General features: G+C 38.5%; 2 protein-coding genes and 1 pseudogene across 3 annotated transcripts; all 3 read right to left on the minus strand.

Annotated features, from left to right (window-relative positions):
• Positions 1 to 11,425: 11,425 nt before the first annotated feature.
• Positions 11,426 to 12,385, minus strand: LOC118836831 (olfactory receptor 8B3-like). Its single transcript, XM_036743984.1, has one exon. The coding sequence runs from the start codon at positions 12,380 to 12,382 to the stop codon at positions 11,426 to 11,428; it is 957 nt and encodes a 318-aa protein (XP_036599879.1). The 5' UTR covers positions 12,383 to 12,385.
• A 16,487-nt stretch (positions 12,386 to 28,872) lies between these two features.
• On the minus strand, positions 28,873 to 33,275 carry LOC118838062 (olfactory receptor 145-like). 2 transcript variants are annotated; one of them, XM_036745269.1, is made up of 2 exons: positions 33,262 to 33,275; positions 28,873 to 29,818 (listed from the first exon to the last, which is right to left on the minus strand). In XM_036745269.1, exons 1-2 carry the CDS (start codon positions 33,273 to 33,275, stop codon positions 28,873 to 28,875), a joined length of 960 nt encoding a protein of 319 aa, XP_036601164.1. The 2 variants fall into 2 exon arrangements, with proteins under 2 accessions (XP_036601164.1, XP_036601165.1); XM_036745270.1 differs by lacking the exon at positions 33,262 to 33,275 and having other exon boundaries at positions 28,873 to 29,829.
• A 14,002-nt stretch (positions 33,276 to 47,277) lies between these two features.
• On the minus strand, positions 47,278 to 48,230 carry LOC118836832 (annotated as a pseudogene).
• Between the last annotated feature and the right edge of the window lie 23,859 nt (positions 48,231 to 72,089).

A 72,089-nucleotide genomic window follows, 5' to 3' on the forward strand; every position in this document is an offset into this window, starting at 1 on the left:
TTCTCACTAAATACCTGAAATAGAGGTAATAATTGTACCTACTTCAAGGGTTTGTTCTAAAGATGAGCTGAGAAAACTTGTACCAAGGGCTTTGGGAACATCAAAGTTATCTATAAATGTTAGTCCTTGTTGCTGTCAACAAAACTCTTCTCTTCCACTTAATACCTGTGGGACCATGAATCAGCCACCTCTCTGGGCATCAGTATATTTATCTATAAAATAAAGCAGTTGGACAATATTAAATCTAAAGTCCATTAGATTTCTAATACTTACTGTGTACTTAGTGCATGTAAAGTACTATGATAGCCACTAGGAATATAATAACAAGAAAAATAACTCAAAGTTCAGGGACCTTACATTCTAAAACCACACCTCTGGCCATATCTCAAATTAACCATAGCCATGAGAATAGACCACCTCTCAAAGAAATGCTCTGGGCTTTTCCTCCATGAAAAAGCAATCAGAGTGATGGCCAAAGTTCCATACTGAACAAACTAAAGCAGCCAAACACTGGGAAGGGAAAGAAGGTGATAGCTCTGAAATAGACAAACACTCATTTGAATGTATGATTGGCTGTTGGCATCAACGATCCAATGCTTTATAGTCATCACTCCTTCCTACACACTGGTGTCCCCTTCATTGAGTTTGACTACTAAGGCTGCAGAGAAGCAGACAGCCTTGCAATTCATGTCATAGAAACAAGGACAACTAACCCAGAAGTTTATAAGAGGGTTTAATGGACTTTCACTGGACCAGACAAGGCTTCAGGGGAGAAAAAACCTAGCTCTCACAGACGGAGGAATAGTTAGACCATTGTATTTAAGGATTTTAAGCTGCCCACAGCACCAGGGTCACCATGCAGAGAGTATGAGTTTTTCATGCTCATAGGACTTGCTGTCAAAATGTTTTAAAAGCCCTAGAATATTGCTGCTTCTACTCTACAATTATACTTTGAATTCAGCCACAGCAAAATCCCAGAATTCTTTTACACCAGCAGCTGGTGGTCCCTGAGCTTGGACAAGCACCTCAAGTAACCATGTTCTGATCATGAACTCCTGCTATGATTCAAACTTGTCTCATTGCTGCTCTGACCTCTCACTGTCAGGGCTACAGCTTACTGTGTAGCCACTACTATATGTATTGAGATTTAGCCACGCTAAAGTCAGTCTACACCTAGAGGAGGCCCTGGCATATGTCTAGTTTCTCTCCTCCAAGGCAATACAGAAAGCTTTTTGTTTATGACCACTGCTATCTCTTTGGTTTTATTTCTTTTTTTTCATTTTTCAAAGTTAACTGTAGTTGTGATAACCTGTGTGAGCTCTTTGGTATTTTTAGAGTTAATAGCTGTTGCAAACCTGCTGTGACTCTTTGGTCATTTGTTTTCAGGGCTGACACCCCATCTAAACTTTTAAATAAAGATTAGCTGACCACTGGTCACGGCTATTAACTGAGGGGATTTCTTCCCAACACCTAAAATAGATGGCCTCTATTATCCCTTCCAACTCTAAGAGTCTAATTAGAGACTAAGAGTCTTTTTTAGGGTGATATTTTTTAAGAGTCATGTCTTCTCTGGGTTTTGATTCCCTCAACTGTAAAATGAATTTTTTGAACAAGAGGTCCTAGAAGTCCCTTTACTGCATTAGCATATTACATTTTCTAGGGCTTCATTTCTTGAACTAAGACCAAAATGGAAAAGGACATTAAATTTTTCTTAGCTACAATTACTACCCACTTTACTGACTAAGGAAAATTTCTATAATTAGCAATGAAATATATACATAAGATTCACTAACAAAATCCTAGTTTTTCTGATACAAAAAAAGGAAAAAAGGAAGCTTTGATCAGAGGGACAGTTGAATCCCTTGGGAATTACAGAAGCCGTTTTCAGCTTAGACAAAGTTGGCATTCATGTTGATCCCAAGTCCTTTTATGGAGAAAAGGTGTGAGGGGAAAACCACTAAAGACAGACAACTTGGGTCTGAACATTATTTCCTTCTTGTGTAACCCTAAGCAAATCAATCTACCTCTCTAGGTTTCAGTTTCTTCATCTGTAAAATGAGGAGGTTGACCTAAAAGATCTCTAAAATCCCTTCTACCTCTAAATCTTATTATCCTGTGAACACTATCCCTTTTTCATGGACTTTCAAACCAAGATATCAGGAATGAGGGGATTTTGATCTGCTGGAGGTAGGACAAAGGTTATAAGCTCCACAATTCCTTCCTGACCTGATTTGTATAAGAACCACTGACATTATGGAGAGCTGAAAGCAAACTCCTTCCTCCAACTTCTTGTAGTTTTGTTATGTTGAGTCCCCAGGACCATTTAAAAGGGAACCCAGGCTTGTGACTCAAGGATATGATAGGAGTTAAAAAGATTTTCAAACCATAAATCAGGTAAGACTTTAGAGTAAAGGAAGACCAAGGGGCAGCAGGAGAAAAAGAATTCAAAGACACATTTTCAGACCTGAGGACTTGCTGCCTTTTGCTGCCCAGTTGACTGGGGGTGCAGGGAAATAACTCTAGAACTATGACTAAAGGAAATGTGCTCTCTGCCTACAGGAGAGACGCTGCCTATCTGCTGAAGTCCATCAGATGGTAGCAGGGAGCAGAAACAGGGATACTCAGAGGAAAGCAGCTCAGTGGAAATGATCAGAAAAGAGCTGGAAACAGGAGCTCAGCAGAGAGCATTGTAACAAACAGAACATAACAGCAAAGGAATCCAACACAATAGAAAAAGCAAACTCTATTTCCTCAGGAGGAAATAGAGAACCTACCTGAGGTCGCAAAGCAAATTCCCTGAATAAGGTAGTGTTAAATAAAAGTCAAAATGGAGAACATTGTCTTTTTTTTACAGAACTCTTGTGAGGGACAAATGACATTAGGTTTGAAAGCATTTTGTTAAAGTTAAAACACTTATGTAAATGTGAGTTATTATTTATCATTGAAAGGCTTTTCCTATTTCCTTGTCTGGCATGAAACATTGACAGTAGCTCTTTATGAATCAGGACAGAGCCTATCTCACTTCCTTCTATTGCATTCATTGCAAATTGAGAATGAAACCTGGTGAGCATAATCATGGTTTCCTTCTCACTAGAGCCAGTCATTTTCCACAGAGAAGCATAGGATCAAATTTTATTTTATTGAGAGAATGGAAGCAGAGAACAATTTAAACAGAGACTAGAGTTAGATATGTCCTGGTTACTTCCTGAAAAGTGGAAGGGAATATTAGAGGTAGAAATTTATCAATTGATAATCAATCATTTATGACATCAGTTTGAACTATGATCTCAATAGCAAAATTCCCAAGATAAGTGGAATTTCCCAGAGTTAGACTGCGGTCCTCCCCTCTTGGCTCTCTTCTTTTTCTCTTCTGTAGCTCAGGGGCCCCAGGATGAGAGTGTGGTGAGAAACAGAGCTGTAAAAGAAGGCAAGCACTAATCTTTTCCTACCTGAGGCTTCAAAGAATATAATCTACCCCTGACCAGTGTTCTTTAGTCCACAAAGTGCTTTCTCAGAAGGTTGAGCAGAGTGCCAAGAGCAGCAACTAGATAAGGTCAGTACAGCTCAGAGAATCATTGAAATAGAATTCTTCTATACAAGATGCAGAACATTTGATCATTTGGCCTCCTCTTGAAGAGCTCTAGGCAGGGGGAATGCAAGTGTCACTGTTTATAATCATCATAAAAATACAGGCCAAAATGTTTCCACCCACAAAAATCTCCTCAAACCATAAACTTTAGTGTCTTGGAACAGTTTAGTGAGGGAATTGTTGGAAGTGAGTGAAGCATATAGACTCCATCTTGTAAGTCAAATCTAGCTCTAGCTCAGTTCTCTTTCTATTAAATTATGTGTCTAGTCAAATTTCTGTATTGTGAGAAAATTTTATTCAATTATAGGAATTGTGAGAAAACTTTATTGCACTATTTGAACATAACTCTGCATGGCTGGGAAGATGGACCACCTCTTCCTATTACTAAGAGAGCATTAACTAAAGACCTAGGTCATGCTGACCTGAAACCTAATCAGATCCAAAGACTGACACAAGGGAGCCAAGATGGCTGCTGGAAAGCAGGGATTTGCTTAAGCTCACCCCCAAATCCCTCCAAACATCTATACAAAATGGCTCTGAACATATTCTAGAGCTGCAGAACCCCATGAAATAGCAGAGGGAAACAGTTTGCCAGATCAGGAGAGCCTGGATGGTCACCGGGAAGGGTCTATCATACAGTGCTGAGAGCATATGGCAGCCTGCATGGGCCCCACCAGGACAGACCAGACCAGGGATCAGCCAGCTGGAACAGGCCCTGGGGCAATGAAACAGTGAGCCGCGGCAGTTACCAGACTTCCCAACCCACAAACACCAAAGAGCAGTTTAGAGGGAAATGGCAGGATCCAGTTCAGAGCTGTCTGGCCACCAGGCCTGGGGGTGGTGGAGGTGGTGCAGAGGTAGCAGTGGCAACAGCAGGAAGCTCCCAAGGCTGCTTCTAGAGCTACAGCATCAGCTGCTTCCTGAGTCCCTGCCTCACAGGGTGGGAGGAATCTAGCAGCATATAAGAGTGGGAGTGCAAGGAGCATTTTGTGGGCACAAAGGCAGATTCTCTTGCTGTGCCCTGCTTCCATCTGTATTGCAGTCCTGTGGTTCTTGGGGGAGGAGGAATGTTGCTGTGACAGAGCCTGGGGTAACAGTGGAGTAGAAGAACTCTGAAAACAACAGTGCTTGGACCCTAAAGCTTGGGACAAAGTACTCTCTACTCTACAAGCAGTCATACCCCGAAAAAGCTCAAGGGTCAAGTAGTTGGCTGGGAACATGAACAGGCAGCTAAAACAAACTCAGACTCAAACACAGACACAAACTCAAACTGTAGATTCCTTTTTTTCGAGACAAAGAAGATCCAAACATACAGCCAGAAAAAGTCAACAAAGTCAAAGAGCCTACCTCAAGAGCCTGCAAGAAAAGTATAAATTTTTCTCAGGCCATGGAAGAGCTCAAAAAGGATTTGGAAAACCAAGTAAGAGAAGTAGAAGAAAAATTGGGAAGAGAAATAAGAGTGATGCAAGAATACCATGAAAAACAAGTCAATGACTTGGAAAGGAGACCCAAAAAAATACTGAAAAATATACTGAAAAAAACAACACCTTAAAGAATAGACTAACCCAAATGACAAAAGAGCTCCAAAAAGCCAATGAGAAGAATGCCTTGAAAGGCAGAATTAGCCAAATGGAAAAGGAGTTCCAAAAGACCACTGAAGAAAATACCACTTTCAAAATTACATTGGAGGAAGTAGAAGCTAGTGACTTTATGAGAAATCAAGATATTATAAAACAGAAACAAAGGAATGAAAAAATGGAAGACAATGTGAAATATCTCATTGGAAAAACCACTGACCAGTACAATAGATTCAGGAGAGATAATTTAAAAATTATTTGACTACATGAACGCCATGATCAAAACAAAAGAGCCTAGATATCATCTTTCAAGAAATTATTAAGGAAAACTGCCCTGATACTCTAGAACCAGAGGGTAAAATAGAAATAGGAAGAATCCACTGATCGCTTCTTGAAAAAGATTCAAAAAAGAAAATTTCTGGGACTATTATTATGAAATTCCAGAGTTCCTAAGTCAAGGAAAAAATAATGCAAGCAGCCAGAAAGAAATGATTTGAATATGAATGGTACCAAGGCCACCATTATCTTTCCATGTTTCCTTCCCCACTTTCACCTAAACTATAAACATCACAGACTGTGACTATGACTTCACCTGGGGAGTGCTCCACTTTTAGGGGAGGAAATAGTGCCTAGAGATGTCACTGTAATAAACAGATGATAGGAAACTGAAGGTTTTATTCTGGATATGATATTCCTGTGGACTATGTTGAAAACACAGGAGGATCCAGCAGGTTCTCTCTCTGGAATCAGAATCTTCAGGGAGCAGTAATTACAATTTCCATGTTTACCCACTGTACCACAGTTGTTTTGCTCCCAAGGGTTTCAATTGTCCACTCTACCTTTAAAGGGATTTTAAGAGGGATTAAGGGCTTTTAGCACTTATTCAATCAAGTCCCCTTGAAGAGTTTGGCCTTTGTTTCCTTGATTAAATTAGGAGTCCTTGATGACCTCCTTGCTCCAAGGGAAAGCCTAGTTCACATGGGTTTGAGTGACATGTTTGTGACATTAGCCTTTTAGACCACATGGGTTTAAGTCACACATCTGTGAGGGTTTTAGGTCTCTTGAGTGAGTCAAATGTGTGACTCACCTTTGACCCCGAATAAGATGTATAAACCCAGAGATTGACATTCTCCCTAGGGGCTCTCACTCTTGGAGGTGTGTTGATGTGGAGACTCTGGGCAGCTGTAGTTAAGGGCCCTCCGGCTTGTAAACACGGATGTTGGGACTTTGTTAAACCCTGGTAACTATGCATTGATATTTGAATCATACAAGGTCTGTCTGTTGATGCTTGTATTTGCTCTGAAGTTCAGGGTGCTGGCTTTTCCTCCTGAACTAAGTGAATGATATTTGGATGTTCCATTAAATTGAGATTGTTAACCCCTTAATGTTACTTTCTTTAGTAAAGCAGATGAAAGAACCTGTGCTGGCAGCCTTCTTGTTGTTGGACTTGTGTTCGTCTTTCACCCTAACTGCAGCTGGTAGGCAAATTGTTGAAACAAATGGCATAGGCAGCAAGATCTGCAGAGTAAAGGGAAAGTTTGGTGTTTTGGGGTACTGAGATGTTGTTTGAATGTTTCCCACTTATTGGATTGCTCTTTGAACTTAGGGTGGCTATGGTTCTATGGAGCCCCAGGAGCAACAAAGACCTGAAGAAAAATAGGCTGTTGGAAGTGATGGGAATGGTTTCCCAGGGGCCCAGAGCAGGAGCCCTGGGAGATAGTCCCTCCTCCCCAGGGTTTGAGCTGATAAGCCTGGCTTTGGAAGACTGTACTGAAAGAGTGAAGGACTTAAGATTATATTGTATGACAAGTTTTGAAAAAGGAGCGGAGAATGACCTTCATGCAGAATGGGAGGAGCAGAAATTGCTGGTGAGGAGAGAGAAGAAGCAGAAGACAGCAGCAATGAAAACTGCCTGAGTGAGAAGGTTGGCAAGGTGAGAGTTGTGAGCTGCCTGCATTAGGATTCCAGCAGAAGCCTAGAGGGCCCAGCTGGAGGTGGAGGACCAGGAACCCAGGAGCTTGGAGTTCAGCCCTGGGGCAAGATGGAAACTTTGCAAGGAGCTGCTGAGTGTGCTTTTTTGCTGCCTTCCCCAGCCAGAGCAGAGAACTTTGAGGTGAGCAAAAAGGTGGAGAATCACCTGCATCACAATCACGATGCTGGCAGAAGCCAGGAGAAGCAAGCTGGAGCTAGACAACCAGGAACCCAGGGTCTTGGAATTCAGCCCTGGGGCAAGTTGGAAACTTGCAGCAAGGAACTAATTGTGCATTTTTGCTGCCTCGTCCCACTGGGACTGTTTGGGACCCAGGATGGAGGGGTGCATTTGTTTATGGTGGGGTGAGGGAAGTGCCTTGGACCCCCAGGGACCCCACCCTGTTGGCTTTATTGGCCAGCTGCCCCTCAGGACTTGGAAGGAGCAACTGGAACAGCAGAGGAGAACAGACTCACAACAGAACTTTATTTGGACTTTTTCTTTGAGTTGAGACTTTGGGTGCCAAGAGGAAGCCTACAAGAGGAGTCTGGGGAAAAGGAGACATCTACAAGAAAATTTTATTTGGACATTTTTCTTCTCATTGGGATATTGCTAATTAAAGCATGCTCTTCCCTGAGGGTATTGGGAGGAAACCTGCAATGGCAGTGTGAGGAGCACCCACCCTCAAGAACTACTTTACTTGGACACTCTGACTGATTGAACTTGCTTTGTATTGTAAACTTACTTGTATTGTAAACAAGTATTTGGGGGGATGATACTGAATGATATGTTTTCTTATAATTCCCTGATTGATTGAAGAGATTAACTTGCTTTGATGTAGGGGTGGACATTTGCATTATAAACAAGTATTTTGGGAATGATTGATTGAAGAGTTTAACTTGCTGTGACCTAGGGGTGGATCATGTTTGTATTGTAAACAAGTATTTGGGAATGGCACTAAATGATATCTTTTGCTTTGTTGTGAATGATATGTTTTAGTTTCCTGCTTGATTGGATCACAATGTATAATGCTTCTATTTTTTCCAGGATCCATGGCCATTTAAAATCTAAATTTTTGTTAGATCATGGACCCTGGAAGGGGTGGAGTATATTGGCAATCAAGTTGTGACTTTCTTACATTTTTAGAATGATTAATTAAGTGTCTTTGATTGAGCCTTGCTAGGTGCAAAGCCCCAGGCCCAAACCCCTATATACTAGGTGCTAAGCTTATGTAAGCATGAAGCCCTCAGGGTTCTAAAGGGAGTTGATAAGACCAGAGCCAATAGTAGGAGCCTGAGGTCTGGTTACTCAGATGACATTTGATGACAGCCAAAGAATGTATAAAAAGAGAGAACAGAGCTATTTGCTAGAGGCTCTCACCCCTGGAGGCTCGGGACTGTGGGCAGCAGCTCTAAGAGCCTCCCAGGTGAACTCACATGTTGATGGTTTCTTGGTAACTATGGATTGTATTTGGTCTGTTTATAAATATATGTTGGTAATTTGTTTGTATTTGCTCTGAAGTTCAGGGTGAAGACTTTTTCCCCTGAACTAAGTGAATGATATTTCTATGTTGGATTGAAATAAAATTTTAACCCCTTAACATTGCTTTCCTTAGTAAAACAGATGAAAAGAATCTGTGCTGGCAGCTTTCTGTGTGATGGTTGTTGCTGGGTCTTACACCTCTACAGCAGCTGCTAGCAGATTGTTGCAACATTCACACAAGGGACTTCTTCCAATTTCTTCTAACCTTTTCTGAGAATTTCTCTGTTGAACAACATTTTATGAAGCCACCATCTCTAGGACTTTTCTACATGATTCAGACAATAAAGGAAAAGTATGAGATCAGAGGGTTACAGGCCAAAACTGAGCTCTCAAGAAGATATACCTATATGGTCATCAACATGGAATCAAGATAGTTGGACTGAGTTATCCTATTGGTGTTCAGACAAAAATATTCTCCTCACTATGTGTAATCCTAAAGCCAGGCTCATTAATGTTTTAAAAAAGCTAGACCCTCTTTGCTTGCTCACCATTAGGATACATGGATATTTATGTTAACTAAACACATACACACATACACACACACACACACACGCACACACACATTGTATCTACTTCTATACGTATATACTGATCCACCTGTCTCCAAATTCCAACAAATTTTAAGATCCATCCATATGAATAAACGAATGCATAAATGAAAGAAGGAGTTAAAATATCGGGTATAAGTCAATTTGCTTTTTGCTAAAAGTGGGATGGTGATACTCCATGTATTGTAATGCAATCTTTTCTATTATGCACTCCATCATGATTCCTAAAGAAAACTTTTAAAATCACTTATCTAATCTCTATTAAAGACCAAAATAAAAATCCTGAAACATCAAACAAGTGATGACCAAAAATGAGAGCCAAAAAAAGAGAAAAAAAACTCACTGAATAAAGAGCTGTTGAAGGAAGAAATAAAGAGATCAACCAATACTTAATTTAATTTCTTTAAAAAAGGAAAAACTCAATTACCAGAATCAAAAACTGGAAAAGAAGAACCCAAAACAAAAGAAAAAGGAAATAAGGCAAATTATTACAAATTATTACTTTTATCTGCCTTTAAAACAAAATATGTAAATGAAATGGATGAAAACTTTTAAAACATAGGATGCTCAGATCAATGAAATAATAGAGAATTTAAGTAACCCAGTACCAGAAAAAGAAATTGAATGAGTCATGAATGAACCCTTAGAGAAAAAGGTCTAGGACTAAGTGGGTTTACAATTGAATTCTATGAAATATTTTTTAAAAAGCAATTAATTCTAATATGATGCAAACTGTTTTTACAAATAGGAAAAGAAGGGATTCTACTAAATTGCTCCTATGATACGAATATAGTCATGATATTTATATCAGGGAGAGTAAAAACAGAAAAAAAGAGAACTGAATAGATGAATATATTGAATCAGCATTAATATAAATATTTTTTTAAAATGTTAGCATAAAGGAAGGCTATCACGACAAAGAAAAAATTTATATATTATCACCAACTAGGATTTATACCATAAATGAAAGTTAATTAAACATTGGGAAAACTATAAACATAAAAGATCATATTAATAACTAGACCAAAATTATGAGATAATTTCACTCATGAAATAAAACATTTAAGTGACTTGCCCAGGGTCACACAGCTAATAAGTGTCTGAAAGTAGATTTGAACTCAGGTTCTTCTGTCTCCAGGGCAAGCACTCCATCCACTGGGACACCTAACTGCCCTATAAATGTCACAGGACATAGCACCCAAAAAATGCCTTTTGCCTTTTGAAGGTTCATTCGTTGACAATAGAGAGGAAACTTCAATCAGGAAAGGTTTATAAGTCTAATCAACTTGTTCCCTAGTAGCAATTTTTTCAGAAACTGAAAACAATCTCCTCAAAATTGGTATCCCTTAGTGGTCCATTTCTCATCATGTCCTAGTTGTAAATAGACTTGCATTGACACTATGCTGAGAATGTTGAATATTGTTCAGAGCCAGACCAGCCAACTGTATGTCTATTGTGGAAGTCAGTAAACACATGCATCACCTTTTAATGGAAGCAGCTGCACCTATAGGGATAGGGGTTTTGGTCAGGGCAAAAGTGAAAGGAAATTACTTTGAGTTTTCATATAAAAGACAAATTATATTTTTGTGCACCTATTCAATTTTGACAACAATTTTGAGAGAGCAAAAGTGCCATGATAAATAGGGCTATAAGGTTAGTTATGCTTGACTTGCTTGAGGCAGGGTGGAAAGCGGTAAAACAGTTGCATTATGCCTATATCATTTAGACATTGTACTATTTTCTCAGCAACCTACTTTCATACACCACACCTTCCTGATCAGTAATATTGGGCAGAGAATGAAAAGTTTAACACAACGAAGATAAAACTTGCTGAATAATTCCATGAGGTATTGGCATTTTCACAGAGGGTAACAGATCAAAGATTTATAGCTAGAAAGGATTTTAGAAGCCACATAAACCAAACATTGCCATGTCTACAAGTGAAAAATTTGAAGCTTACAAGGATTAAGAAACGTGCTTAAGGTCACAGAGAAAGAACATTCAGGATTTATACCCTGATCAACATACTCTAAAGCCGGCACTTTCCACTGCCCTTTAAATCTAAAGAATTAAGTCCTGCTTGTATAATGATGGGTAGTAGAGAATAAGGATAAAAGAATTTGGATAAAGATCCTTTCCTGATATAATTTTATTAACCAAGGAAAGGATATGAATCTCAAGTCCTTGAATTCAACTCACATTATGAAAATCCCGTTCGTGTTTTAGAAAATATTCTTCCTTTTAAGGTTTTCCTCAACGCAATCTTAACGTCTTTATTCCTCAGACTATAAATGAGGGGGTTTAGCATTGGAACCATATTTGTATAAAAGACTGAAGAAACTTTGCCCTGGTCACCAGACCCTGATGAAGATGGCTTAAAATACATGAATGAAGCTGACCCAAAAAAAATAGTGATCACAATTATGTGGGAGCTGCAGGTACTGAAAGCTTTGGACCTGCCTTCGGTGGAGCTGATTTTCAGGATACTGGACAGGATGAGAGCATAAGAGGTGAAGATGGTGACACTAGGCACTATGATGTTAATGCCCACAACAATGAAAACAACCAGCTCATTGACATAGGTGCTTGTGCAGGACAGCTGGAGGACAGGGAGTATGTCACACATGTAGTGATTTATGATGTTGGCATCACAGAAGGACAGTCTCAGCATGCATCCAGTGTGGGCCATTGCACCAACAAACCCCATTACATATGCCCCACCCAATAGCCGTGAACACACCTGATTAGACATAGTAACATTATACATCAATGGATTACAGATGGCAACATAACGATCATAAGCCATTATTGTCAACACATAGCATTCAGAAATAACAAAAAAAAGGTAGAAAAAGAGCTGAGCCATACGCCCTGAATAAGAGATGATGTTTTTTGTTAGGACAAAATTCATCAACATTTTGGGAGTAAAGACAGAGGAGTAGCAGAGATCTATGAAAGATAAGTTGAAGAGGAAATAGTACATAGGAGTGTGAAGCTGAGAACTCACCCAGATTAAAACGATCAGTCCCACGTTTCCCACTACATTGATCACATAGGTCCCCATAAACAAGAGGAATAGGGGTAGCTGGAGCTCTGGTTGATCTGTTAAGCTTGCAAGGATGAACTCAGTCACTGAAGACACATTTTCCAGAGACATTCTCCTCTCGAGGGATCTATGAGGAGAGGAAAAAAGTCATGCTAAAAGCAAAATAAGTTCAACAAACCCTCTTCCCTAGTTATGGAAAAGGAGCAATTCTAGAAGTGTCTGGAAAGCATCATCACCATGCCATGAAGGTTCTCTTCTTCTTATCCCCAAGATATGCAGGGATTTTGATTAGGCTGAGTAACTCTATGAGCTGGATGACTGTAGAAAACTGTTCCTGAGTTCCCCTGCAGAGTAACACTTGAGGTTCCCCTGCAGAATAACAATTGATGATCCTCAGACTCCAAAGCAAAAAGATACCAGGAAAATGACAGTAGTAGACCCATTCCCCACAATATCCTCTATGCTGGCCATCTCAGGTAAAAGCTGTAACTACTTTTCCCCATTTCAGAGGAGATGAAGTAGTACCTCAAAGATTTCTGCAAATGGCTACAGTAAAAGTATTATTTTTATATGTTTATTATAATAAATAGTTACATTAATTATTAACAATATTACCAATAAGGTTGTTATTGGCAAGAAAAATAACAATTGTGAGTATTTAGATGGCACCTATTTTGTCACAAACACTACGCTTAATCCTTTGCAAATATTATATCATTTGGTCCTCACAACAACCCTGGGAAATTGGTGTTATTATTATCCCCAGTTTATACTTAGGGAAACTGAGACATACAGAGATTAAGTGACATTGCCCAAGGACACACAGGTTGTAAGTGCCTGAAGGTAAATGTGAACTCGCATCTTTATGACTTAAAGCCTACTGAGTACAGAATCCCTTTTTCTGAGTATATAATCCTAAGGAAGTAGTAGGGGAAAAATGGTACCAAGGCCCCCATTATCTTTCCATGTTCTCTTCACCACTTTCACCTAAACTATACCAAAAGACCTGTATATGAGTCAGTGATGGGAATAGGGACACGATATTTTATAGAATCCTCAAATCTCCTGGTTGGCAAAACAGGCAGGATGAAATAGAAGGAAAAATCAAAAATGAATGTCTTACACACCTTTCTCCTGCCTAGACACTTTAGTGATGGTCTTTATTGGTTTTGAGCCCCTGGGTCCTGAAGGAGAAGTAATTCTGATAAGGGTGAGCAGAGATTCTTCCTCTTCTATTCCCTTTTCTACTGAGCCAATCAGAGCATAAACCTCAGCCTCTGGACTGAATAGAGAGATGTTTTGAGCTATAAACATCACAGATTGTGGCTGTGACTTCACCTGGGGAGTGCTCCAGATTTAGGGGAGGAAATAGTGCCTAGAGGTGTCACCATAATCAACAGGTGATAGGAAACTGAAGGTTTTATTCTGGGTGTATTATCCCTGTGGACTATATTGAAAACACAAGAGGATCCAGCAGGTTCTCTCTCTGGAATCAGAATCTTCAGGGAGTGGTAATTACAATGTCAATGTTTACACACTATACTACAGAAATTATTTCTTTCTCCTAAGGGATTCAATCTTCTACTCATCCTTTAAATTCACACATGGGACTTCCCCTATTTTCTTCTAACCTTTGTTCTGAGAATTTATGTCTTGAACAATGTTTTATGCAGCCACCATCTCTAGGACTTTTCTACATGATTCAAAGAATAAAGGAAAAGTATTAGATCAGAGCGATAGAGGACCAAACTGAGCTCTCAAGAAAATACATCTTTATTCTCCAGTCAACATGGAATCAAGATCATTTGACTGAGTTATCCTATTGGTGACCAGAGGAAAATATTCTCTCACCATGTGTAATCCTAAAGCCAGGCTCATTAATGTTTTAAAGAAGTTAGACACTCTTTGCTTGTTCACCACTTGGATATATGGGTGTTTATGGTAGCTACACACACACACACACAGACACTCACACACACACACGCACGCACGCATGCACGCACGCACATACACACACACATACTGTTTTTACTTCTATAGGCATATTGATGCATCTCTCCCCAAATCCAAACAAATTTTAAGTTTCATCTAGATGATTCTTGTTTTGATTTTTGAATAAAGAAATGCATGAATAAAACAAAAAGTTAAAATATCAGGTATCGGTCAATTTGCTTTTTGGTAAAAGTGGGATAGTGATACTCCATGAACTGTGATGCAACATTTTCTATTATCCATTCCATCATGGTTCCTAAAGAAAACTTTTAAAACCACTTATCTAAGCTCTATTAAAGACCAAAATAAAAGTCCTGAAAAATCAAACAAGAGAATACCAAAACTGAGAGCCAAAAAAGAGGAAAAAAAAATCTCACTGGATGAGAAGGAAGAAATAAAGAGATCAACAAATATATCTAATTTAATTCTTTTTTTTAAAAAAAAAGAGGGAAACTCCCTTACCAGAATCAAAAATAAGAAAGAAGAATTCAAAACAAAAGAAAAGGAAATAAAGGAAATTATTAGAAATTATTAGTCCTATCTGCCTTTAAAACTGAAAACTTAAATGAAATGGATGAAAAGCTCTAAACTGTAAGATGCTCAGATCAATTAAATAATTCAAAATTTAACTAACCCAGTACCAGAAAATGAAATTGAATGAGTAATAAATGAAACCTCAAAGAAAAAACTCTAGGACTAGGTGGGTTTACAATTGAATTCTATGAAACATTAAAATCACAATTAATTCTAATATTATACAAACTTTTTTTAAAAAAAAAATAAGAAAAGAAGGGAACCTACTAAATTGCTCCTGTGATACAAATATGGTCACGATATTTATAACATGAAGAGTCAAAACAGAAAAAAGAACTGAATGGATGAATATATTCAATTAACATTAATACAAAAATTTAAATAAAATGTTAACAACAAGGAAGGCTATTGCAACATGCAAAAAGATTATATGTTATCACCAACTGAACTTACATCAAAAATGAAATTTGGTTAAACATTGGGAAAACTATAAACATAAAAGATCATATTAATAACAAGAGCAACAAAATTATAAGACTATATCACTCATGGAATAAAACACATTTTACAAAATACAACGCATATTTCAGGTTTTTTTTAACCACAATAAACCACAACTCTATTAATTAATATACCTTTCCTTATTATCATAAGCAATCATGAAGACCAAGAGGTACAATTTATATAAAATGGAAATAAACTAGAGACTTTTACAATAAGACCAGGGTTAAAGCAAGGATGTCTGTGATTCACCACTGTTCTTTAATACAGTGTTAGAAATATTAGCCTTAGCAATAAAGGAAAGAAAAAAAGAGTGAATTGGCAAAAGGGAGAGGAAATAAAATTTTGACTTTTGCAGATAATGTAATGATTGATTAAGAAAATCAATTAAAGTCATCTAAAACTAATTATAACAATATTTTCAGCAAAGTACCAGGATATAAAATAAATATAAACAAATGATCACCATTTCTGTCCATTTTCAAAAATCTTGGAGGAAGAAATAGAAACAAAAGTTCCATTTAAAAAATTATAGAATTTATAAAATAATTGGGAGTTTACCTCAATCCTCCTTTATATACAGGAACCATATCAATACAACTCCAAAGCACTCCTGACAGAAATAAATAGGGATCCAAATAATTGGAAAATTATCAATTGTTCATGGCAAATAATTCCATATAACAAAAAAGGTTATAATACCTGTTAATTTATTCAGTGTCATATCAATCAAACTACAAAATGGTTACTTTAATAGCAAAATTCAACTAGAAAAGCAAAAGATAAGAAATCTCAAGGGATGATGAAATGGGGATGAAGGGTATGAAGAAAAGAACGTAGAAAACCAGATCTCACACTATACTATTGTTGTGCCCTGCACCACCCAGTTTACCCTCCATATTGCCCCAGCTTGCCCACTGTTTGTGTTCCCATCTCCACAGAAATCACTTTGTGTTTTTTTCCTTTAAATAACCTGACCCTACCCCTGCTTGGGGCTGTTCAATTTGAGTCTTTACACCAAACAGTAGCGCGCTCCCTCTGGCCTTGCTCCGCAGCCAATGTACCCCTAATAAACTTGGTTTGATCCCTTTGGAAATTCTTTTTGGGTGGCCCCCTCCTATTAACACTTCCCTCATTAAGTTCCTACAGGGTCTACAACATACCCAGTCTCAGCTTCATAAATCTGTCCAGTTAGCCCCGCCTATTCTGACTTCTGACCAGCTCCACCACTTCCAGCCTGGGGACTCTGTCCTAATCTGGAAACATACAACCTCTGGTCCATTCCTGTCTGGCTCCATCACAGCCATGTGAAGGCAGTTTCATCCACACAATGGAAGTCAGAGCCCCTCAAGGACCCCCAAAGGCTAAAACTGTCCTGACCCTCTTCTTGATACTCCTGTTACCCCCTTGTGCTGTCCCTTCCAATCCCCATGCCCCTCAAGCCAAGTTCTACTTGGGTAATCACTACAGGAAACAAACAGTCCTGTACTTTCTAAAACCCCGAAGACACTGCCCATTCCTGGAGACTCACCTATCAGCTTCCCCTTTTGTCGGCTGTTCATAAGACACTTAACAGTTCTAACCACATGCTGGTCAAAAATTGTTTGATCTGTGTTATGCCCCAGCCTCCTTACTATGTACTGGTGGCACTAAATGCCTCCATCACCCCTACCTCCAACATGGAGAACTGTGAGTGGAACCAACCACGACTCACCCTTGGGGATGTGCAAGGAACAGGCCCTTGCCTCACATCATCTAGAACCACTTTATCCAGTTCTCAGTATGGCTCCATTTGCAAACAAACTCAGGAGATTCAGGCCTCCAGCTCAGACTACTTCCTGGACCCTCTAGAAGCCTGGTGGGCACGTCACGATGGCCTTACACAGTGTGTCTCTGCTACTGTGTTCCTCAGACAACAACAACACCAGGAGGGCCCCCTGTGCATCTTGGTGGTCATAATTCTCCAGGTCACCCTCCTCCCGGGTGAGGAAGGCTGGTGCTATTTTTCCCCCAAAGGGGAACTGAGTTACCATCAAAGGCCAGCAATACTACTCCTCATCCCCATCTTAGTGGGCCTGGGGCTTATGGGCTCCACCACCACTGGAACAGCAGCCCTAGTCAAAAGGGGATCTCAGCTATAAGGCATTAAGTGCACAGGTAAACCTTGACCTCTCCCACATAGAGCAGTCCATCTCAGTCCTAGAGAAACAAGTGGACTCTTTGGTGGAGGTGGTCCTCCAGAACCACAGAGGCCTTGACCTTCTTTTTCTCAAGCACGGTGGCCTATGCGCAGCCCTCGTCAAGGCTTGTTGTTTCTATGCTAACAACTCTAGGGTGGTGCGGGAAAGTCTGAGGTTGGTACAACAAAATATTGCCAATAGACAGAGGAACTTGGAAAACTCTGAGAACTGTGGTATCAGTCCCTGTTCCGTACATACCCTTGGCTCACTACCCTGGTATCAGCCCTGGCTGGCCCCCTCCTCCTCCTCATTATAGCTCTGGTTGTGGGCCCCTGTCTCATTAATCGTTTTCTGCAATTTGTCAAGTCCCACATAAGCTCTGTTAAGCTGCTATTGGTTAGGGATCCCCATTACCGATTTGCAAATTCCAGTCCCCCTGATTCTTGTGATGGATCCCCTGAGAATGTGTGGAGGGATTCACACACTTTGAAAAAGAACAGGGGAATGTTGTGCCCTTCCCCCACCCCACCTCCCCCACCCCCACCCCGACCCCTACCCCCCCCCCCCCCCCCCGTTTACCTTCCGTATTGCCCCAGCTTGCCCACTGTTTGTGTTCCCATTTCCATGGAAATCGGTTTGTGTTTTTTCCCTTTAAATAACCTGACCCTACCCCTGCTCGGGACTGTTCGATTTGAGTCTTTACTGCAAACAGTGGCGCACTTGAAAAAAATCCACATTCAAATTTACATCTGGGTCTAGCTCGCTTTTTTCAGCACAACATTATGAACTTAATTATCACTAAGATTTGGGACTGCTTAAGGAACACAGTGGTTGACCAATGGAACACATTAGTTATACAACACACAGAACTAAAAAACTATATAGCATAGTTTATTTTTGTTTGTTTGTTTTTATCAATCCAAAGACCCCAAGTAAACCATTTGTAATTGTGTTCAGTTCTTTCAGTTATGTCTGACTCTTCGTGATCCCTTTTAAGGTTTTCTTGGCAATGATGCTACAGTCATTTGCCATTTTGGCCTCCTGCCCAGGGCAGTGGAGGTGGTGCAGCTCCAGAACTATAGCTACAGTTGCTTCCGGCCCACCTGGTGGGAGAAATTAAGTGGCAGATCTGAGCAGGAGTACAGAGCCAGCTTAGATCTGAGTCCAGTCTGGGTTGGTGGTTCTTGGGGGAGGAGTAGCTTTGCTGTGGCGGAGCTTGCTGTACAGCTCTGAAAACAAAAGCACATCCCCTCAAGCTTGGAAAAAAGTACTCTCTACTCTAGAACCAGTCATACTCCGATGAAAAACTCAAGGGTCAAGTGTGTTGGCTGGGAAGATGGCCAGGCAGCGAAAACGCACTCAGATTCAGACTCAGACTTTGGAATCTTTCTTTGGTGACAAAGAAGACCAAAACATACAGACAGAAGAAGTCAACAAAGTCAAAGAGCCTACATCAAAAGCCTCCAAGAAAAATGTGAACTGGTCTCAGGCCATGGAAGAGCTCAAAAAGGATTTGGAAAAGCAAGTTAGAGAAGTAGAGGAAAAACTGGGAAGAGAAATGAGAGCGATGTGAGAAAACCACGAAAAACAAGTCAATGACTTGCTAAAGGAGACCCAAAAAAAATACTGAAGAAAATAACACCTTAAAAAATAGACTAACTCAAATAACAAAAGATCTCCAAAAAGCCAATGAAGAGAAAAATGCCTTGAAAGGAAGAATTACCCAAATGGAAAAGGAGGTCCAAAAGACCACTAAAGAAAATACTACCTTAAAAATTAGAATGGAGCAAGTAGAAGCTAGTGACTTTACGAGAAATCAAGATATTATAAAACAGAACCAAAGGAATGAAAAATGGAAAACAATGTGAAATACCTCATTGGAAAAACCACTGACCTGGAAAATAGATCCAGGAGAGATAATTTAAAAATTATTGGACTACCTGAAAGCCATGATCAAAAAAAGAGCCTAGATATCATCTTTCAAGAAATTATCGAGGAGAACTGCCCTGATATTCTAGAGCCACAGGGTAAAATAGAAATTGAAAGAATCAACCGATCGCCTCCTCAAAAAGATCCCAAAAAGAAAACTCCGCAAAATTCCAGAGCTCCCAGATCAAGGAGAAAACACTGCAAGCAGCCAGAAAGAAACAATTTGAGTATTGTGGAAACATAATCAGGATAACACAGGATCTAGCAGCTTCTACATTCAGGGATTGAAAGGCTTGGAATATGATATTCCAGAGGTCAATAGAGCTAGGATTAAAACCAAGAATCACCTACCGAGCAAAACTGAGTATCATGCTCCAAGGCAAAATATGGATTTTCAATAAAATAGAGCACTTTCAAGCTTTCTCAGTGAAAAGACCAACTGAAAAGAAAATTTGACTTTCAAACACAAGAATCAAGAGAAGCATGAAAAGGTAAACAAGAAAGAGAAATCATAAGGGACTTACTAAAGTTGTACTGTTTTGTTTACATTCCTACACGGAAAGGTGATGTGTATAATTCATGAGACCTCAGTATTAGGGTAGCTGAAGGGAATATACATATATAGAGAGACAAAGGGCACAAGGTGAGTTGAATATGAAGGGATGATATCTAAAAAAATAAAATCAAATTAAGGGATGAGAGGGGAATATATTGAGAGAGGGAGAAAGGGAGAGATAGAATAGGGTAAATTATCTTGCATAAAAGTGGCAAGAAAAAGTAGTTCTATAGGAAGGGAAGAGGGGGCAGGTGACGGGGAATGAGTGAATCTTGCTGTCATCCTATGATATTCCTGTAGGTTTTCCTCATTGGATCTCTTTCAGGTGGTGATCAGTGGATTTTTTTTCTATTTCTACTTTTCCCTCTTGTTCTAACCTTTCAAGACAATGTATGTCAGCTTCATTATGGCAAGCTTGCATGGGTACTGTTTAATGGACGATGGTCTCCATCATCCCAGTCACCAATGGAGTGAAGCAGGACAATGTCCTGGCTCCCATTCTTTTGAACATTATGTTTTCAGCAATTTTGTCAGAATCTTTCAACAAGGATGAACACAGCATCAAGGTCAGCTACTGCACTCATGGTAAATTATTTAACCTTAAAAGGCTACAAGCTAAGACTAAAGTAGAGGGAGAGCTGGTATGTGACTTTTTGTTCACAGATGACTGTGCACAAAACACAGCCTCTGATACAACAAGGTATGGATCAGTTCTCTGTTGCTTGTGCTAATTGTGGCTTAACATTTAACAACAAGAAAACAGAGGTTCCCCACCAGCCAATACCACACCATCTATACATGGAACCATAGATTACAGTGGATGGAGAAATTTTGAACGCTGTGGATAAGTTCACTTACCTGGGCAGCATACTTTCCAGGGATATACACAAAGATGATGAGGTTGATACACACATTGCCAGAGGTAACTCAGTTTTGGGGAGGCTCCAAAAATGTGGGAGAGAAGTATTATACTGCCTAACATACTGAAGGTATACAAAGCCATTGTGTTTATCTCACTGTTGTATGCCTATAAAAACTGAACAGTACTCCAGCACCATGCCAGGAAACAGTATCCATTCATTTGAATTATTTGAATTGTCTTAGAAAGATTCTGAAAATTACCTAGAAAGATAAGGGCACCAAGGTCATTTCTTGAACTGAAATGCCAAAAATTCAAACTCTATTGCAGGGAGTGTAACTCTGATGGGCTGGACACATTCTTCAAATCCCAAACACACATTTGCCTGAAAGATCATCTTTTGGGGAACTCACACAAGGCAAACACTCACATGGAGGTCAGAAGAAACAATAGAAGAACATTCTCAAAGTCTCTCTGAAGAACTCTAGAATTGATTTGAGACATGGGAGACACTGGCACAGGACCACCCAGCATGGCATGCCTGCATCAAAAAAGAGGCTGTACCCTATGAGCAAAGCAGAGTTGCAGTAGCTCAAAAGAAAAGGTGAGATGTGCAAATTTAGAGCCATCTCAACTTCAAATGTTGATATGAACTATTTGTGCCTGACCTGTGGTAGAGCCTTCCAAGCTCATATTGGTCTGATCAGCCACAGTCAAACACACTGTACCTTGACCCAAGCATAGTGATGTCATTTTGGTCCACTTCCAGAACAAAGACAGCAATCAGCTTTCTGTGTTTATGGCCCCAGCACATAGCACTGTGCTCACACATATTGTGCACTTTACAAGTGCTTTTTCACTCATTCAGCCACGCGTTTTTTCCTCAAACTTGAATAGGTACTTAAAGATTGTGAAAAAAATAAGTTGAAGTATGAGTTTCTGAGAATGTAATGGTGGGATTTAATCATCAGGGCTCAAGGGCCTTTAATCTAAGGAACTGACTATTCAAGGCTTCATCTCTGAGTGTCAGGGAGGGACAAGGTTGCTGAGATGGGTTGGCATGGAAAAGTTAACAAGAGCTTGGAGAAACAATACATGGTTCTTGATTCTTTTCAGTGATGAGTCCCTTGAGTTAGACATAAACCCTGGAAAGAAACTGATGTGGAAAAGAACTGGCACCCCAATTCTGTTCCCATCCCCAGATTACCCCATTAGAGATGTCAGAGAATTATTGCCCTCTGCTTGCTCCCATTGGAAGGTAAAGTATATTGTTATTTTTACTTTCTTTTCAGTAATCACTTTTGGGAGTTTTCATAGCAAAGATACAGGAGTGGTTTGCCATTTCTTTCTCTAGTCCATTTTACAGATACAGAAGTGGTTTGCCATTTCTTTCTCTTGTTTGTTTTACAGATGAGACACCAAGGCAAACAAAGTGAAATGATATGTCCTGGGTCACACAGCCAGTAAGTCTCTGAGGTCTGATATAAACTCAGGTCTTCCTGACTCTACACTTGACACTCTATTCACCATGCCACTATCTACTCATTCAGAAGTATAGCATGAGCTTAAATTTTTTTTTCCCTAGAGTAACATTATTTAGGGAAACAGAGAAATATAATGTTACTCTGGAGACTCCTTTCAGAGAAAAAGGAAATTAACAGGCATTGCAAATTTGTTAGTACAAAGGTCCTAGGATCCTCCTGAAAAGTAATTCCTCCCATTTTCGTCTGAGTTGGGGTGGGGAGGGTCAATAAATAAATCAAGAGGCAGAGCTAGAGAAGAAAAAGTTTAATTAGCAATAGGTGATGAACATTTCCTATGTGGGTAGCAACTTTGCAGAACAAAAGAAGATACACATGTATTGAGTTTTAGGCAACATTTTTGGCTTGAGCCTATCTGTTGAGACTGTTCAGCCACTTTACTTATTTTGGAAGTAGAGTCATAAACACAAGACATTAGGTAATTGGGTGGAGGGTGTAACCACAATGTTGCTTGCAGCTGCTGTGGAGATGTAAGGCCAATAAAACAAGCACAAAGGAGGGCTGCTAGCACAGGACCTTTGATCTGCTTTTCTAAGGAAAGCAACTTAAAGGGGTTAACAGTCTTACTTTACCTAAACCTACATATACCATTCACTTAGTTCAGGGGAAAAGTCAGCACCCTGAACTTCAGAGCAAATACATACAAAAGTTACAAACATACATTATAAAAACAGAGCAAATAACATACAGAGGTCAACACACAGACCTCTACTGACTGACCAAAGAATTTACATAATTACCAGAGAGAGAGAGGCACCAACATCCGGGTTTTCAAAACCCAGGGGGCTCCAGCGGCTACCCAGAGTCTCATCTCATCAAATCACATGACACTCTTCCAGTGGATGAGAGCCCCAAAACAAAACTCCAATCTCCAATCTTATATGCACTTCTCAGGGTCAGAGGGCATCACAACCATGTGACTCAAAACCATGTGAGGCTTCTTCAGGCATCACAGCCATAGGACTCAAACCAATGAGAACTTGGCTTTTTTGTGTCTTAAGCAGGTCAGAGACACTTGATTCGATCAAAGAAACAAAACACAATAAAAAGTCCACTTTGCTTGAAAGGCAAGACTAATCAAAGGTACTTGATTACCTTAGCATTCTACAAGAGAAAACAAAAAAAGTCCCCCCTTAATTACTATAACAGAGGGAGACTATCTTAACCTTGGCCTGTAATTTGTTAACCTCATCATCTCAGAAGTTGCTAAAGATCAGGTCTATTTGACCCAAGAGGCAGGATTTGGGATAAGGAGACATATAAGTTCAAGTCTCACTTTTGGTGTTTAGTAGCTATATATGATCATGGGTACTGAATCTCAGTTTCCTCTCTGTAAAGTAGGAATTAATATCTGAAGTATTTGCCATGCATTATTGTTGTGAGGATCATGTAAGATTAAATATATACAGTGCTTTGAAAACCTTAAAGAGCTTTAAATGTTACTATTAATAACGGCTCATATTTAAATAGCACCTCATGCTTTGCAAAAGACATCTGAAAGCCTCACATATGGGAACTATACCTTTGAGAATTTAAGGTTAAGTTTTGGATTGTGTTAGAGTTGCTTGTTCATTAGTGTGGCATCTTTCATAGCCTTTTCTGAGGAAATTCCCTCTTGTCTCTCATTTTCCTTCCATGATAAAGGGAATAAGGTTGTTCAAGGAGGACTAGTCCCTCTGGGCTCCTCATCCACCTTCACTGTCCACCTGGCACTCAACAATCACCAGGCTCCAAAAGCTGTACCAGGTATGCCAGCCTCAACCCAGTAAACCATCTTGGCAGGCAGGTTAAAAGTAATTGTTGGACCAAAACATAAAGGGAATAGAAAAGAATATACAATTTTTCAGTCGTACATGGTACCAACACAAAAATTGATTATTAGGCATAAAATCCTCACAACCAAAAAAGCAGATATATTAAATGCATCCTGTTCCAATCACAAAGCAATAAAACATTACATTCAATGAATGGTGAGAAGATTACATTGATTCTGCATCTTTTTATTAATCCTATTTTTAATTAATTGATTTTGTCCTGTAACTGCCTAGGTCATAGCTTTTTTGTCTCTGAATTTAGTGCCGAATTTCAGCTAACCTATAATGAGTTTAGTTTAGGAATCCAGTTCTCTTTCTTATCACTGTTCTCTTCTTGCCTCAAGGAATTCTACGATCTTTAGGGGGTTGTGGGGGGAAGACCAAAGAGTCTGGTCTGCTATCTTTACACCATTAAGCTATTTTTCAAGGATGTCTGGTTTGCAATCCAAAGTAGTCTGGCCCACTATCATTTAACCTTGCAGGTACACTCAAAAAATAAACTTTTCTTGGTCACAAAATGGAAGAAGCAATTGCTATTTGCTAGCCCCTCATTTCCAACTTCCAATCACATTGTTTACCATTTCTCATCTAGGTAGCCAATCATATTGTCCTTAACCTCATCATAGCTCCTGCCCTGCTCTCTTCTTTATTCTAAACTTTAAAAATGAGTTAAGTCTTCATCTTGGAGGCTTTGGCATAAATTGAGACAAACCACTGATTCCTTTTTAATAGGTTTGTGCCCAGTTAATAAACTATTATCTTGCTAAAGATATGCCTCATTCTACCTTTGTTGAATTTTGATCTCAACAGTTTTGTTGCAGCACTAGTGTCAAGAGAGATAGGCTGAGCCCTCTCAAATTCCTAGGGAACCCCTACTTCTTCCTCAGTGCTTTCTGGTGGGATTTTTCACTTAGAAGGGTAGCTTCTCCTGGAGGACTGCAAACAGAGATCTGACTCTCCCCTAGATCTCAAATCCCATAGTTCTAACTCTGAGCTTAAGGCAAGCACTCTTTCTTTGGAAAAGTTACAGCTTTTTGTTTATATGTTTGGAGTGTTATTTGTGTTCAATTTGGGAATAATTTTGCATGTTTTTGTCTTGTGTTTATTATTTGTACTAAAAGTTGCAATTGGCATGATGGAAGAGACAGTAGATATATAAAGGCAGTGGTGAGAAACAAATGAGACTTTGAAGTAGGGACAGGGTGAAAGCAGAGACCGAAAGAAGGATAAACAGTATAGGAGGGGGAGATTGAGGGAAATACACAGTTAGCATAACTGTGAATGTGAATGGGATGAACTCACCTTTAAGGTAGGAGTGAATAGCAGAGAGGATTACATGATCTAAACATAACTAGTGATACCATAACTACTTTAGAGGGGCATGGAATCGCTTACCTGTCAAATTTACAAATATGGAAAGAATTTATGGCCAAAAAAGACATAGAGAGCATTATGAAATGTAAAATAGATAAACTAAAAAGATCTTTCACAAAAAAATAACCCAATGCAGCCAAGATTAGAAGCAAAGTAGAAAACTGGGGAAAATATTTATAGCAAATTTATCTGATAAAGGCTTCATTTCTCAAATTTTAGAGGACTGAATCAAATTTACAATAAATACATCCTTCCCCAATTGAAAAATGGTCAAAGGATATGAATAGGAAGTTTTCAGATGAAAAAATTAAAGCTATAGTAATGTGAAAAAAAATACTCTAAATCATTATGGATTAGTGAAATGCAAATTAAAACTACTCTGAGATCAACCTCATACCTGTAAAATTGACTTATATGGAAGAAAAAGAAAATGACACATGTTGGGGATGTGGATAAATTGGGACACTTAATGTACTGTTTGTGAAGTTATGAATTGAACCAACCTATGCCCAAAGGACTACAAAATTCTGCGTACACTTTAACAAAACATAACTACTAGTAGTCCTGTATCCTAAAGAGATCCAAAAAAAATAGAAAGGTCAAATATGTCCTCAGTAGCCCTTTTTATGGTGGCAAAGAATTAGAAATGCAGGTGCTGCCCATCAATTGGGGAACTGCTGAATAAGTTGTGTAATATGATTGTGATAGAATACTATAATGCTATAAGAAATGACAAGCAGGATGGTTCCATAAAAACCTGGAAGACTTATATGAACTGATGCAAAGTGAAGTGAGATGAACCAGGTGAACATTGTACAAAGCAACAATATTATATGATGATCAACTATGAATGACTTGGCTATTTTCATTACAATGATCCAAAACAATTCCAAAATACTTATAATGAAAAATGCTGTCTGCTGTAGTGAAAGAACTGATGCAATCTGAATGAAGATTGAACCATCCTTTTCTTGGAAGTTTTTGTCTGTGTTTTCTTTTCACAATATGGCCAATATGAAAATACATTTTGAATGACTTCACATATATAATGTCTATCAAACTGTTTGCCTTTTCAAGGAAGAAGGAGACAACAGAGAAAGAAAGAGAATTTGGAATTAAATTATTTTAAATGAATGCAAAAAAAAGCCTTTGCAGGGAATCAGAAAAAAATAACTCTTAAAAAAAGAAGGAATTGTGAAATCTGTGAAATGCATTATTGAAAGATTTAAAAGTTTGTACTCATAGAATAGCAAGGCTACCAAGGCATGACCTGGTGGCTATAATTAAGCATCAGAGATCCTTTACATTTTATGAATTGAAAACTGACAAATGCCCATACTACAAGTAAATACCTCAAAATATCAAGGAGAATGTAACCAATAAATTGCAGCAGATCAGGATGATTATCACAGACTGAACTGTTACAACTGCCCAGACATTGCTTTAAGCCATAAAAAATTAAGAAAAATATTTCAATAGATGTTTTTCTATCAAATCCACATAATCTCCAAACTACTTCCAATGAAATCTTAAAAACAGAGGTGCCTAATATAGGAAATTAAAAACATATGAGAACAGAAAGAGGTACATAATGTCCCAGTTATTCTGTCTTCTGCTGCAGTTGTACTGAGGATGCATTCAGCAGAGATTACATCCTTTGACATAACCACAAAAAGCAATAATTTTAGCTTCCTGAACCTAGGTATGTAGGACATTAAATATAAAAATATAGTTTGATGATGACTTCTCTCAATACCGTTTTTATTGGATCCCCATTGGGAAAGATGGGAATAAAATTAATGCATACAAATAGACAAATAATAACTGGCATTTAGAGATAATTTGAAGATTTGCCAAACATTTTTCTCTGTTTTATCAGATAATTTGAGGGACAACTTCATGGAAAATAGTCTCGTTATTCCTGTTTTGTTGATATGGAAACTTAAGTTGTGAGAAATTAAGTTGGCCAATGCCAATTAGTGACTAGATATCAAAGATACAATTTGAAATAAGATCTCAGCACTCTTCCTACCATACCATGCTCCTTTTCAACTGCAAGAACCTGGAACTCTAAACTGTTCCTCAAATAATGTTTAACTCTTCATATATAGACCCTTCTTCTTACTACCTTTGTCACCCTGGGCAAGTATTTACCATTCTGTAAAATAAGAACGTTTGACTAGGTGACAAACATATTTTCAAAACTGGTCTCTTCCCATCCTGACAATTAGCTTCTGATAATAAATGTTATAAGACAGAAAAATAAAAATGCCTTTTCCATCCTTGGTTTTCAGTCAATTTGACAAGGGAAAGGAAAATTCCCTCAGGAAAGATATATAAGTGAAAAGAATTTGCTCCAATCTCACAATACTGTAACTATCATAAGAATGTTTCCTACTAACAATTTTTTTTTCAGAAACTAAAAACGTTTCCCTCAAAACTGGTATCCAGTAGTGGTCCATTTCTCATCATTTTGTAGCTATAAATAGACTTCCATTTACACTACACTAGGAATGTTTAAATATTGTTCTGGGCTAAACCAGCCATATTGTATGTCTATTGTGGGAGTCAGAAAACATCTGTATCACTTACAATAGAGGAGCCTATGCCTAGAAGCCTAAGTGGTTGGGTCTGAGAAGAGGTGAGTGGAAATTACTTTGGGTTTAGAAGTTAGGGATGAATTATACTTTGCACCCCTATCCAATTTTTAAAACAATTCTGAGAGGAAAAAAATAACAAAAGTGCAATACAAAAAGGAGTTGTAAAGTCAATTATCCTTGACTTGCATGGAGTTTGAGTGGGTTGGTTTATGTCTACATAATCTGGATATATGATTAACAGTTTCCCAGCAACCTATCTTCATGTATTGCCTTCCTGAGTTATTGATCAGTAACAATGGGCAGAGAATGAAAGATCTACCACAATTAAGATATAACTCACTGAATGATTCCATGGGACATTTCATTTTCACAGAGAGTCATAGAACAAAGATTTGTAGCTGGAAAGGATCTTAGAAGCCACATAGTCTAAACACCACCATATTTACAAATACAAAAATGAGGCCCATAAAAGTTAAGGGACTTGCCCAAGGTCACAGAGAAAGAACATCCAGGATTAAAACCCTGATCCTCTTACCCTAAAGCGAGCACACTTTCCACTGCGTCTTTAAACCAATGGAAGTAAGTCCTACTGGTAGAATAGGCAATAGAGAACAGGGAGAAAAGAATTTGGGTAAAGATTCCTTACTGTGACAATTTTAATTAATCAAAGGATAAAGGGACTTTTGGTCCTTAAATTCAAATCAGATTATGAAAATCCTGCTCAGGTTCTGGAAAACATTCTACTCCTCAAGGTTTTCCCCAAGGCAGCCTGAACATCTTTATTCCGCAGACTATAAATGATGGGGTTTAGCATGGGCCCCACATTTGTGTAAAAGATTGAAGCTACTTTACCCTGGTCCACAGACCCTGACGAAGATGGCTTGAGATACATGAATGAAGCTGACCCAAAGAAAAGAGAAACAGCAATTACATGGGAGCTGCAGGTGCTGATGGCTTTGGACCTGCCTTCAGTGGAGCTGATGTTCAGGATACTGGACAGGATGAGAGCATAAGAGATGAAGATGGTGACACTAGGCACTATGATACTAATGCTCCCAACAATGAAAACCACAAGCTCATTGACATAGGTGCTTGTGCAGGAGAGCTGGAAGAGGGGATGTATATCACACATGTAGTGGTTTATGATGTTGGCATCGCAGAAAGACAGTCTGAGAATGCATCTGGTGTGGGCCATGGCACAAGCAAACCCCATTACATATGCCCCACCCAACAGCCATGAACATACCTGATTGGACATAGTAACATTATACAGCAGTGGATTACAGATGGCAACATAACAATCATAAGCCATTATTGTCAGCACATAGCATTCAGAAATAACAAAAAAACAGAAGAAATACAGCTGTGTCATACATCCTGAATAAGAGATGATGTTTTTTGTTAGGACAAAATTCATCAACATTTTGGGAGTAAAGACAGAAGAGTAGCAGAGATCTATTAAAGATAAATTGAAGAGGAAATAGTACATAGGAGTGTGAAGCTGAGAATTCATCCTGATTAAAATGATCAATCCCAGGTTTCCCACTATAGTGATCACATAGGTCCCCATGAACAGGAGGAATAGGGGTAGCTGAAGTGCTGGTTGATCTGTTAAGCCTGCAAGGATGAACTCAGTCACTGAAGAGGCATTTTCCAAAGACATTCTCCTCTTGTGGAATCTAAGAGGAGAAGATAAAAGTCATACTACAAGCAAAATAAGCTCAATGAACCCTCTTCCCCAGTTATGAAAAAGAAACAATTCTAGAAGTGTCAAAACCATCATCACCATGCCATGCAGATACTATTCTTATCATCCCCAAGATATCTAGGGATTTTGATTGGGCTGAGTAACAGTCTCCATGATCTTAATGAATGCAGAAAATTGTTCCTGAGTTCCCATGCAGAGTAAGAGTTGATGTTCCTCCAAAGCAAAAACAAATCAGGAAAATGACAGTACTTTTCTCCATCCTCCAAAACAACCATATGCTGGCCACCACAGGTAAATATTTTAACTATTGTCCCCATTTCAGAAGTGATGAGGTAGTACCTCAAAGAGTTTCTGCAAAAGCCTATGGTCAAAATACCAGTATTAACATTAATTATACTTATTTTAACAATATTACCAATATTGTTATTTCTAAAAATATAGTAATTGACAAACATTTCCATAGTAGCTATCATGTGCCAGACACTGCCCTAAATCCTTTACAAGTACAACATTTGAATCTCACAACAACAGGGGAAGAATTATTATTATGGTTGAGGAAACTGATATAGAGATTAAGTGACATTGCCCAAGGTCACACAAGCAGTAAGTGCCTGAACTAGATTTGAACTCAGGTCTTTCTGACTCAAAGCCCAGTGTTCTGTCCATTGCACCACCTAGCTTGCTGCAGACTGGGTCCAGAGTCCCTTTTTCTGAGTATAGACTTCTAAGAAGGTAGGGGCTTAAGGGTTGAAGGACCCCATTTTCTTTGAACATTCTCTTATATACTCTCACCTAGACTATACCAAAAGACCAATATATGAGTCAGTGACAGAGGCCAGGGATTTGATTTTATGGAATTCCCATATCTCCTGGTTGGCATGGAAAAGAGAAGAAAACAGCAGTAAAATCTAAATGTGTTATATACTCACCCTTCTTCTGCCTAGACACTTCACTGTTGGTCCTTACAGGTTTTGAGCCCCTGCATCCTGAAGGAGAAATTTTTCTTATAAGGGTGATCAGAAATTCACCAGCTGAGACACCAATGCTTCCTTTTCTACTGAAGCAATCAGAATATATGCCTCAGGCTCTAAAATGACCTGGGAGATGTTTTGAGCTATAAAGGTCACAGGTTCTTACTGTGACTTCACCTGGAGAATCTGTTTCACCTACTACAAATGTCACCAGACTCAACAGGGTATAGGAAACTGAAGGTTTTATTTTGGGTATGAAAATCTCATAGACCCAGTTAGAAACGAAGAGAATCCAGCAAGTTCTATCCCTGGGAACAGACTCTTCAGGGAGAAAAAAATTAACAAAGTCCTTGTTTACATACAGAAATCCACAGAGATTAATTTTTTTCTCTTAAGGGATTCAGTCCTCTACTCAACCCTTTACTTCACACAAGGGATTGTTGATTCCCAGACTCTTTCACTTCCTTCCCCAATTTTTTTCTAACTTTGGTTCTAACTGAGAATTTCTTTCTTGAATAATGTCTTACACAGCCACCATCTCTAGGACCTTCCTACATGATTCACAGAATAGAGGGAAAATATGGGATTATAATATAAGGGACCCTAACTTCACTGTCAAGAGCAGTCTATATGCTTTATATGCTTCTGTCAACATGGAATCAGGACAGTTAGAGAAAATTGTTCTACCTCTCTTTTATTCAGTGTCATATCAATGAAACTACCAAAGGATTATTTCAATAATAAAATTAATCTGGAGGGTAAAAGGTAAGTAATTTCAAAAGAAATCATGAAAAGGGGATATAGAAAAAGATGTGGCTAAACCAGATCTCAATCTATACTACAAAGCAGTAATTATCAATATGATTTTGGACTGGTTGATCAGTGGAACAGATTAGTCATTCAGCATATAGAAGTAAACAAACACTATAATAAAGAGCAGCATAGTATTTGATCATTTCAAAGATCCCAAATAAAGGGGTAAGGATTTACAACAAACTTCTAAGAAAACTGGAAAGTAGTTTAACAGAAATGAGCTTAAAACCAATACTTCACATTCCACATTAGATAAGCTCCAGAGGGATATGACTTAGACAGAAAAGGTAACACTATCAGCAAATTACAAGAACAAAAAAGAAATATTAATATTTTGGATCTATGGATAGAGGAAGAGTTTGTGACCAAATAAAGAATAGAGAGGATCAAAGAAGATAAAATGGGTAACTCGATTACACAAAATTGAAAAGATTTTGCACAAATAAAAGCAATGCAGCTAAGATTAGAATGGAAATAGTTAACTAGAAAAAAATCTTTGCAGTAACAGGCTCTGATAAAGATCCAAAATTCCAAGATATGTAAAGAGCTGGTTCCTATTTATAAGAATGAGAGAAGTCCCCTTTTGATAAAAGGAAAAGGATAGGAATATGACATTTTCAAAATTCATAGTACCATAGCCATGTGAAAAAATGCTTAAAATCACCATGAATTAGGGAAGTGCAAATTAAAGCAACACTTAATCAGATTATCAGATTGGATAAATTGACAAAAAGGGAAAATGACAAATGTTGTAGGGACTGGGAAAGAACAGGCACACTTAAGCACTAATGGTAGAGTTGTGAATTGGACTAACCATTCTGGATAACAATGTGAAATAATTTCCAAATATTACTAAATGCACGTACTTTTTGACCCAGCAATACCTATATGAGGCATTCCCTAAAAAGAGATCAAAGAAAGAAGATGATCCATAAGTATAAAAGTATTTAGAATAGCCCTTTTGTGATAGCAAGTAACAAAAACTGAGGGGGGGGGGCATCAGTTGGCTAATGGCTGAACATAATATAGTATTCAAATGTAATGGAACAATACAGTGCTATAAGAAGTTGTAAAAGGGACAGTGTCAAAGAAAGTGGTTTGTATCAACTGATAAAGAGACTGGAATGAGCAGAACCGGGAGAGCAATTTGTACAATAATAACAATGCTGTAAAAATAAACAACTTTCAAAAACTTAAACCTGATCTTTGCAATGATTAACCATAATTTCAGGGGACTGTTAATTAAAAAAATGCTACCCACTGTCTGACAGAGAGGTGACTGACTCATGATGAATGATTAGACATTCATTTTTGAATATGGCCAATGTGAAATTTGTTTTGCTTGACTGAACATTTGTTACCAAGGTTTTCTTTTTCCTTTTTCTTTCTGAATTGGAGATGGAGCAATGTAAGAGGGGAAAAAATAATGCTTATTCATTTAAAAATTAATTTTAAAATTAAAGCCATACCCTACTGATAAAAATAAAAGCCATTTGGTATTTTTTCTTGTAAGGAATGGCTGTTTGAATGCAGTTGGAGAGACTAGAAAGCATAGAGTGGAAAACAGATGACACAAAAACAAAAGATATCAAGAAAAATCTATTTTCAAAAAAATCACTTGGGAATCTGCATTAGCAGATTGCTACAGAGGCTCCTCAAATGTTCATATACTTTGTTTACAATGCAGTAGAGACTGTGTGAATGGAGTGGGAAGTCCTTGATCTATCCTTGATTTGGAAGAATTATTATTCCCTGAAATGCAAACATGGAAAAATAACACAAGAATAATGGCTGCCACTAGTAATTATCTGACTTTGTGTAAGTCACAACCCCATCTTCCTCAATTTCCTCAACTATTAAATAAAGTAATTGATCTATATGTTCTCCAAAGCCACTTCTAAGCCTAACATTCTATTACACTCCTTCCCTTTCTCATAGCCTTTCACTTAACAACTTCTTGAGACCACTTTAGATTCTCCAACATTTCCTCAGAAATGATTTTCATCTAAAGTTACTTTTCAGTTTCTTTCTTTTCTCTAGTCCAAGAACCTCTCCTGAACATAAAAAAGCTTATTTGAAGTCTTTCATCAGTTAAATGAATGCAACATAAAATTATTCTATGGTCCTCTAATCCCATGATACTTCCTTCTTTTTCTCAAAAAGTTCATTTGGATCATGCCTAGCTGCTAAGTGACTTCACCAACAAAACAAACATTGCAAAAAAAATTCACGTCACCAGAAGGATGCCCTTGTTTTCTGAAATTCCTGGATCACACGTGAAGATGTTCTCTTTTGTGTCTGCTCACACTGATTCACATTGCCCACTGCCACCATGAATAGACCATGGTTTTTTAGCTCACTGATTCTGACTTCTAAATTTCTGCCAGGGTCCTAGGGTGTAGCTTTCAAGTCCATCTCCCAATTATCTTCTCAGCTATCTTTATTCTATTGACTCAATTCGACAAACATTTAATAATCCCCTACTATGCATCACACAGTGTGCTAGATGCTGAGGATTATAAAACGAAAATGAAATAGTCCCTACCTTTGAGGAGCTTACATAGAAAACAACAGGTCCACAGATAAATATATATGAAAGTAATTTGGGAGAAAACTAGGAAGATCAATAAAAGGTCCCATATAGAAGACCACTTTCAAGTCCCTTCTGTCTCCTCTGAGGTCTCAGTCCAGATGAAGTTCAGAATGATGTGGAGATCTAAAACAGGTGATTCTTCACAAAGGCAGTCCCTTGGTAAATACCTTACCTGAGTGCTCTAGGTATTTCTTCAGTGAAGGTCTGGTTGTCACCTGAAAACTCTTGGAATCCTCCTGACTGTCTCCCCCACACTGTGAAATGAAGACACGGAATAACATCCAGACAATGATTTATTCAGCAAGGCATGCGATGGTAAAAAACAATTTTGTCTTTGTGAAATTAAGATTTGGACCAAAGTATAAAAATCTACAAGTAGCATTGGAATGTGAGATCACTGAGAGCAGGACTCATTTTTTGTTTGTTTTTGTTTTTCTTATTAATTTTTTACCTTTCTTTATATCACTAACACTTAGCACAATATCTCTAAAACATAGGAGATATGAAAAATTATTTATTGAATTGAATTCTCTTGAAGTAAACCTTTCTCATTTCATCTTGTCACCTTAACCTTTTAATGTATCTTTTTTTTTATATCCTCACAGTGTCATCCAGTATGCTAGTTATTCTGCCCAAGTTTGTGTCTCCTGAGAATATAATAAGGATGCCAATAATGCCTTTCTCTAAAAAAATATTTTTAATAGCATTGGACTGAGCCTTTAGGCTGTCCACTGGACACTCCTTGTAAAATTGACATTGAAAAAATAACAATAGCTCTTTTACTCTGGCTATTAAGTTAATTCAAAATATAGCTAAATGCCATTTATCTATCTTACATATACCTCTATTTTGGGGGATACATGCGTTTTTAAAAATCTGAGTAAACATTTGACATACTGCTTGTCTAAAAGATTTATTGTATTGATAAAAAATAAATTTCATCTCAAAGCTTCCTTCCCTTCTCTTTCTTTCCTTCTCTTCCTTTTCCTTCCCTTCTCCTTTCCCTCTTCCTCCCTCTCTCCTTTTTCTCTTTATTTGTTGCTTCCATTCTCCTTCTTTTCCCTTCCCCCTTGTCTTCTCTCACACCATGCTTTCCCTTCCCTTCCCCTTTTCCTTATTCTTTCTCCCTTTTCTTGTTCCCTTTTGCATCTTGCTCTTCTCTCCTCCCTTATTTCTTCCTTTTCTTCTTTCCATTCTTCTTTCAGGAAAGGAAACATGGCTTCCTGGCTTGAGTACTATATCTATCATACGTTTATAATTGTATTCTTGTGTGGTATTAATGAACAAAGCTAACCCCCCTGATTTCTCATTTGAGCTGTGTCACTGATACATGCCTATGTGCTCATGCAAGTATATTTTCTACTCAAAAATTATGCAAGTCTAAAATGCAAAGTAAGATATAATTCTGAGTGGAATGTATATGGATACATACATAATGATAAGATAATTTCTGATAACTTTCTTCCACTATTTAAGATAATCATGTCATATGGTTATCTAGATTCTGAAAATTACAGCATGAGATTGCAACCCCAGGTCTGGGTTAACCAATTAGTTTCTTGTTTTACCTAAAAAAGATCTTCTTCCCTTTGCCATCTGTTCTTTGATCTATAAATCATTATCTTCTCTTAGCTACTTTTTGAGTTGAATCTCAAAAAGAGCTAGAGATTCCATGAGGTGGAGGATAAGAAGCAAAGTATTACAGGCATAGTGTACAGCCTGTGCAAGGAGCTCAGAGATGGAAGATAGGGCATTACAGAGAAGCAAATAAGCCAATTAGGTTGTAACACTGAGCGAACAAAATGGAGGGACGGATGTTAATCTAGACAGGATTTCTTTTTTTGATCAAACACCCCTTTTTGTAGCATTATGGTGCCTATGGACCCCATCTCAAAATAGCATTTTTAAAATGCACAAAATAAAATACATAGAATTACAAAGGATACCAATTATTTTAAAATAAATTTATGCAAAAAAACTCACAGACCCTACCTTAAGAACTATTCATATAGGATGGAGACAAGACAGTGGAGTAAAAGCAGAAACTTGCATGAGCTCTCCCCCAAACCCCTCCAAATACCTTAAAATGACTCTAAACCAATTCTAGAGCAGGGGAACCCACAAAATGACAGAGTAAAACAAATTTCCAGCCCTAGGCAACCTGGATGGTTGAAGCAAAGGTCTATTGCACTGAGATGGGAGAGGAGCACAGTCCAGAGCAAAACACACCAGCACAGACTAAGCCCCAGGAAACCCAGAGCAGGCCTCAGGGGACTGAATCATTGGCAGCTGTGGTGGTTTCAAGACTTTTCAATCCACAAATGCCAAAAACAACTTAGAAGGTCAGTAGGAAAGGTCTGTCAGACATGAGTGAGAAAAGAGCACAGTCCAGCCCCGGCAGGGAGGAGGGGAAGCAGCTGCTTCTGGTGCTCTGAGCCCATAAAGCTCTGGGGGTCGAACAGCTAATCAAAAGGAGATTACGGGGGTCGCTTTGCTGGCACTGAGGCAGGATTCTCTTGCTTTGTGCTCTGCCCATGCTTGAATCTAGGTCAGAGTCCTGGGTGGCAGTCCAAGGTTGAGGAGGAGTGCTGGTGTGGCAGAGCTTGTGGCAGCAGTGGAAGGGGGACATTTCTCACAGTCCCAAGGCAGAAAAGAGTGCTTGTGGTCACTCACAGACCAGAGCATAGGCCAGGAGAGGAGTAAACACCTCTCCTTTGATCATGTCACCTTAGAGGAATTGAAAAGTTACAGGTCCCTAGAAATATCTCTGAAAACAGCTGCACAAAACCCCTGAAGCTTGGGATAGTACACTCTCTACACTGGAAGCAGAGCCCTACCTTAACAAAGAGTTAAAAAGTCAAGTAATTCGTGGGCAAAATGAGCAAACAGCAGAAAAATACCTCAAGCTATAGCTTCTTACTTTGGTGACATAAAAGATGAAAACATACAACCAGAAGAAGACCACAAAGTCAAAGATCCTACATCCAAAGCCTCCAAGAAAAATATGAAGTGGTCTCAGACTATGAAAGAGCTCAAAAAGGATTTTGAAAATCAAGTAAGAGAAGTACAAGAAAAATTGGGAAGAAAAATGAGAGTGATGCAAGAAAATCATGAAAAACAAGTCAACAGCTTGCTAAAGGAGGACCCAAATAATATTGAAGAAAATAACACCTTAAAAATACACTAGACCAGGGGCGGAGCCAAGATGGCGGCTGGTAAGCACGGACTAGAGTGAGCTCCGTACCCAAGTCCCTCCAAAAACCTATAAAAATGGCTCTGAACCAATTCTAGAACGGCAGAACCCACAGAACAGCAGAGGGAAGCAGGGCTCCAGCCCAGGACAGCCTGGATGGTCTCTGGGTGAGGTCTATTCCACACGGATCTGGGAGCTGGGAACGGAGTGGAGCAGAGCCCAGCCTGAGCGGCGTGGACGATCCAGACCAGAAGCCGGGCGGAGGGGGCCCTAGCGCCCTGAATATGTGAGCTGCGGTAGTTACCAGACCCCTCGACCCACAAACACCAAAGACTGCGGAGAAGGTTAGTGGGAAAAGCTGCGGGAGTGGAAGGAGTTCGCGGTTCGGCTTCTAGCCCCGGGGGCAGCGGAGGTGGGGCAGCTACAGCTGTTGTTACTTCCGGCTCCAGGCCCACCTGGTGGGAAGAATTAAGTGGCAGATCACAGCAGGGTTGCACAGCCTGCCGAAGATCTGAGCCCAGTCTGGACTGGGGGTCCTTGGGGAAGGAGGAGTGCGGCTCTGACAGAGCTGGCACCTCCCCCCCAAACGTAGAACATAGAACTCTGTAATCTACAAGCAGTCATACCCCACTGAAAAACTCAAGGGTCAAGTTAGTTGGTTGGGAATATGGCCAGGCAGCGAAAACGCGCCCAGATTCAGTCTCAGACTTTGGATTCTTTCTTTGGTGACAAAGAAGACCAAAACATACAGCCTAAAGAAGACAACAAAGTCATAGAGCCTACAACAAAAGCCTCCAAGAAAAACATGAACTGGCCCCAGACCATAGAAGAACTCAAAAAGGATTTGGAAAAGCAAGTTAGAGAAGTAGAGGAAAAATTGGGAAGAGAAATGAGAAGGATGCGAGAAAACCATGAAAAACAAGTCAATGACTTGCTAAAGGAGACCCAAAAAAATACTGAAAAATACACTGAAGAAAACAACACCTTAAAAAATAGACTAACTCAAATGGCAAAAGAGCTCCAAAAAGCCAATGAGGAGAAGAATGCCTTGAAAGGCAGAATTAGCCAAATGGAAAAGGAGGTCCAAAAGACCACTGAAGAAAATACTACTTTAAAAATTAGATTGGAGCAAGTGGAAGCTAGTGACTTTATGAGAAATCAGGATATTATAAAACAGAACCAGAGGAATGAAAAAATGGAAGACAATGTGAAATATCTCCTTGGAAAAACCACTGACCTGGAAAATAGATCCAGGAGAGTAATTTAAAAATTATTGGACTACCTGAAAGCCATGATCAAAAAAAGAGCCTAGATACCATCTTTCAGGAAATTATCAAGGAGAACTGCCCTGATATTCTAGAGCCACAGGGCAAAATAGAAATTGAAAGAATCCATCGATCGCCTCCGCAAATAGATCCCAAAAAGAAATCTCCTAGGAATATTGTTGCCAAATTCCAGAGCTCCCAGATCAAGGAGAAAATACTGCAAGCAGGCAGAAAGAAACAATTTGAGTATTGTGGAAACCCAATCAGAATAACCCAAGATCTGGCAGCTTCTACATTAAGAGATCGAAGGGCTTGGAATGCGATATTCCGGAGGTCAATGGAGCTAGGATTAAAACCTAGAATCACCTACCCAGCAAAACTGAGTATCATGTTCCAAGGCAAAATATGGATTTTCAATAAAATAGAGGACTTTCAAGCTTTCTCAGTGAAAAGACCAGAACTGAATAGAAAATTTGACTTTCAAACACAAGAATCAAGAGAAGCATGAAAAGGTAATCAAGAAACAGAAATTGCAAGGGACTTACTAAAGTTGAACTGTTTTGTTTACATTCCTACATGGAAAGATGATGAGTATGATTCATGAGACCTCAGTATTAGGGTAGTTGAAGGGAATATGCATATATATATATATATGCATATATATATATATGTTTATGTATATATATAAGTGAATGTGTATGTATGTATGTATCTATGTGTATATGTATGTATGTGTATGTATGTGTATATATATATGTAAAAGAGAGAGAGCAGACACAGGGTGAGTTGAGGATGAAGCGAAGATAGCTAAAAGAAATAAAATGAAATTAAGGGATGAGAGAGTAACATACTGAGAGAGGGAGATAGGGAGAGATAGAATGGGGTGGATTATCTCCCATGAAGGTGGCAAGAGGAAGCAGTTCTATGGGAGGAGGGGAGAGGGCAGGTGAGGGGGGAATGAGTGAACCTTGCTCTCATCAGATTTGGCCTGAGGGGGAATACCATACATACTCAGTTGGGTATCTTACCCCACAGGAAAGAAGAGGGAGGAAGATAAAAAAAAAATAAAAGGCGGGGGGATGATGGAGTGGAGGGCAGATGGGGGTGGAGGTAATCAAAACAAACACTTTGGAAAGGGGACAGGGTCAAGGGAGAAAATTCAATAAAGCGGGATGGGTTGGGAAGGAGCAAAATGTAGTTAGCCTTTCACAACATGAGTATTGTGGAAGGGTTATACATAATAATACATGTGTGGCCTAGGTTGAATTGCTCAACTTCTTAGGGAGGGTGGGTGGGAAGGGAAGAGGGAAGGGAATTTGGAACTCAAAGTTTTAAAATCAGATGTTCAAAAACAAAAAAACTTTTTGTATGCAACTAAAAAATAAGATACACAGGCAATGGGGCGTAGAAATTTATCTTGCCCTACAAGAAAGGAAGGGAAAAGGGGATGAGAGGGGAGGGGGGTGATAGAGGGGAGGGCTGACTGGGGAACAGGGCAACCAGAATATACGCCATCTTGGAGTGGGGGGGAGGGCAGAAATGGGGAGAAAATTTGTAATTCAAACTGTTGTGAAAATCAATGCTGAAAACCAAATATGTTAAATAAATAAATTGCATTTAAAAAAATAAATAAAAAAAAAATACACTAGACCAAATGGCAAAAGAGGTTGAAAAAGCCAATGAGGAGAAGAATGCCTTAAAAATCAGAATTGGCCAAAGGAAAAAAGAGGTCCAAAACCTCACTGAAGAAAATAATTCCTTAAAAATTAGAATGCAGCAAATGGAAGCTAACGACTATGAGAAATCAAGAAACAATCAAACAAAACCAAAAGGATGAAAAAATAGAAGACAATATGACTTATCTCAATGGAAAAATAATTGTCCTGGAAAACAGATCCAGGAGAGATAATTCAAAAATTATTAGTCTACCTGAAAGCCTAAGGAAAGCCTAGTTTACATGTGTTTGAGTCATATATTTGTGACCTCAGAAGCTTTTAGGCCACATGGGTTTAAGTCACATGTTTGTGATGCTTTTAGGTCACGTGGGTGAATCCCATGTTTATGACTCACCTTTGACCTTGAACAAGATATATAAACCCAGAGGTTGGTGTTCTCCCTTGGGGCTCTTGCTCACTGGAAGAGCAGCATTTGTCTCTGGCCAAGTCATTGCTAAGAGCTCCCTGGCTCATGAACCCAGGTGTTGATGCTTTCCTGGTAACTATGAATTGTGATTTGGTCTGTTTATATTGTGTATAATTGTAATTTGTTTGTATTTGCTCTGAGGTTCAGGGTGCTGGCTTTTCCTCCTGAACTAAGTGAATGATATTTGTATGTTGGATTAAAGTGAGATTGTTAACCCCCTCACATGAAGCAGATCAAAAGAACCTATGTTGGCAGCTCTTGCTGCTGGTCTTGTTGGGTCTTACACCTCAACGGCCGCTGCTACCTCAATTGTTGCTACAGCCAGCTAGAGATCCTGAGCCCCAGGGGAGTGGGGCCAGCAAGTGCCAACACCAGGACCCTAGGTGTGCCTTTGCAAAGCCAGGGGAAATGGCAGGCACCAATGTGGGCATCAACCAGTGGCTGGGCCTATCCAGCCCTAGGGGAGGAGGTGACCTCCAGTGGCCAGACCACCCCCTCCCCAACATTTCACACTGCAAGCTTCAGTGTAACCCTGGGGAAACTCAGATAGACCTGGCCTTGGCACACACCAGCCAGCTCCAGCTCAGCACCAGGTGAGCTGCAGCATTATATAGCTTCTAGCTGACAGAACCAGAGGCTACAGCACACAAAGACCTAGCAACCAGGACCCTAGCTCCTACCACAATGGGACAGGGCTCCCGGTGTCCCAGAGACAAAGATCCACTTTAAAAGCCAGGAAAAAGACAATCACCATGAATTAGAAGCAAATTAGAAAAGTAAAGACCATAAAATCTTACTATGGGGTCAGGGATGATCAAAATACATAGAAGAGGATAGCATTGACACTATACACACATCTGAAACCTCAAAAGGGAATGTGAACTGGCCTCAAGCCCAAAAAGAATTCTTGGAAGAGCTCAAGAAGGAATTTCAAAGCCAAATTAGAGAGCTAGAAGAAAAAATGTCCAATGATTGAAAAATACAATAGATAAAATGAAAAAAAATACTGAAGAAAACAACTCAAAAAGTAAAATTGGCCAAATGGATAAGGAGATAGAAAGCCTATCTGGAGAAAATAACTCCTTAAAAGGAAAAATTGACCAAATAGAAAAGGAGGTACAAAAGCTAACTGAAGAAAATAATTCATTAAAAATTAGAATTGGGCAAGTAGAAGCTCATGGCTTTATGAGGCATCAAAAATCAGTTAAAAGAATGAAAAAATAGAGGAAAATGTAAAATATCTCATTGGAAAAAACAACTGACCTGGAAAATAGATCCAGGAGTGAAAATCTAAGAATTATTCGCCTACTGACAAGCCACGATGTAAAAACAGCCAAGAAATCATCAAGGAAAATTTCTCCGAGGTCCTACAACCAGAGGGCAAAATAGTCATCGAAACAATCCAGTGATCACTTCCTGAAAGAGATCCCAAATTGAAAACTCCAAGAAATACTACAGCCAAATTCCAGAATTATCAGGTCAAGGAGAAAATACTGCAAGCATCCAAAAAAATTCAAATAGCAAGGAACTACAATCACAGTCACATAGGATCTTGGAGCTTTTATATTAAAAGATCAGAGGAATTCGAATATGGTATTCCAAAAGGTAAAGGAACTTGGACTACAACCAAGGATCAACTACCCAGAAAAACTGAGCATAATCTTTCAGGCAAGGAGATGGGCATTGAATGAAATAAGGGATTTCCAGACCTTCCTGATGAAAAGACCAGAGCACAATGGAAAATTTGCTCTTCCAATACAGGACTCAAGAGCGCCATAAAAAGGTAAACCGGGAGAAAAATAGAATAAAAATCTTGTTATTCAATAAGACCAAAATGTTTACATTCTTATATGGGAGGATGATACTTGTTAATCTTGAGAACTGTATATTTATTATGACATTTAAAAGGGATGTACATAGATAGAGGGTGTGGGTATAAATCAACTGATGTGATGATAAAAAAAAACCTAACCAAGAGGTGCAAAGGGATTGTAATGGGAGAAGTGAAAAGGAGGAGGCAGAAAAGGGTAAATTACATCACTGTTTCAACTATCCAGCTAGCAGCTGTTCTGGGGGTGAAAGACCAACACAAGTCCAACAACAAGCAAGCTACCAGCATGCTGCAAAAGCCCAGCTTCTTTTGATCTGCTTTGTTAAGGAAAGCAACATTAAGGGGTTGACAAGTTTACTTTAATCCAGCATACAAATTTCATTCACTTAGTTCAGGGGAAAAAGCCAGCACCCTGAACTTCAGAGCAAATACAAACAAATTACAAACAGACCAAATACAATTCATAGTTACCAAGAAAACCAAGTCTGGACACCCAGGCAAGCTGGAGGGCTCTTAACTACAGCTGCCCGGAGTCTCCACATCAGTGCACCACCAAGAGTGAGAGCCCTCCAGGTCGTAAACCTGGATGCTGGGACTTTGTTAAACTCTGGTAACTTTGTATTGGGATTTGAAACAGGCAAGGTCTGTCTGTTAATGTTTGTAATTTGTTTGTATTTTGCTCTTAAGTTCAGGGTGCTGGCTTTTTCCCCTGAACTAAGTGAATGGTATTTGTATGCCAGAATAAAGTAACCTTATTAACCCCTTAACGTTGCTTTCCTTAAGTAAAGCAGGTCAAAAGGACCTGTGTTGGCAGCTTTCTGAGTGCTGGTTGTTGATGGATCTTATACCTCCACAGAAGCTGCTAGCTAGATTGTTGATAAAATCACAGGAAAGCCAGAAAAACATATTATAGTAAAGGGAAAGGAGAGAAGGAGACTGTTTCAGTTTTACTCATTGTATTTGATTCAAGAAGGGAATAACTGTAATCTGTTAATTATAGAAATCTAACTTGTCCTACAGGCAGTAGGAGGGGAAAGGGGAAAGAAAAAGGGCAGGATGGTTAGAAGGAAGGGAAGAAGTAGTAAGGGAAAAGGTAAATAAAAGGGAGGGGGCTGATAAAAGGGAGAGAAGAATGAGGGAGGCAGTGGCCAAAAGCAAAAATCTTTCCAGGAGGGGAAGGGAGAAGGGAGAAGTAAGAGCATAAACAAGTGGGAAATAGGATTGAGAGAAAGACACAGATAGTAATCATGACTGTGAATGTGAATGGAATGAACTCTCCTATAAAGTGGAGGTGGATAACAGAATAGATTAAAAACCATAATCCTACAATATCTTGTTTACCAGAAACACATTTGAAGCAGGGTGATACACACAGCGTAAAGATTAAAGACTGGAATAGAATATATTATGCTTCAGCTGAAGTAAAAAAAGCAGGGGTAGCAACCCTAATCTCAGACAAAGTAAAAATAGATATAATCAAAAGAGATTTTAGGGGAATGTTCACTTTACCACTGTACTTTTTCTGTGAATGATTTCATGGAACTTAGCTATTTAGGGAATTCAGAAGCAAAATCTAAAAGAAATTGGAAGAGACTATACTATTGAAATCCCAAAGTAAAAATTTTTCAATTACTTGGTATTGCATAAGAAAAATTGTGCCAACTGGCAAATAGGAGATTCAAGGGAGGGAAGAAAACTAGTTCTATAGACAGAACAGGATAGGACTGGAAAATAAAGACATGATAGACTGAAAAAGTAATGAAACTTTTTGTTCTTATACCTAAACAAAAAAAATTGAGTGTGCATCTCCAATATGTTAAATGCTCAATTACATATACTGTTGTTCAATCATTGCAGTTATGTCCACTCTTCATGACCCCATTTAGGGTTTTCTTGGCAAAAATACTGGAATGGTTTGCCATTTCCTTCTCCAGCTTGTTTTACAAAGTAGGAAACTGAGGAAAACACAGTGAAATGACTTGTCCAGGATCATAAAGGTAGTAAGTGTCTGAGGCTGGATTTCAACTTTGGTCTTACTCACTCCAGGCCCAGTGCTGTATTCACTGTGCCCCCTAGCTATACTACCCTACTAATGTATTATTAATGTCATACCTGTTTGACTAAGTTCTCCCACAAAGACTACAGATATTGTTACTATTTATTTAAGAGTCTAATGAAAGGGAAGTTTCACTGGTAGTTTGGAGTTCCAGTTGCAACTTACTTTCTAATGCGCTTTTTACTAATGGAGGCAGGGAAAGAAATTGTGGGTTTAACTTTGATCTATGGGAATCCATTAGGAATCTGTGAAGAATATAGAGAGAAAGAAGATTTCTGTTAGAGAAATCTTAACTATTCTTTTATAAAGAAACATCATAAACAGAATTTTATGAAGAAGACTTAAGGAAGTCAAGGTTTAAAGTATATTCTGAAGAACCGTTACCTACGGTGGCTGAAGACAGAACAGAGGAAAAATAAATAACTTACTTCCTGAGAGATTTAAGTTCCCAGTCAAGATTAAATAAATTATCTAAGAAGGAATATTGCAGAAATGAAAGAGAAAGAAAATATATCAACATATATATGTATGTATGTATATATGTACACACATATATTCATTTACAGTGTATATACAAAATTAATATAAGATTATCTTGTGACAGAAGGCACAAATTGCTAGGAAAATTAGGAAAGGATTCATGTAGAAAATAGAACTCAAAATGAGTTAAAGGAAACCAGGAATTATAAGAGTTTTGGGTGAGCATGGAGTACATTCCAGATAGCTTGAGCAGGAAATGCAAATCACCAAGATGAAAATGGAACGTCATGCATAAAAGGCAAATAGATCATTAATTCATGATATGGGAAGAGAAGCAACATCTAAGCAAATTGGAAAAGTAGGAAGAAGCCAGGTTGTAAAGATAAAACTCTTTATATGTTACAAGTATCATGTATCGAAGAAAAACATATTTTCAAAATTTGCTGTCAATTGGCTTCTCATAATAAATGTCATAGGACAGAAAAATAAAAATGCTTTTTCAATCCTGGTTATTCATTCAATTTGACAAGGGCAAGGAAACTTCCTTCAGGAAAGGTATTTAAGTCAAATCACCTTGCTCCAATCTCCTACATATTGTAACTTTTATAAGAATCTTTCCTACTAGCAATTGTTTGCAAAGAATAAAAATGTTTTTCCTCAAAACAAGTATCATAGTTGTCAATTTCCCATCATATTCTAGTTGTAAATAGACTGCCATTAATATTACACTGGGAATGTATAATTACTCTTCTGAGCCACAGCAGCAATATGTTTACTGTGGGAGTTGGAAAACATCCGTATCACATTCCAATAGAGGCAACTATGCCTAGATGCATAAGGGACTGGGTTGGGAAAGAAGTGAAATGAAATTACCGTGGGTTTTCAAGTTGGGGACAAATTATGCTTTGTGTCCCTATCCAATTTTTGTTAAAATCTTGACAGAAAGGGGCAGCTAGGTGCTGCAGTAGATAGAGCACCAGCCCTGAGGTCAGAAAGATCTGAGTTCAAATCCAGCCTCAGACCAGACACCTGACATTTAGTAGTTGAGTGACCTTGGGCAAATCACATAACCCCAATTGCCTCACCAAAAAAAACCCACAAACAAAAAAATTAAAATCTTGAGGGAAAAACAAACAAAATTGCAATACCAAAAAGGATTGTGAGGTAAGTGATGTTCAGTTTGTTGGGTGCAGGGGGAGGGGTATGTAAGGAGGTAGAATCATATCTACATCATTTGGACATTTTATTACTATTTCCTAGAAACCTACATTCATGTTAACTAGGCAGCTTTTGGCCATCAAAATTTACCATCCTTTGGAGAGGGGAAGGAGAGAGAAGGAGATGGAGCAGCCTGCTGGTGGATCAACCAGCCATGAGTCTCTCCTAACTTCAGCCCATCCTTCATTCTGACACCAAATTGATCCCTCTCACAGTTTGATTTGTGTGTGTGTGTGTGTGTGTGTGTGTGTGTGTGTAATTAAAGGGGCCACCATTTGTGTTACTTCTTAAAGGGGCTTATTCACTGAATGGGCATTACCTCACTCAAAGTGAGAACCTGAAAGGACATTAGCCTAAAAGGGTCAGGGTCTCCCATTGCATCCTGAGCCATCTAATGTCATCCTAATGAATATCTGGTCACTGGAACCAGATGCCTCTGAAGGAGAAAGTGAGGCTGGTGACCTTGCACGGCCCTCACTCACTCAAATCAAAGTAAACTGCAAGTCATGTCATCATCTCATTAATGTCACGGTCCTCTTCGAGAATGAAGGACAAACACAACAACAACATTCATGTATTGCTTCTATATCTACAAATGAAAAATCTGAAGTCCACTAAAGTTAAGGGACTTACCCAATGTCATAGTGAAAGAACATCCAGGATTAAAACCCTAATCCTCTTGGTCTAAAGCCAGCACACTTTCCACTACATCTTTAAACCAAAGGAACTAAGTCCTACTGGTAGAATATTGGGCATTAGAGAATGGAGAGAAAAGAATTTGGATACATTCCTACCTGAGAAAATTTTAATTAATCAAGGGAAAAAAGGAACTTTAGGCCCCTGAATTCAAATCAGATTATGAAAATCTTATTCCAGTTCTGGAAAACATTCTTCTCCTCAAGGTTTTCCTCAAGGCAGCCTGAACATCTTTATTCCTCAGACTATAAATGAGGGGGTTTAGCATGGGCCCCACATTTGTGTAAAAGATTGAAGCTACTTTACTCTGGTCTACAAACCCTGATGAAGAGGGTTGGAGAAACGTAAATGAAGCTGACCCAAAGAAAAGAGTGATCACAATTATGTGGGAGCTGCAGGTGCTAAAGGCTTTGGACCTGCCTTCACTGGAGCTGATGTTCAGGATACTGGATAGGATGAGAGCATAAGAGGTAAAGATGGAGACACTAGGCACTGTGATGTTAATGCTCACAACAATGAAAACCACCAGCTCATTGACATAGGTGCTGGTGCAGGAGAGCTGGAGGAGAGGAAGGATGTCGCACATGTAGTGGTTTATGATATTGGAATCACAGAAGGACAGTCTCAACATGCATCCAGTGGGGGCCATTGCACAGCAAACCCCATTACATATGCCCCACCCAATAGCCATGAACACACCTGATTAGACATAATAACATTATACAGCAATGGATTACAGATGGCAACATAATGATCATAAGCCATTATTGTCAACACATAGATTTCAGAAATAACAAAAAAGGAGTAGAAATAGAGCTGAGTCATACACCCTGAATAAGAGATATTTTTTGTTAGGACAAAATTAATCAACATTTTGGGAGTAAAGACAGAAGAGTACAAGAGATCTATGGAAGATAAGTTGAAGAGGAAATAGTACATAGGAGTGTGAAGCTGGGAATTCATCCTGATTAAAATGATCAATCCCAGGTTTCCCATTATAGTGATCACATAGGTCCCCATAAACAGAAGGAATAGGGGTAGCTGGAGCTCTGGTTGATCTGTTAAACCTGCAAGGATGAACTCAGTCACTGAAGAGGCATTTTCCAAAGCCATGCTCCTCTTGAGAGATCTGAGAAGAGAAAAATCACACTGGAAACAAAATAAGCTCAATGAACCCTATTCCCCAGTTTTGAAAAAGCACCAATTTTGAAAATGTCTGGAAACCACCATCACCATGCTGTGAAGGTTCTATTTTTATCATACCCAAGATAGCCTGGGATTTTGGTTGGGCTGAGTAATAGCCTGCAGGAGCTGAACAATTACAGAAAATTGTTCCTGATTTCCCATGCAGAGTAACACTTAAAGTTCCTCACATCGCAAAGCAAAAGGAAATCAAGGATCCTCCATAACACCCCTCTACTGGTCACCTCAGGTAAATACTTTATCTACTATCCTCATGTAAGATGTGAAATAAAACCTCAAACAGGTTTTACAAAGGCCTCTTGTCAGCATGTTATTATTAGTTATATTAATTGTTAGTGATATTACTTATAATTTTATTAGTAATAAAAATAATAATTGCAAGCACTGATACAGTGCCAATTATGTGTCAGACACTTCCCTAAATCCTTTACAAATACTGTATCATTTGATCTCACAACAACACTTGGAAGTAGGTGCTATAATTTTGTTATATAGTATATAGTTATATAGATATAGTTGAGGAAATTGGGGCAGAGAGTAAGTGGTATTACTCAAGGTCACACAGATAATAGGGACCTGAGTTAGATTTGAACTCAAGTCTTTCTGATTCAAATCCCAGGTTTCCATTTACTACACCACCTAGCTCTCTGCAGACCAGGTCCACATTCCCTTTCTCTGACTATAGGGTCCTGAAGAAGTATGGGACTAATGGTAACAAGGGCCCCAATTTCTTTTCACATTCTCTTCTCCACTCTCACCTAGACTATACCAAAAGACCAACAAATGAGTCAGTGACAGAGGTCAGGGATATGATTTTATGGAATCCTAATATCTCCTGATTGGCAAGACAGAGAGGGGAAAACAGCAGTAAAAATCAAAATGTGTTACATACTCACCCTTCTCATGCTTAGGCATTTCACTGTTGGTCCTTACTACTTTTCAGCCCCTGCATGATGAAGGAGAAATTTTTCTGATAAGGGTGATCAGAAATTCTCTGAGACACTGATACTAACTTTTCTACAGAGACAATCAGAACACACACCTCAGCCTCTGAATTGACTTGGGAGATGTTTTCAGCCATAAAGATCACAGGTTCTTGCTGTGACTTCACCTGCACAATCTGCTCCAGCTACAGGATAGGAAATAATACCTACGGATGTCACCAGAGTCAACAGGTGATAGGAAACTGAAGGCTTTATTCTAGGTATGAAAATCTCATGGACCCAATTGAAAACACAGGATACAGCAAGTTCTCTCCTTGGGAGCAGACTGTTCAGGGAGAAGGAATTACAAAGTCCATGTTTACACACTACACCACAGAGCTTATTTTTTCTCTTAAGACAGTCAATCCTCTAATCAACCCTTAACTTCACATAAGGGATTGTTGATTCCCACACTCTTTCAGTTCCTTCCCCAATTTTCTTTTCTCACCTTGGTTCTAACTGAGAATTTCTCTCTTGAACAGTGTCTTATGCAAACCCAATTACTAGGACTACTCTAGGTGATTCAGAGAATAAAGGGAGAGTATGAGATCAGAGGGTTAGGAACCCTAACTTAGTTCTCAAGGGGATACATGGGAGAATGAGAAGTCTATATGCTTCTGTCAACATGAAATCAGGATAGTTAAAGAAACTTATTCTACTTCTGTTCAGAGGAAAATATTCTCTCCACTATCTGTAATACTAAAAAAGGCACATTAATGTTTTAAAGAAGTTAGACCCTCCACCCTTATGCACCATTTGGATACATGGGAGTTTGTGTTAACTACATGCATGTACACCCACATTGGACTTGCTTCTCTAGGTATAAATTGCATACATCCACCCCCACATCCCAACAAATTATAAGTTCCCTGAGGACTACTATTGTTTTGCTTTTTGAATAAATGAAGGAATGCATAAATAAAGGAAGGAGGTAAACTTGGGGTATCAGTCATTGTGCTCTTTGATAAGAATAGGATAGCAATAATCCCCATATTGTAATGCTTCCTCTCTTACTATGTACCCCATCATGGTTCCTAAAGAAAACTTTTAAAGCACTTATTTAACCCCAATTAGAGACCTAAATAAAAATTCTGAAAAAAAAAACAAACAAGAGATTACGAAAAATGCAAAGAAAAAAACTCACTGAATTAGTAAATGACTAAGAACTATTGAAGAAAAAATAAAGTAATATCTAATTTATTATTAAAAGAAAGTGGAAATTTCAATTACCAGTATCAAGAATAAGAAGGGAGAAATAAAAACAAATTAAAAGGGAATAAAGGAAATTATTAGGAATTATTGGGTCTAACTAGATGCCAATAAAACTGAAAATTTAAATTAAATGAATGAATGCTTTTAAAATATAAGAAGCTCAGATCAATGAAATAATGGAGAGTTTAAATAACCTAATATCAGAAGAATGAATTGAATGAGCCATAAATTAGTGCCAAGAGAAAATTTCAAAGACTATGTGGATTTAAAATTTAATTCTATCAAGCATTCAAAAAAATAATTCTAATATTACACAAACATTTTAGAAAAACAAGAAAAGAATCCTATAAATTGCCTCTATGATAAAAATATGGTCATGATATCTAAATCATAAAGAGAAACAAAAGAGAATAATAGACCAATATCTTTAATGAACAATATAAAAATTTAGATAAAATGTTAGTGACAAAGAAGGCTACAGCAGCATATAAAAATGATTACATCTTATTACCAACTGGGATTTATACCAGAAATGAAGGTTGGTTCAAGATTAAGAAAACTATAAACACAAAATATCATATTAATAATTAACAATAAAGTTTTTATCATTATATCGCTCAATGAAGAAAACAATTTTGACAAAATACAACACCCTTTTCCATTTTTTAAAGTTCAATACCAAATGGTAATAAATAGATTGTTTCTCAATATAATAAGAAATCACTATCTAAAATGAAGAGGCTAATTATATATAAAATAAGAATGCACTAGAGACTTTAATAATAAAATCAGGGGTAAAACAAGGATGTCCATTACATTCACCACTATTCTTTAACGTAGAAATACTAGTCTTAGCAATAGAAAAGAAAAAGAAGATGGGGGATTAGTGATGGGCACAGGAAACAAAATGATCACATATGTATAATATAATGGTTTAGAGAATCACTGAGAGTCAACTAAAATTTTAATCATGACAATAAATTCAGCAAAGTACCAGAATATAAAATAAATGGTCAATATTTCTATATATTACTAAAAATCTCACAGGAAGAAATAGAAAGAAAATTTCCATTTCAAATTAACTGCAGAATTTCTAAGAATAATTGGAAGTCTCACTCCTCTGTCCTCTATGCTTAGAAATTATATAAATACAACTACAAAACACTCTTGACAGAAATCAATAGGGGCCCAAATAACAGGAGAACTATTCATTACTCATGGGTTGAATAATACCATATAACAAAAATGGTATTAGCTGTTTATTGTTTTCAGGCTCATATCAATCAAACTACCAAAGGATTATTTTCTTCAATAGCAAAATTCATCTGGAGTGGTAAAAGGAATGTAGTCTCAAAGGGGAAAAGTTAAAAGGGGTATAGAAAAGATTGTAGAAAAACCAGATCTCAAATGATACTACAAAATAGTAATTATCAATATTATTTGGAACTGGTTAATTAATCTAACAGATTAGTTATGAAACATGCAGAAGTAAATAAACACTATAACAAAGAATAGCATGGATTTTGATCAATCCAAGACCCCAACTAAAGGGGTAAGGAAGCACTATTCAACAAAAACTTTTAGGGAAACTGGAAAGCAATTTGACAGAAATGAGCTTGAAACCAATACCTTAAGTTCCAAAATGTATAGGCTCCAAACGGATATGACTTAGATACAAAAGGTAACATCATGAGCATATTATAGGAGCAAAGAAGAAATTAATCTTTTGGACCTAAGGATATGGGAAGAATTTGTGATCAAACAAGTGCTAGAGGGGATCTAAAAAGATAAAATGGGAAATGTGATTACATAAAATGAAAAGATTTTGCACAAATAAAAACTAGTACAGCTTAGAAGAGAAAGAGTGAATTGTAGAAAAATCTTTTCAGTAAGGGACTCAGATAAAGATCTGCCTTCAATGATATGTAAACAATTGGTTCAAATTTATAAGAATAAGAGACAGTCCACTATTGATAAAGGATACATGTATAGGAGCATGAAATTTTCAAAATCTAAGCTACCAATAGCCACATAAAAAAGCTTCAAATCACTAAAAATTAGAGAAATGCAAATTAAAGCAACACTAATCAAACACATCATTTGGATAGGTTGATTAAAAAAGGGGAAATGACAAATGTTGGAGGGCTGTGAAAGAGCAGGCACACTTACGCACTGATAGTGGAGCTGTGAATTTTTCTAACCATTTTGGAAAGCGATTTGGAATAATTCCTAAATGTTATAAAGTAAATGTTAAACTAAACTGTGCAAACCTTTTTACCTAGCAATTCCTCTACCAGGTCTTCCCAGAAAAAAAAAAATTAAAGAAAGAAAAAAAATGATCCATAAGTATAAAAGTATTTAGAGCAGCCCTTTTGTGATAGCAAAGTAATAAAAATTAGGGGTCCCCAACAGTTGGCTAATGGTTAAACAAAATATAGCATATAAATGTAACAGAATAATATTGTGATTTAAGAAATGATGAAAGGTGGGCAGCTAGGTGGAGCCGTGAGTAGAGCATGGGCCCTGGAGTCAGGAGGACCTGAGTTCAAATGTGGCCAAAGACACTTGACCCACTTACTAATTGTGTGACCTTGTACAAGTCACTTAATCCCAATTGCCCTGCCTTCCCACCTCGAAAAAAACCTGAAAAAAAGAAAGAAATGATGAAAGGAATAGTGTCAAAGAAATTAGGGTTGATTTCTATCAAGTGACAAAAGAGCAGAGTGAGCAGAACCTAGAGAGCCATTTATATAATAATATTAATGCAAAAATGTTTCATGTCACTGGAAGGATCCCCGTGTTTTCTGAACTTTCTGGATCTCTGTTGTGTCTTCCCACTTTGATTTATATTACCCACTACTACCATACATGGGCCATGCCTTTTTGGCTCACTGATTATAGGTTCCATTATAGGTTCCAAATTTCCCCCAGGCTCCTATGAGGTTGTTTTCAAGTCCATCTCTCAGTTCTTTTGTCAACCATATTCATTCCTTTGATTCAGTTCAAAAAGCATTTAATAATCACCTACTATGTATCATGCATTGTGCTAGATACTAGAGATTCAAAAACAAAAATGAAACAGTCTCTGCCTTCAAAGAGCTTATATTCTAGTAGATGTAAACATATACAAAGATAAATACGGGTATTTGTGTGTATATGCACACACACATACACATACACATACATATACATGAAGGTAATTTGGGAGGAAACTGGGAAGATCAAGAAAAGGCCTTATATAAGAGGCATTATTTCAGCTGAGTCTTAAATAGAGCTAGGGATTACATGAGGTAGAAGATAGAAAGCAAAGTATTACAGGCATGGTGTACAGCCTATACAAGTTGCTCAGAGATAGAAAATTGGCAAATAGGCCAATTTTATCCAAAATGGAATGAATGACATGGAGTAATGGAAATCACTTTAGATAGAATTTCTTTTTTGGGTCTAGGATCCCTTTGACAGCATTATGGTGCCTGTGGACCCCATCTCTGAATAAGGTTTTTAAACACATAAAATAAAATGCATAGAATTACAAAAGATACCAATTATTTTGAAATAAAGTTATCCAAAGTTATCACTTGTTGGGAGTCCTTGACCAGCAAGGATCCCTGTCTCAGTATGCAATGATGAGGCGGGAGTCAAGATGGAAGGGACTCTAATTTATTGGGAGAAATCATCCATTTTTATAGGGTTTGCACTACATGAGAATAAGCAAGTAGCCAATGGGTGTGAGGATGACAGCATGAGAAAGACCAGAAATGTTGAAGTGGGAAAGGACAGCGATGTTGCAGTACGGGTATACTGTTGACCTTTGTTTCAGTATAGGTATCGGCATGGGCATGGGAAGGATCTGGATTGTTGCAATGTATGGTGCACTATGATATCTACAAGGGTATGGGAAAGATCAGGACTGTTGCAAGGTGGTATCTGTAGGGGTATGGGAACGAGGGGAATGTTGCACTACAGTATCTACGAGGGCATGGGAATGCTCAGGCATGTTGCACGATGGTATCAGAGCCATATGGGCTACATGAGACACGAGGCAGGATGTCCCCATAAAGTATCAAAGATGTTCCAGTAAGTAAAGTAACAAAGCACTGCATTAGGCAATGGTTCAAGAGCATTAGGTAATGGCCAGCTGGGTCCCTCCTTCTGGGCTTGTGTGTCCCTCATGGACAGGCTCTGCCTGCATGCGTAGGTAGACTACAGGGGCTTCCCAAAGGCGGAGGCCCTCCCTCCGTGTGCCTGCCATTCCACTCCTACTAAGCCTGTCTGGTTTACCAAGGAAACAGGCCAAGTGCTAGGGTCCCAACAGCCCCGGGGTTGGCACCAACCCCTTACAACCACTGACCCATCTTAAGAACCACTCATAGAAAAACAAGTTGGAGCTGGATTATAAAGGACTTCAAAGCCAAATACAGCTTCAATTTTAATGTAGGATCAAGGAGCCATTGACACTTATGAAGCAGTATAATGGCATTGTTATGTCTATGCTTTAGAAATACCCATTTCAAAACTGAATGAGGGATGATAAGGAAACATATTAATGCCAAGGAGGTGAATTACTCTGATTTTTGAGGTTAGATATACAGAGAAAGAGGTGAAGAAACTATAAATGAACTAGGGTTTTGTGTTAATAGTGAAATGAGGATGAATTTGAAAAATACTGTAAATATAAAATTGATAGGACTAAATGCATATAGAGGGAGAAGTAAAGGAGAACTAAGAATTGATGATGGCTGAAGGGTTCAGACCTGTGTAACTGAGAGAAGAGTGGTATTTTCAACCACTATCAGAAATAGGAAAGCACAAAAAAGTGGCAGATTTTGAAGGGAGGGTAATGAGTCCTTTATAGTACTTGTTATGTTTGATATGCCTCTGGAGCATCCATATAGGGTGCAATAGACACTTAGTGGTTTAGAACTGAAGCTCAGAAAAGAGACGAGAACTACATATCAGGTAATCAAGAAGCATTTATTAGGCCCTTAATATGTGCCAGTCACTATGCTAAGCTCTTGGGATACAAAAGTATGCAAAAGTAACAAGCACCTCTATCAATAAAAAGCTTACATCTTAATGGGGGCTGATGAGATATAAATAAATAAGTTGATGGAAGATTACCTTAGGCAAGGCTCTAGTAGCTGGGGGCACTGAACAAAAAAACCCTCTAACAACAGAAGTTGGCACTTGAGTTAATATGTAGATATATAGACTTGGGAGTCATCTACAAAGAGATGATAATTAAGCCTACTGCCTATGGTATTGCCCCCAAAAAGGACAGAGAGTACAAAATGCCCAGGAAAGAACCCTGAGGTATAACCACACAATAGGCAAGAGGATATAGATGATGATTCAGTAAAGGAGAATAAAAAGGATTAGTCACATGGGTAAAAAGAAAAAGAACCAGGATAAAGAAAAGTCCCAAAAACACAAGGAGGAGACAATAGTCAGGAGGAACAGGTGATCAAGTTTCAAATGCTGCAGAGAAGTCAACAAAGATGAGGCCTGAGGAAAAACTGCAGGAGTTTGCAATGAAATATTGTTAGTAATAGTGGTGGACACTATTTTAATAAAGCCAAGGGCTCTGGAGCCAGATTTCAAGTGGTTCACTAAAGAATATAACATGAGTTAACAAGAATAAGTAGTTTTTGCAAGGAATTTGACAGGGAAAAAGGAGGACAGATACAGGACAACTCCCTGAGAGAATTGTAGGTTCAAATGAAGGCTTTTAAAGGATGGAATGGATCTGAGCATATTTGTGACTAGCAGGGAATGGGAAAGTAAATAGACTGAAGACTAGAAAGAGAGAGGGAATGATCAAAGCGATAAGATCTCAATGGAGAGAAAAGAAGATATCAAGGACACAAACAGAGTGGTTAATCTCAGCAAGAATCAAATGTGAAGATAGTAGGAGATAATTTTGATGGTGTTTTAATGGTAGAATTGGGGAGAAGAGTAAGTTTATGACAGACTGAGTTTCTTGCTAAAACTTGATGGAAAATCATCTATTGAGAGGAAGGAATGAAGAGAACAAACACATTTGGGGAAAATGGGGTAGCCTGTAAGATTTCACAAACATACAAGAGTTAAAGGATTCATGCAGCAGTAATGGACAGTAAGTGAACAGTAGCCAACTCTGAAATGTCTGTCAGGAAGATGACAGAGAAAAGGCAGTAACTTACCTGAGCTCTCCCAAATTCCTCTCCAACAAACTTTAAAATAACCCCTCAGAACAAATTCTGGAGTGGAAGAACCCACAAAAGGACCAGGTAAAACAATTTTCCAGTCTGAGATAACCTATGAGGTCAGCAGGAAAGGTACGTACAGAGAAGTGACAGAAAAGTAAAGTCCAGCCCAGGAAACACCCAGCAAAAAAAAGAAGCAGGACATGCCTCAGCAAGCCAGCAGTAGTACTGGGGGGTGCAGGGTTTGGAGCAGGGGTGGGCAACAGAATTGTCAGCAGCAGCTGCCAGAGTTCTCAGCCCACATATGGCAAGGGGGTTGGACAACTGGTCAAAAGGAGATTACAGGGACCCCCTTCCTGGTCCTGGGGACAGGACTCTGTTGCATTGCCAACGTATGAATCTGGTTTGCCGTCCTGTATCATACTCCCAGGATGACGAGAAGAATTAGCACAGCAGAAATTGTGACCCCATGGTTACATGGGCCCTGATCACAGTTCCAAGGCAGGAAAGAGTATATACATGGTCACTCAAAGACAACAGCTGAAAACTTACAGACCCCCAGAATTAGCAATTAAAACAGTTGGACAGGGAGCCAAGATGGCAACTCAAAAGCAGGGACTCACTTAAGCTCTCCCCCAAATCCTTCTAAGCACCTGTAAAAAATGGCTCTGAACAAATTCTAGAATTTTCTCCATGAAAAGACCAGAGCTAAGTAGAAAATCTGATTTTCAAATACAAGAATCAAGAGAAGCATGAAAAGGTAAACAAGAAAGAGAAATCATAAGGGACTTACTAAAGTCAAAATGTTTTGTTTACATTCCTAAATGGAAAGATGATGGTTGTAATTCGTGAGACCTATCTCAGTATTAGGGTAGTTGAGGGGAATATACATATATATAGACAGAGGACACAGAGTGAGTTGAATATGAAGGAATAATATCTAAAAAATAAAATAAATTCAAGGGGTGAGAGAGGAATATATTGAGAGAGGGAAAAAGGGAGAGATAGAATGGGGTAAATTATCTCACACAAAAGTGGCAAGAAAAAGCAGTTCTGTTGGAAAGGAAGAAGGAGCAGGTGAAGGGGAATGAGTGAATCTTGCTCTCATCAGATTTGACTTGAGGAGGGAATAACATACATACTCAATAGGGTACCTTACCCCACAGGAAAGTAGGGGTTAAGGGATAAAAGGGGGGATGATAGAAGGGAGGGCAGATCAGGGGAGGAGGTAATCAAAAGCAAACACTTTTGATAAGGGACAGGGTCAAGGGAGAAAATTGAATAAATGGGCACAGGATAGGATGGAGGGAAATATATTTAGTCTTTCACAACATGATTGTTATAGAAGTGTTTTGCATATTGATACATGTGTGGCCTATGTTGAATTGCTTGCCTTCTTAGGGAGGGTGGGTAGGGAGGGAAGAGGGGAGAGAACTTAGAACTCAAAGTTCTAAAAAGTAGATGTTCAAAATAAAAGTTGTTTTTGCATACAACTGGGAAATAAGATATACAGGCAATGAGGTATAGAAATCTATCTTGCCCTACAAGAAAGTAAAGGGAAAGGGGATTCAGAGGGAGTGGGGTGACAGAAAGGAGGGCTGACTGGGGAATGGGGCAATTAGAATATACACCATCTTGGAGTGGGTGGGGAGGGTAGAAATGGGGACAAAATTTCTAACTCAAAATCTTGGGAAATCAATGTTGAAAACTAAAAATATTAAATAATAAAATATGAAAAAGGAAATATATGTATGTATATGTAAACTCAAGTATGTATAAACACTAACAAAGTAACAAATATAGTCTTAGTGTCCCTTTTCCACTTCTGTTCTTTCTCTATATTAGAGAAATGAGGCCTTCATCAGAGAAACCTTTGTAGAATTTTCCCCATTTTCCTGCTTTTCTTCTAATTTTGGCTGCATTGGTTTTGCTTGCATAAATTTTTTTTTAATTTCATGTGATAAAAATTATGCATTTTAACTCACATGATCCTCTCTATCTCTTGTTTGGTCATAAACTCTTCCCTTACCTATAGATTTGACAGGTAAATTTTTCAGATCATTCAATTTCTGCACTAATAGCCTAGGATGAAACAATTCTTTACTGTTAAGTATTTAAGAAGTAAACTGAAAGGAAATGTTGCTTGTGCATCTGCAAAATGTGATGAAAATGTGATTGGAATATTGTAATAAATGATGAAAGATCCTAGTGGATTTGCAGTGTTGCAGCCCCCCTAGTACTAAGGTACATATAAACAGAGGAAACTTCTCTCTCTCTCTGTCTCTCTATCTCTCTCTCTCTCTCTCTCTCTCTCTCTCTCTCTCTCTCTCTCTGTCTCTCTCTCTGTTTCCTGGAGTGTGACAGATCTACAGTTTCAATATAAGGGAAGAAGGTGATTTCATCAACTATAGAACATGAGAACTGAAGCTAGTTTGAAAGTTTTATCAGTAAAGTCCAAAAGTGAAGAAAGAGGGGAAAAACATTTTGCAATTGCCTTATCTGGTGCTTAAGAACTACTTATAGGAGGGCGGAGCCAAGATGGCAGCTGGAAAGCAGGGACTAGCGTGAGCTCCCCTCCGAGTCCCTCCAAAAACCTATAAAAAACGGCTCTGAACCAATTCTAGAACTGCAGAACCCACAAAACAGCAGAGAGAAGCAGGGCTCCAGCCCAGGACAGCCTGGATGGTCTCTGGGTGAGGTCTATCCCACACGGAGCTGGGAGCTGGGAGCTGAGAGCTGGGAGCTGGGAACAGAGCAGAGCCCAGCATGAGCGACTCGGACCAACCAGACCAGGAGCTGGGTGGAGCGGGCCCTAGCGCCCTGAATCAGTGAGCTGCAGCAGTTACCAGACTTCTCAACCCACAAACACCAAAGACTGCGGAGAAGGTTAGTGGGAAAAGCTGCGGGAGTGGAAGGAGTTCTCGGTTTGGCTTCCAGCCCCAGGGGCAGCAGAGGTGGGGCAGCTACAGAAGTACAGCTGCAGTTGCTTCCAGCCCCAGGCCCACCTGGTGGGAGGAATTAAGTGGCAGATCAGAGCAGGAGTGCACAGCCTGTTGAAGATCTAAGCCCAGTCTGGGTTGGGGGTTCTTGGGGAAGGAGGAGTGCGGGTCTGACAGAGCTGGCACCTCCCCCCCAAACATGGAACATAGAACTCGTTAGTCTACAAGCAGTCATACCCCACTGAAAAACTCAAGGGTCAAGTTAGTGGGTTGGGAATGTGGCCAGGCAGCGAAAACGCGCCCAGATTCAGTCTCAGACTTTGGATTCTTTCTTTGGTGACAAAGAAGACCAAAACATACAGCCTAAAGAAGACAACAAAGTGCAAGAGCCTACACCGAAAGCCTCCAAGAAAAACATGAACTGGTCCCAGGCCATGGAAGAGCTCAAAAAGGATTTGGAAAAGCAAGTTAGAGAAGTAGAGGAAAAATTGGGAAGAGAAATGAGAAGGATGCGAGAAAACCATGAAAAACAAGTCAATGACTTGCTAAAGGAGACCCAAAAAAATACTGAAAAATACACTGAAGAAAACAATACCTTAAAAAATAGCCTAACTCAAATGGCAAAAGAGCTCCAAAAAGCCAATGAGGAGAAGAATGCCTTGAAAGACAGAATTAGCCAAATGGAAAAGGAGGTCCAATGGACCACTGAAGAAAATAGTACCTTAACAATTAGATTGGAGCAAGTGGAAGCTAGTGACTTGATGAGAAATCAAGATATTATAAAACATTACCAAAGGAATGAAAAAATGGAAGACAATGTGAAATATCTCCCTGGAAAAACCACTGACCTGGAAAATAGATCCAGGAGAGATAATTTAAAAATTATTGGACTACCTGAAAGCCATGATCAAAAAAAGAGCCTAGACATCATCTTCAAGAAATTATCAAGGAGAACTGCCCTGATATCCTAGAGCAACAGGGGAAAATAGAAATTGAAAGAATCCACCGATTGCCTCCTCAAATAGATCCCAAAAAAAAAAATCTCCTAGGAATATTGTCACCAAATTCCAGAGCTCCCAGATCAAGGAGAAAATACCGCAAGCATCCAGAAAGAAACAATTTGAGTATTGTGGAAACATAATCAGAATAATCCAAGATCTGGCAGCTTCTACATTAAGAGATCGAAGGGTTTGGAATACAATATTCCAGAGGTCAATGGAGCTGGGATTAAAACCTAGAATCACGTACCCAGCAAAACTGAGTATCATGCTCCAAGGCAAAACATGGACTTTCAATAAAATAGAGGACTTTCAAGCTTTCTCAGTGAAAAGACCAGAGCTGAATAGAAAATTGACTTTCAAACACAAGAATCAAGAGAAGCATGAAAAGGTAAACAAGAAAGAGAAATCATAAGGGACTTACTAAAGTTGAACTGTTTTGTTTACATTCCTACGTGGAAAGATGGTGTGTATGATTCATGAGACCTCAATATCATAGTAGCTGAAAGGAATATGCATATATATATATATACATATACATATATATATATGTTTATGTATATATATATACGTGAATGTGCATGTATGTATATATGTATGTGTGTGTGTGTGTGTATATATATATATATATATATATATATAGAGAGAGAGAGAGAGAGAGAGAGAAAGAGAGAGAGAGAGAGCGGACACAGGGTGAGTTGAAGATGAAAGGAAGATATCTAAAAGAAATAAAATCAAATTAAGGGATGAGAGAGGAATATGTTGAGAGAGGGAGATAGGGAGAGATAGAATGGGGTGGATTATCTCGCATAAAGGTAGCAAGAGGAAGCAGTTCTGTGGGAGGAGGGGAGAGGGCAGATGAGGGGGGAATGAGTGAATCTTGCTCTCATCAGATTTGGCCTGAGGAGGGAATACCAATTGGGTATCTTACCCCACAGGAAAGAAGAGGGAAGAAGATAAAATGAAGCATGGGGGGGGGGATGGAGGGGAGGGCAGATGGGGGTGGAGGTAATCAAAAACAAACACTTTCGAAAGGGGGCAGGGTCAAGGGAGAAAATTCAATAAAGGGGTTGGGAAGGAGCAAAACATAGTCTTTCACAACATGAGTATTGTGGAAGGGTTATACATAATGATACACATGTGGCCTATGTTGAATTGCTTGACTTCTTAGGGAGGGTGGGTGGGAAGGGAAGAGGGGAGAGAATTTGGAACTCAAAGTTTTAGAAACAGATGTTCAAAAACAAAAAAAAATAAGTTTTTGCATGCAACTAGAAAATGAGATACGCAGGCAATGGGGCGTAGAAATTTATCTTGCCCTACAAGAAAGGAAAGGAAAAGGGGATAGGAGGGGAGTGGGATGATAGAAGGGAGGGCTGAATGGGGAACAGGGCAACCAGAATATACATCATCTTGGAGTGGGGGGGGGAGGGTAGAAATGGGGAGAAAATTTGTAATTCAAACTCTTGTGAAAATCAATGCTGAAAACTAAATATGTCAAATAAATAAATTTTAAAAAAAGAACTACTTATAAACTCAGCTCTCCAACTTGGAAAGAAAGAAGCTTATTTAAATTAGGAAGTAAATCATTCAAAAATAACTTGAATTTAATCTTAGGGGAATGTTTACTTTACCACTGTATTTTTTCTGTGAATGAATTCACAGAACTTAATTGTTTAGGGAAATAAGAAGCAAAATCTAAAAGGAATTTCAAACTAAAGATCCAAAGTAAACGTTTTGCAATGAATTGTTATTGTATAAGGAAATGTGTGCCAACTCCCAAAGGAGAGATTCAACTAAGGGAAGAAAACTAGTTCTGTAAATAGAGTGAAATAGGATTGTAAAATAAAGACATGAGAGACTGAGAAAAAGTACTGAAGGTAAGTGAAGTGTTGGATTAGAGTATGGAAAGAGAGATGCAGTTTTGGAGTTCTCAGGGCCTTAATCATATTCCACAGGAGGAAGGAAGAAAAAGTCTGAAGAAATTGAGACAAAAAAATGGCAAAAAAAACCCTTAAAGGCAGTAGGAGACCATTTTGTACTGACAGTGTGGATGTGAAGCTGAACTAAAGGGCGATCTGAAGTAAGAGTCTCAATCACCTAAACAGTAAGAATATAGACCTGGTGAATTTTGAATGCCAAAATTAATAGAATAGACATTGGAATGATTTTTCTATTTAAAATAATTCAGAAATGCCTTCAACTAGATTATCATTTGACCATAACAATTGCTGAGTCTATGTTTGAAATCCATAACATTGGATTTTGCTTTGGTAATATGCCTATTATCTTTTGCATTGTGATTTTTGGGAAACCATATTATAAGAAATGCTATTAAATTGGAAAATATCTAGAAGTTAATGCAATTATGTCATTAGAAGATTAATTCCAATTCTGATCTGAACACAGTGAAATTATTATTTTAAACTATCACTATTGGAGGCTTTTGTCATTATGATTAAAAAACTATCAAGTATTTGATTTGGTATATTTTTGCTTTAAAATGAATAATGATGATAATTATTTGTTATTGAGGAAAAGTTCAGAAGAACTTGTAAATTCTTATTATCTATAAAGTTCTTTGGAAATTTGCCAGTTCTTTAATCCTCTGTATCTTCAGCCTTGGCAACATCATTAAATTTTATCAGTTCCGTAAAAGAAAGAGCTGCGAGTGGAAGTGATGACAGGAGAACTTAAGAAGCTAGTTCCTTCTTGATGTTCAAGGAGCTGTCCAGCCAGCTCCCACCTTTGGCTTACGGTGAACCAAGATTGGCACAAGGTGAGGGAGTTTCTTTGGGGGACAGCCATAGCTTCCATCCTTTTCTTCCCTCCTTTTCTGTCTCCCATCCCCTCCCACCCCCTACAGGGAACACCTTCTAAGGCTCACCTGGAGGCAAGGTCCAAGCTCCCTTAGTCTATAAGAGTATTATTATTATTTTATAATAATAATAATGTTGTTCAGTTGAATCCTACTCTCTGTGACCCCTTTTGGAGTTTTCTTGGCAAAGATACTGGAGTGATTTGCCATTTCCTTCTCCAGCTCATTTTACAGATGAGGAAACTGAGGCAAAGTGAAATGACTTGTCCAGGGTCACACAGCTAGGAAGTGTCTGACGCCAGCTTTGAACTCACAAAGATGAATGTTCCTGACTCCAGGGTCAACACTATCCACTGTGTCACCAAGTTGCCCTAATGATAATAATAATAATAATAGCTTTCATTTACATAGCACTTTAAGATTTGAAAAGGACTTTACAAGTATTATTTTATCCTCACAACAACCTGGGAGAATTCTCCTATTGGATTATGAGTAGGACATTCTCCATGGCGATGGCAAACATTGGGCAAGAAACCATGTGAGTTCTAAAGTCATGGAACGTCCCACCAGAGTTTGAAGTCAGTAATACAGTCTATTGGCACCACTACAGCAGTAGTGACCCAAGATTAAGGAAGTGTGTTCATATGGATGTGAAAAGTCAGTCACCCAAAAATGATGGCAGCTTCATGGATATGCCCTTGTGATTGAGGTATGGACCTTTACAAATATGTTGATTCTCAGAGCCCAGCAAAGGGCAATACTTCATGGAGACTCTATGAAAGGAGAAAAAGACTTTGAATAACCAGAATCTAAGAGGGATTTTATTTGGTCTGACCTAACTCAGGCTGATTTATGAAAGAACAGGAGAGAGCTCAAAAAAAATGAAGAAGAAGAGGAAGAGAAGGAGAAGGAGGAGGAAGAGGAGGAGAGGAGGGGGAGGAAAAGGAGGAGAGGAGGAGGAGGAGAAAACAACCCAGCCAAAAACATTGATTATAAGTGCAATGGACTAAGACTCAATGATTAGAAGATTTAAGCACAATAAGAAAAAGAAGATGCCAAAAGAAAAGCTGATGGATGCCATCATCACTATGAGCTCTATTCCCTAGGGCTCTGAAGGTTCTGGAACATCAAGCGAATATGAACTAGGAGGGAATAGTTTCTACCTAGTTTCTACTAGGGAGCTGCCAAGCAAAGCACCATCTCTAATATAAGAACAGTACAGAAAATAGCTGAATTGTACACTCTGGTGATAGCATAAGAGACCAGTTAAGAGTGCAGCTGAATAATTCATTCGATATAGATATTCTTCCACAGATGGACCAACATTCCCACCACAAGGTGAAACACAAGCATCATCCTTTCTTCATCATGTAGCTGAAAGATGTATCACTGCCTCCCTGTTCTTCACACATATACAGGGTGTCCCTAAAGTCTGGACACATAGGAAAAAATATATATTTTCAAAGAATGAAATGAATGAAATTTCAACAACATTTTATTTAATTGAAATATTAACAGACTTTAGCCCCTTGACTTCCATTTCTGGGGTATGCTAAAGGAGAAGGTGTACTCAATGAAAATCACAGATGCAACACGCTTGATTGAATGCAGAAAGAGTGGATGCGCTAAAATTGACGGCAATGTAGAGTTATTGTATCGAGTTCATGTGAATCTTGCAAAGCACATCAACCTTTGCATCACAAATGATGGAAATCATATTGAATTGTTATTTTTAAATATTACAATTAAATAAAATGTTGTTGAAAATTTCATTCATTTCGTGAAAATATGAATTTCTGACTATATGTCCAGACTTTAGGAACAGCCTGTATTGTGTGCTGGTGAGGCCCATTTGGGAAAATTCCCAGATACTGTGTTAATAAGCCATTGTTATAACCAGCAGATGTGTCAAATTGTTTACTTCCAAAGCTAAAGTACCCCCATTATTATTAAGATTAAGGGCAGAATGATGTGGTAGGAAAGAGTATTGGATTTGGAGTAAAAATTTGGATTCTAATTGTAGCTCTGCCATTTACTAGCAGTCTAGTAAAGTGACTAGTATGTCACTTAACCTTTCTCAGCCTCTTTTTCCTCATCTATAAAATTAAGAGACTGGACTAGATAATCTCCAAAGTCCCTAACAGGCCTGATACTTCATAGTTCTGCGGTTAATGATTAATAATCAGCAAAGGGGCACTGGAGTAATTGTGGCTACAAAGACAATAGGAGATATTGGGTGTCTAGTAGCCATATTTTAATTTCAGATGGATCTACAAAGGTAAACATCACTGCAAGCATCATCTCTGGTAGAGCTCATCACCCTTCTGACTTAGAATTAGGAAAATTATCGAAGGCTTTACATAAGCATTATGATGAAAGGGTTGGGTTGGCTGGTTAAACATTAACGTGAGCAGAAGGCCTTTCTGGCACTGTGGCAGAGCTAATGATCACATACAAATTCACGGCATTTGCCTACTAACCCACATGTCAGATACGATGCTATTGTTTTCCTTTTTCTGAGGTTCCAATATGAAACCCTATTTGTAATGTGGATCCAGGAGTATTGTTTAAAGATACCTAGGCTTAGGGACTTTGTACTGTCTTTCAGTTTATGTTTTAGGAAGTCAATGATAGTAACAGCACTGGATTTGGGGTTAGAAAACATGGGTTCAAATTCTGCCCCTGACAGCTATTAAGTTTGTGACTTCCAATATCCTAATTAACCATTGGTCTTCTCATGCTTAAAGTGGAACAACAGCACTTGTACTAACTACCTCACAGGACTGCTATGAGGAAAGCACTTTATAAACCTCACATTTCTATAGAAAAGTGCATTATTGCGTCAAGATCTTACAGTGACCTATTTTCATATATTTCTTTAAATACAGTTTCAACTATCAGCTGTTCAAGGGCATCATTATTGCACTTAGGAACCCATGACTGGGATACTTTATGCAAAATCTCACTAGATGACTTATGACTCAGGACTTTATTTTTCAACATCTGCCTCTGTTTATCCTCTCCATTACCCTATGCTACAGTTTCTCCTAGCCTCTGGTTTTCCACAGGCTTTCTTTTGCAAGAATTAAAATGCATTCTCAACTATGCAAATTGTGCAGCTGCTGGGCAAAACTTCTTTTACCTTTTCTCAAATTTTCTAAGAATAATTTGGTAAAAGTACAGAGGTCTAGTGTGGTGGATTATTTCCAACCTGACCTAGAAAAATTCCTTATTTTGATAGAGTATTTTACAGTTACTAAGCGTTATCACATACATGATCCCATTTGAACCTATTGACAATTTTCTGAGTTAGGTAAGTTTTGTCACTCTTACTTATAGAAGAGAAAACATAGACTCGGGAAAGTCAAGGAGACATGCCAGAGGTTGGATTGGTAGTAAGTGACAGATTCGACTCTAAGTGTCTGAGTCTTGCTGTTCTTTTTACACAACATCATCATCATCATTATCATCATCACGTTCATTAAGTACTAATGTAATAAAAAGCATTATGCTAGACTGGGTCTACAAAATGGTACAAGTTATTCCCTGCCTTAGAAGGACATGCAACAACACAGATATACAAGACAAATAAAAAATGAAGGGAGTATATGCTAAGTACCAAATAGATAGTGATGATTAAACTTGCTATTGAAGATCAGAAGGGGAAAACAAAGGAGAAAGGCTTAAGCAAGGGGAAAGAAGAAAGGAAGGGAATTCTAGAAAGAGGGAAGTGGTGTAATCAATTTCACCTATTGATTTTCTTTTAAAAGTCATGAGAATTGCAAATACAAACTAATTCTGTTATTATAATTTTATATATAAGCTTCTCACAAGTAGGGATTGCTTCATTCTTTGTGTCCATATCTCCAGACCTAAGACAATGTGTTACAGACAGTCTGCAGTCAGTCAACAAAGTATATTTACCATGTTTTATGTGCCAGGCACTGTGCTACACACTGGGGATACAAAGAAAGTCAAAAATGAGCTCCCTACTCCCAAGGATCTTACATTTTAATGAGGGAGATAATATGCAAACATCTATGTACATATAATATGTACACAGTGTAAATGGAGGGTAAATCTCAGAGGGAAGTAGTAGACGCATATAGTTGGTATTTAATAAATGCTTGTTGCTTGGAGGGGAAAAGGAGCTGCAAGAATGTATAACTAAGAGCCTTGTACATTGTAAAATAGTGTTTAACAAGAAACTGAGTTGCTTTCTCTATCACAAACATTCCCAGTCAAAGTACTGGGGAGGGAGAGGGAAGACTTAGATAGTATAGATGTGATTTCTATGATAATTTGTCTGACAACTGATTATGAAAATGATAAAATTGTGCCTGGAACAATATGTATTAAAGTTATATATTTATATCAACTTAGCATCAACAGTCAGCTGAGTTTAAAGGAGTTTTCTTTTTAGCTTAGACATTACTATGCAATGCTTTAAGACATCCAGGTCAATAGTGCCCCTATTTTTCCAGGTTTTTTAAGTAAACAGTCATATATTCACACTATGTATGAAGCTAATGTGATTATTTTCTTCATTTCTAATGATTCATTTTTACATCAAGATATATCTAAACTAGAAAGTAAAAGAAGAAAAAATGTTGAATGAATACTTTTGGAAAAATATCTTATGTACCCAAAAAGTACCTTATTGCTATCTAGAGTTAACTATTATTACAACATGGAAAAATAATCATACTTTAATTTGTTTAGAATTTGTTATGTGAGATAGAACCGTAACTTGATTTGCTCTGAATTTTAAGTTTAGATATAAGTGACTGTTTTTAAGACAGGACTCTACCATTCAAGGGAATATGCCATGAGCTGCCAAAAGGGAGTGGCAATTGGAAAAGCTATAGGTGGATATAGATAATTCGGAAGGTTGAGAAGATGTCGTTATGAAGATAATGGTAGTAATTTCTTGACTAAGGTTTCCCCGCTGGGCTATTTCCTTTCTGAACAGCAATATTCTCCACATGGTTGATTCTGGGCCTGGTTTTGATGCCCTGTGAATAATGCCACACTCTGCTGCATGATTGGTTATTCCAAAAGTTATATATAATTTAAACCTGAAATCAGAGTTAAACGAATTTTGTCCTGGTATAATTATGGTAGGTTAGGCAGTGACTTAGGGCTTAAGCCTGATCTTAGCGCCCTGATCTGTTACAACCGTGTCTTTCCTTCTTCCATAGCGACTTTCTCTTACCATGGCAGAACTGAAAATTCTTTATACTGGATCATATTGTTACAATCATCAAGCATCCCTGAACTACTCTAATAGGATGCAAGTATCAAGGACCCTATTGCTTTGACTTTACTATATTGAATTTATGACCAGCAATTGTCAACTTCCTATCCTAAACAATTAAGACAAATCAGTTCTTAGACTTGCCATCTCCTTGGCTTAATGGTTAAATATTAATGTATATGATTAGGTCTCTGCAGTTATCACATCTTTCATGACTGATATGAGGATGACATATATCCTCAAAAGGAGGATATGATAAAGATATGATGTAATAAAGATGCCAAAGTTTTCATTTTAATGGGTTAGTAAATTTAACTTTGGGGAAAGCAACAAGACTAGACTTTCCACTTGAGATCTAAGAAACATGAGACTTCCTTTCAAAAGTTTCCCATTGGGTATGGAATATACTCTAAGGACTATGACAACTATAATATAGTATTATTAACCATAGAACTTCAATTTTTGTGCCAGTGAAAAAAATGGAAAAGGCCAAGTAAAGATGATGGTCCTAAATTATATATTTTCAATTTTATCCTGGAGATAATAGTGGACTACTGAATTTTTTCAGGTCCATTTTTAATATCCACAGATTCCTACCCATAAAAATGCCTATATACATAGGCTTTGGATGTTTTATTAATTGTCTTTATTGTTTTTAAAGTCTCAACTTGGATTGAGGTGTTATATATATATATATATATAAAATTGTTTTAATTAGTTGTCAAGAAAGTTTTACATCTTGGTTATTTTTCTGTTCAGATCTCTCTGACAATATCAAGAAATACATGGACTGATTTGGGGGCGGAGCCAAGATGGCGGCTGGTAAGCAGGGACTAGAGTGAGCTCTGTTACCGAGTCCCTCCAAAAACCTATAAAAAATGGCTCTGAACCAATTCTAGAACAGCAGAAACCACAGAACAGCAGAGGGAAGCAGGGCTCCAGCCCAGGACAGCCTGGATGGTCTCTGGGTGAGGTCTATTCCACACGGAGCTGGGAGCTGGGAACGGAGTGGAGCAGAGCCTAGCCTGAGCGACTTGGACCATCCAGACCAGAAGCCGGGCGGAGGGGGCTCTAGCGCCCTGATTCAGTGAGCTGCGGCAGTTACCAGACCCCTCGACCCACAAACACCAAAGACTGCGGAGAAGGTTAGTGGGAAAAGCTGCGGGAGTGGAAGGAGTTCTCGGTTCGGCTTCCAGCCCCGGGGGCAGGGGAGGTGGGGCAGCTACAGCTGTTGTTACTTCCGGCTCCAGGCCCACCTGGTGGGAGGAATTAAGTGGCAGATCAGAGCAGGGGTGCACAGCCTGCCGAAGATCTAAGCCCAGTTCGGGTTAGGGGTTCTTGGGGAAGGAGCAATGCGGGTCTGACAGAGCTGGCACCTCCCCCCCTCAAACGTGGAACATAGAACTCATTAGTCTACAAGCAGTCATACCCCACTGAAAAACTCAAGGGTCAAGTTAGTGGGTTGGGAATATGGCCAGGCAGCGAAAACACGCCCAGATTCAGTCTCAGACTTTGGATTCTTTCTTTGGTGACAAAGAAGACCAAAACATACAGCCTAAAGAAGACAACAAAGTCATAGAGCCTACAACAAAAGCCTCCAAGAAAAACATGAACTGGCCCCAGGCCATAGAAGAACTCAAAAAGGATTTGGAAAAGCAAGTTAGAGAAGTAGAGGAAAAATTGGGAAGAGAAATGAGAAGGATGCGAGAAAACCATGAAAAACAAGTCAATGACTTGCTAAAGGAGACCCAAAAAAATACTGAAAAATACACTGAAGAAAACAACACCTTAAAAAACAGACTAACTCAAATGGCAAAAGAGCTCCAAAAAGCCAATGAGGAGAAGAATGCCTTGAAAGGCAGAATTAGCCAAATGGAAAAGGAGGTCCAAAAGACCAATGAAGAAAATACTACCTTAACAATTAGATTGGAGCAAGTGGAAGCTAGTGACTTTATGAGGAATAAGGATATTATAAAACAGAACCAAAGGAATGAAAAAATGGAAGACAATGTGAAATATCTCCTTGGAAAAACCACTGACCTGGAGAATAGATCCAGGAGAGATAATATAAAAATTATTGGACTACCTGAAAGCCATGATCAAAAAAAGAGCCTAGATATCATCTTTCAAGAAATTATCAAGGAGAACTGCCCTGATATTCTAGAGCCACAGGGCAAAATAGAAATTGAAAGAATCCATCGATCACCTCCTCAAATAGATCCCAAAAAGAAATCTCCTAGGAATATTGTTGCCAAATTCCAGAGCTCCCAGATCAAGGAGAAAATACTGCAAGCAGGCAGAAAGAAACAATTTGAGTATTGTGGAAACCCAATCAGAATAACCCAAGACCTGGCAGCTTCTACATTAAGAGATCGAAGGGCTTGGAATGCGATATTTCAAAGGTCAATGGAGCTAGGATTAAAACCTAGAATCACCTACCCAGCAAAACTGAGTATCATGTTCCAAGGCAAAATATGGATTTTCAATAAAATAGAGGACTTTCAAGCTTTCTCAATGAAAAGACCAGAACTGAATAGAAAATTTGACTTTCAAACACAAGAATCAAGAGAAGCATGAAAAGGTAATCAAGAAACAGAAACTGCAAGGGACTTACTAAAGTTGAACTGTTTTGTTTACATTCCTACATGGAAAGATGATATGTATGATTCATGAGACCTCAGTATTAGGGTAGTTGAAGGGAATATGCATATATATGTATATGTTTATGTATATATATAAGAGAATGTGTATGTATGTATATATCTATGTGTATATGTATGTATGTGTATGTATGTGTATATATATATATGTCTGTTTACATGTGTGTATATATATATATATATGTAAAAGAGAGAGAGCAGACACAGGGTGAGTTGAAGATGAAGGGAAGATATCTAAAAGAAATAAAATGAAATTAAGGGATGAGAGAGCAACATACTGAGAGAGGGAGATAGGGAGAGATAGAATGGGGTGGATTATCTCGCATAAAGGTGGCAAGAGGAAGCAGTTCTGTGGGAGGAGGGGAGACGGCAGGTGAGGGGGGAATGAGTGAACCTTGCTCTCGTCAGATTTGGCCTGAGGGGGAATACCATACATACTCAGTTGGGTATCTTACCCCACAGGAAAGAAGAGGGAGGAAGATAAAAAAAAAATAAAAGGCGGGGGGATGATGGAGTGGAGGGCAGATGGGGGTGGAGGTAATCAAAACAAACACTTTGGAAAGGGGACAGGGTCAAGGGAGAAAATTCAATAAAGCGGGATGGGTTGAAAAGGAGCAAAATGTAGTTAGCCTTTCACAACATGAGTATTGTGGAAGGGTTATACATAATGATACATGTGTGGCCTAGGTTGAATTGCTCAACTTCTTAGGGAGGGTGGGT

Source organism: Trichosurus vulpecula, chromosome 2 (genome assembly GCF_011100635.1).
Source record: "Trichosurus vulpecula isolate mTriVul1 chromosome 2, mTriVul1.pri, whole genome shotgun sequence".
Lineage (NCBI taxonomy): Eukaryota > Metazoa > Chordata > Mammalia > Diprotodontia > Phalangeridae > Trichosurus > Trichosurus vulpecula.

Coding starts and splice junctions, on each gene's coding strand:
- LOC118836831 (XM_036743984.1), bottom strand. CDS start 12,382: ATGTCTCTGGAAAATGTGTCTTCAGTGACTGAGTTCATCCTTGCAAGC.